This window comes from Adiantum capillus-veneris, chromosome 13 (genome assembly GCF_014529385.1).
Source record: "Adiantum capillus-veneris isolate H3 chromosome 13, ASM1452938v2, whole genome shotgun sequence".
Taxonomy (NCBI): Eukaryota; Viridiplantae; Streptophyta; class Polypodiopsida; order Polypodiales; family Pteridaceae; genus Adiantum; species Adiantum capillus-veneris.
In genome coordinates, this window is record NC_140943.1 from 50,548,799 (window position 1) to 50,620,887 (window position 72,089).

A 72,089-nucleotide genomic window follows, 5' to 3' on the forward strand; every position below is an offset into this window, starting at 1 on the left:
CCACAAGTCCATATTTAGAAAATTGAGCCTTGCTTTAAATATGACATCTCCATAATGAAACATGTCCAGCTTCTATGATCATAGACTGCTTAGTTGTCTCATGCCATGCATGATAAACTTTCAAGGGAAAATTGTGAGAGTCAGATTGTAAGTAGAGTTGCCTTGCTTTGAAGAGTGCACGATGTGTGCACGAAGTGCAAGGGAGAAGAAGAGCAGACACAAAGTGTTGTTGGAGCTCTCTGTGAGGATTTGGAATGCCTCACTACTTCTTGTTTTATATGATCAAAAGAATAGATAATGGTAGTAAGGTCAGTGTGATTGGTGTCTAACCAGTTGGCTTGAACCCTAAAAATTCCCCGCTTGAAGGCCAACATGGCCCAAGTGGCCTATGTATATACATCTGTACAACTGTGAATCAATGGCTTCACCTTACACCCATCATCTCCATGCAATGTGCAAACCGCTCGGAGGGTAGAGCATCTGTAGGGTTGTCATCCATATGAACCTTATCTAGCTTAATGCACTTGTTAGCCAATATGTCACATATCACATGATAACGGACTTCTATGTGTTTAAACTTGGAGAGATCCAGAGGGTTCTTCACTGATGCAATCACACTCTAACTATCACAATGTAACAGTGGAGTCTGAGTAATGCCAAGATCTCCCACTAGGTGAGCTAATTGTACAACTTCCTTGCTAGCATCAGAAACTACCACATACTTTGCCTTTGTGGTGGAAGATAGCATATAGTTCTAGAGACATGATCTCCATGACACAACTGCTCCAACAAATAGGAAAACATAGCCAAACATGGATCTTTGACTATCCACACAACCTGCATAATATGCATTCGTGTAATCCACAATGGATGCATCATTATTCCCAAAGCCCAAGTACTTGTCTGTCATACCATTCAAATATCTCAAAATGTGCTTCATTGCTTTCCAATGCTTTTTGCCAAGATTTGTAATAAATTTGATAACCACTCCCACTGCAAAAGCAATGTCAGGTCTCATGGCTACCATGGCATACAAAATAATGTCAATTGCTAAAGAATATGGCAGCTTGATCATTTTTTCTTTCTCATCCTTAGACTTGGGAACATCATTGTTGCTAAGTTTCTCATATGCCTGCATTGGGGTACTCAATGTATCCTTCCCTCCTTGCATATTAAAACATTGCAAGACCTTGCGGATATACGTTTCTTGAGACAAATCCAATATTCCACATTTTCTATCCCTCTTGATATGCATACCAAGAAGGTGATTTGCATCTCCCAAATACTTCATATCAAACTTCATGCTAAGTGACTTCTTCAAAATGAGAAATCTTGTGTTTATAATTCCCAACAATGAGCATATCATCAACATAAGGTACTAAGATTATAAGTAAACCATTGCCCAACTTCTCGCTATACAAGCACTGATCTTCTTGGATCCTTCCATACCTTGGGATTGTATGTACTTAAACTTCATGTACCATTGCCTCGAGCCTTGTTTTAGTCCATACAATGCCTTACACACAAGGTTTTTCCTTGGAGTCTTTTCAGGTTTGACTTCAAAACCTTCTAGTTGTTTCATGTAGACATCCTCATTGAGATCCCCGTGAAGGAAATTTGCCTTCACGTCCATTTGGACAAATTTCATGTCCTCAATGGCTTCTAGTCCAAGCACAAGGTTCAATGTAATCATTTTGACTACTGGAGAGAAAAATATCATCAAAGTCCATGCCTTTCTTTCACTTGAAACCCTTACCAACCAATCTAGCCTTATACTTAGGCTCGAGATCTTCAGCCGTGTACTTCTTGTTATACATCCATTTGCAAGGCAAGGCTTTTTTGCCCTCTAGCAACTCCGTTAATTCCCAAGTTCCATTTTCCATCAAGTTATACTCAGATTGCATTGCCCACTCACACTTCACACTATCTTCCATCTCGATAGCCTTTTGGTAGCAAGTAGGCTCTCCGCATTGAGTGACCAACAAATAGTCTAACCCTGGTTTAAAACGCTTGGGAGAACAAGAGACTCGCGTAGATCTTCTCACTACTACTTGACTACTAAACTCTACTCTCTCAAGAGCATCGCTAGCTCTCTCAGAAACACTACTAGTGGTAGGGACATAGCTAGTAGATTGAGTTGTTTGTGTAATTGGACTTGAGGCTACATTCTTAAATCTCACTTTGAGATACTCAACCTCTTTCACGAGTTGTCTATGCATCTTTGAATCATTGAAGATCACTTGTGAGCTACAAATAACTCTTCAAGATTTTGGGTGCCCGAGACGATAACCTATCTCTCCATCTTCACCATAGCCAATAAAGATGCATTTGTGTGACTTGGAGTCCAGTTTCTTTCTAAGATCTTTAGGCACATGCGATAATACCTCACACCCAAGCACACCTAATTTTTCATGATTGGGATTCTTGCATGTCCATGTCTCCTACAAAATCTTGTAGTTGAAAGATGTACTAGGCGACCTATTTATTGTATGCACTATTGTCATAATAGCCTCTCCCCAAAACTCTTGGGCCCTCTCCTAAATCATTTTATATTCATGCACTCAAAAAACCATTCTGAGCAGGTGTGTATGACGTAGTAAGCTACCTTTTAATGCCTCATTTGCTACAAAAATCATTAAACTTAGTGGAGATGTACTCTTCCCCATTGTTAGTGTGCCTCCTTCAACTTCCTACCATAACTTCTGAAAGACACTAAAGACTTCATCTTTCCTCTTCAAGATGTAGACCCACACCTTTTGAGTAGATTCATCTATGAAAATCAACAAATATAATCCCCCCCCGGAAACTTATGTGCATAGGCCCACATAGATCACTATGAACCAAATTCAGAGGGTTCCCTAACTTTCTATCCAATGGTGATGAGGTAAGCCTAGTCTATTTCCCATATGTGCATTGCTCACACAAACTAAAATTGAAATAGTTTTAACACATGGTTATACCCAAAACACTGTAACTGCTACATTTTCTTCTGACTCATGTGACCAAGCCGGCTATGCTGCAACTCAGTAGAAGGCAGCTTGGCTACATAGATAGAATTTTATCTCACACCGAAGACATACAAAGAGTACAATGAGCTAGACTTTTGGCCTTTGAGCATGACCCCCATGACAGTGGTTTCCATTTTTTTTCTAATCTTATAGTTGATCTAGATGAATGGTACTTTGACATCTTTAATTTTAGACAAGTCCACTACCATTGCATCTGATTCATTCTTCCTTTGCTTTCTTATAAATGTTGTAGCCTCAGGTAACGTTCTTATGATGTCATCTAATTCAATAGTCAGCTTCTAGATTTTCTCATAGACTTTGACATAAATTTGGTCATGTTCATTCCCAAAAATACTATCTAAACTAGATGATCTTTCCTCTGGAAAATTGTTTTCGTAGTGCCATGCCCTCTTTCTAGCCTCTTGTGTCTCCATGGATCCTTTCGTGGGGAATTAGATTGTTGTTGTTGAACATTACCTATCCCTAGTTCCACTTTATAAGCTTCGGCCAAGTCCACCTTGACATACTTCTTTCTTTAGGTACTCCTCTGAGCCTTTTGTTGATTCTCAATTTGTTTTCCAACACTATCCTTACTAAATTCCGTAGCTGGGAGTTTCTTCATCGAAGCTTCTGAAGCTTTCAAAGAAAGCCTCTGAATGGTTTTGGCATTCGAGCATTTTGACCTTTCTTGAATTCTCTTCTCCAGATCCTCCATGATCTAAGCCATCGGTGCATTCTGTTCTTGCCAGTCATCCACTTATTTGGCCTTTACCTTCACCTTCCAGACATCCCTGTGTTTCTCCCACTTATGAGCCTCTTTGCTTTGCTTTATTTGATTGGATGGCTCATCTAGTAACGATGACAAATTTAGCACTCCGAACTTGCTTTGCCACCTTACCCTCACCCACTTCAACTTTTAGATTATCTAGGCATTGAGGTGCAAAGTGTCTTTATTTTCCATAGGTATAGCAGTTGAAGTTACCTATGGTAAATTAGCCCTATCCCTACCTCTACCAAAAAAGTTTTGAAAGCACCCCCTTCCAGACATATCTCCAGTACTAATTCCATTGTCCATGTTCTTTGGTAGGATTCATGAGAGTTATAATGGAAACATCTTTTCCTTCTTTAAAATAGTGTATTTTGATTTTGCAATTTTTACTCAAGTACCTAAATGCTTTACAATAAGTGAATTTGCAACACTCATTAGACCTATGCTCTTTTGACTTGCACTTTGTGCACAAGGTCTCTACCTTTCCTATTGAAGTCTGGCCTTGGATATCTCGAATATCTGCTTGGATAATGCCTTGATTTTTTTGGTCCATGCTCCCTTCTTCCTACTCTTGGAGCATGAGGGCAACAAACCAATTTTGACCGTGGATGAGTACAAAGAGAAATTTTTTTGTTTACATAAATATGCTCCAGAGGGGATGGGAGACACATTAAAGATGAAGTTTATTGAGCGCCTACAAAACATGTAAAAGATTCAAGTGAAAGGTGTAGGTTGTGTGGATTTCTTAGATGCTATGGCAAAGGCAAAATTTATGAGAAGTGAAACAAATTTTACCAGACTATGAGGATGATTTTAACAAGCCATCGTCGTAGTGCAGATCCACTTCCATGGAGGGAAAGTGAGTAGAGGGATACAAATTAAGCTTCTTTGAAGGCTATGTATTCATTGATCAGTGGTCAGGGGCCCATAAGCGCTTTGAAAATGGGAGGGCTGCCAATAGGTTGGCCGCCCATTGAGTACAGTAAGACTAAATGTGTGTGAAGAGGAAAAATTAAAAATAGAAAGGGAGACAACATGGCAAGACCGCAGCCAGTGAGGGCGCATGGGAAAGAAAATCACTCCTGGTGGCCTGTACGAGGCTCGGACAATCACAAGCAGGGGCACCAAGCAAACTATGCTCAACAAGCCTTGCAACCGCTATTTGGCCTCAGAAGCGGCACTTTTTGTGCACCTCCACCTCGACCATGCCACATCAGCAAGAGATGGTACCCGCGACCTCCACTAGCAATATCGCTAGTGGTAGGGGAAGGGAAACTGAAGTAAATTTTTAGGAAGTGAGGGTGCTTGCAGCTAACTCTATAGGACCAGAATCTAAGCCAAGCTCAATAGCTTGTTTATCATTTAGCCTTATTTTTAAATCATTCTTTTTCTTCCTTATGCTCAAGCCTTGGAGATTTATCCTCCTCCCACTGTCATAGCCATCTCTCGCTCTCTCCCAAAATCTAGGAAATCCATTAAAGTCTCTTCCTCTCTATTGTTGAGCCCAATCTTATTAGCCGGATCTGAATTAAGCCATAATGAATTGAACCTCCTCATATTTTCTCTCTCAATTTTCATAGCATGCCCTCTTGCTCCATCATTTAATCTCTCTCTCTCTCTCTCTCTCTCTCTCTCTCTCTCTCTCTCTCTCTCTCTCTCTCTCTCTCTCTCTCTCTCTCTCTCTCTCTCTCTCTCTCTCTCTCTCTCTCTCTCTCTCTCAACCTTGAAGCAGCAAACAAGGAACGAAGGAGAGGAAGAGCATGAAGGCGGGCTTGGCAGGCCAATTAAGGCAACAGGGAAAGCACCATCATCCTCAGTATTATTATCATCGACCTCAACATTATCATCATCGAGATAGATAGAGTTTTTTTTGTCTATTATCATGTAAATTAAGTTAGGTTAAATTGATGTAAGAAGCTTAAACTCCTCAATTAACATTTAATTTAAGCAGTGGTGCTATTAATTGTCCGCTTTGGGTAATCAAGCTTTAGAATCTTATTCAAGTTGTCACAAGTGTTTAAGCTTTGGGTAATCAAGCTTTAGAATCTTGTTCAAGCTGTCACAAGTGTTTAAGCTTTGTCTACATTGATTGTGTCTGTTGCAAATCTCTCTCTCACACCTCTCACACCCAGAGGCCCCGTGGAACACAAATCCCTCAACATCATTCGAATAACACTACAAAAAATGCTTGAGATCTTCCAAATCAGTCTTTTCCTAATGAACAAAGTAATAACGCACAACAGCATCAAGGATCATTCCCTGATGGGAAAAATGGAAATGGAAACAAAAACCAAAAGAAGAAACCTCGATTGAGCAAGACCTAGAGTTCCTCAAAAGAGCTCAAAGACTTGGATTATATTTTTGATGTGGAGAGCAAGGCCATTGGACTTTTGAATGCTCAAAACAAAGTCATTGATAAGGAAGTACGGGACAAGATGGTTTAAGTAGAAACTATTGGTGATGTGGATGATAAAGGTAAGTCATTTGACGCTCCCTTATGTTGCTTTACATATTTGGTGCATTTGATTAAACTTGTGGACAAAAATCAAGCATCTAGAGTTGACTCTCTTAATCAATTTGAGTAGTGCACAATGCTTCTTTTCCTCTAAATTGGTAGAGAAACTAAACCTAAAATTAACCCAAGAAATTAAAGGACATGTGAAATTAGCCAGTGGGGGCAGTAAAAGTTTTAGGAAAGAGATAATTGCAAATCTATCTTTTTTCAAGGGTGTGAGGCCTTTAAAAATTTTGCAAATGAATTAAAAGATGAGCCTAAAAAAAGGAAAAAATGAATTAAATGTGAAAAAGCTTCTTGATGAGTTCAAGGACTTTTTTCTTGATGACCTACCAAGTATCCTTCTCCTAGATCACTAGACGATGTGATAGACCTATATTCAAGAACCAAACCATATTCAGGAGTTCCATATAGGCTCATTATAGATGAACTTAAAGAACTAAAACTCCAACTTGATGACTTGTTAAAGAAAGGCTTATTCAAACCTAGTGTATCTCCATGGGACAACCCTCATCTTTTCTAGAGGAAGAAGGATGGGACATATAGGTTGTGTATTGATTACAAAGGTCTGAATAAGCAAACCATGAAAAATAAATATCCCCTCCCACACATTGATTAGTTGTTAAGCTTGATCTACGATATGAATGCCACCACATCAGAAGTAAGGAAGAAGATATTTTCAAGACTGCTTTTGGGCACTTTGAATTTATAGTTTTGACTTTTGATTTGATTAATGCACCTGCAACATTCATGTGTTTAATGAAGAATATATTTCATCCTTATCTTGATGACTTCATTTTGGTTTTTTGGGATTATATGTTTGTTTATTCTAAGAATGAACATGATGATTTGCATTTTAGGAAAACCCTTGAAGTACTCCATGAATATCACCTATATGCTAAACTGAGCAAGTGCTTCTTTGCTAAGGAAGAAATTGTATATTTGGGAAGGGTAAGCTCTAAAGAGGTAATTCATATCGATCTTGATAAATTCAAGGAAATCATAGAATGGTGGACACAAAAAACTATGAGAGACATGGGATAAACAAAGAGAGATGTGAGGAATTTCATGGGATTAACACACAGCGAGAAAATATTAAGAATTTGTCTAAGATTGTGAGTCCTCTAACTAAACTAACAAAGAAAAACAAGGGTTTTGTATGGTCTAAAGAATGTCAAGTTGCATTTGATTCACTCGAAGAAAAAGGGCTTGAAATTTGTATTTTGGAACTTCTAGAATTAGGGAAAACTTTTCGGTAGCATGTGATGCAAACAGGGAACGAATGGGATGTGTTTTATGTCAAGAGGGAAGAGTTGTTGCATATGAATCTAGGAAGAAGGCATGAAGTGAATTATCATGTGCATGATTTGGAATTAGGAGCTGTTGTTCATGCTTTGAAACATTCGTATCATTTGTTGCTTGGTATGGAATTTGAATTAAGGACTTATCATTAGAGTTTAAAACATATTTTCACTTAGCCATTACTCAATAATAGGCAAAAGCGATGGCTTCAACAATTGTGTGAGTATGATTTTGATCTTAAATATTTGGATGGAAAAGAGAACAAGGTCTCTGATGCCTTGAGTCAAAGGCCTATTATAATCTAATTTCTGTTGTACGTAGTGATCTGATGATCAAGTTTGAAGTGAATTGAATAACGATCCTTTCTACTCTAACATTATCTCTTTCCTTAATTCTCATTGGTAGAGATGTTTGATGGAAAATTTCATTTGTATAAGGGTAACTTGTATTATCATGATTGCTTGTGTGTGTCTGCAAATCATCTTTGAACATCAAATTCTATGGGAAAGTCAGAACATTTTGTTTGCAAGATACCTTGGTTTTAATAAAACATATGCTAAAGTGAATAGTTCATTTGTTTAGGTCAAGTATGCAAGCTGATATCTTATTGTATGTGTGTGAATGTTTAGAATGTCAACAAGTGAAGTTTGAGAAAGAAATGCTAAACTTGTGAGTTATAGCCTCTACATGCCCCTGGAAACAAGTGGGAATCCATATCAATGGACTTATCACTGCATTACCTACAACTAGAGGAAATTTTGGTACTATTTTTGTTGTAGTCAATAGGTTAACGAAAGTGAAACATTTATTTCCAATGAAGAAGACTGATACTACTTTGCATGTTGATAAATTAATTGTTAAGTAGATTTTTTTATTGCATGGTATGCCCAAAAGCACAATGTCTGGCATGACTCTAAAATCACCTCTAACTTTTAGAAGGCTACTTTTCAGGCCATAGGAACAAAACTAAGAATGAGCATTGCTTTTCATCCTCAACAAACGAATGGAAAAATGGACGGTTTAATCGGGTAATGGAAGACATGCCTAGGATGTATGTGAGTGAGAGGCAGAATAATTGGGTAGACTACTTGCCTTTAATTGAGTTTTCTTATAATAGTTCTTGGCACGCGTCTATTCAAATGGCATCTTTTAAGGCAATGTATTGCTGCAAACTTTTCAGATCCTAAGAAAAAGGTAGAAGTCTCTAAGCAAATGCTTGAGAGGATGGACCTAGAACTTTCCAAGATTAGGCATCGCATTAAGGAAGCCCATAAAAAGTAGAAATTATATTATGATAAGCATTGGAGACCATTGCCCTTTGATTTAGGAGATTTGGTTTCCTTAAAAGTCATTCTTAAGCGTACTACTCTAACTCTTGGTAAGGTAGATGATTGTCTCCTTTTGAAGAAGATCTAGAAAGGGAAGGTTTCTAGTGGCACGATTGCACTTGAATTGCAAGCGATCTACCAAACATTGTTGCTTTTCCTCCTCATATTTCTCAATCCACTTTTGTATAACTTCTAGGTTGAGAAGACAAAAAATCTCATAAACTTTCGTGCATTTTGGCATCCACCTTCCTCATGACTCCTTGCCCCTGTGTTTCCTCTCTAGTTACCTTTGTGTTCGTCTCAGTAGTCCCCAATCGGGGCATCTATGAGGTAATTGAACCCAAAACTCACTGATAAAAGCAAGAGACTTTTGCTCGAGCCATCCTTTGGCTATGCTACCCTTGGGGCAAGCAATTTGATGAACGAACCCTTTTAAAGTCTTATGAATGTCTCCAAAAGGAACATCCACCTGTTATGGACGGTCCCAACAATGATAATTGCACCAACCACATGCACAAGTAATGCATTTGGATAGTAAGAATTGCTGTTGGAAATACTTCTCCACCATACACACTACCTCTATAGCATTTAGGCGAGTTCCATCTATCTTGTTTCTTTTGATGAGATTCAATGCACTAACTCACTAATCTTATAAATTGTGTTTCTAATGTCCTATGTCAGACAATCTTTCATGGAAAATGGTAAGGAAAACTGTAAAAATTTGTGCCAATCATCTAAGTTGCATCGTACGTTATATGGTGTACGTATAATACGCTTTAAATGGACATATTATATGACACCTATCTTTATTCGATTGTATTTACAGTGCCATATCATCAAAACCACTGTACCATATAATTTCTTAGAATTTAGATCGAAATATTGAGTAGTGTTAAATAGTAACCTTGCATTTGCACTACATTTCTACTCAAATGTATATATTTTTTATCAAAGTTTTAACCTAGTGTTCATTCTCTCTTTCCGTAATAGCCTTTTTCCATACAAACACCTTACCCTTCTTAGATCTTTATGCATTTACATCATATTTCTCTCTTCATGCTAAATGTAAATAGTAAACTTAATTCTACTCTCCTAGTTTCTTACTGCATATTCTTTTAACTAATTACCTTTACTAATTTAAATAGCTATCTACATCCCATAATTTGTAAATAAATAATTTATGGGCACTTATCTTACCCATCTTCTCTCAAGGGTAGGGTTAACCTTGTAGGCCTTCCCTTCCCCACCACTATGTGACCCAACTCTTGGATCATTTACTTGTTTTGATCAACAAATCTTAAATATAATGTATATCCCCAATAAATCAAACTTTATTGGAGCCTACCTCATTTGTTTAAGGTAGATTCTCTTTTGAAAAAGCATGCTACACCTTGGATGCATGCTAAAGGGCCCCCTACAAGGAGACTTGGTTCAAAAGGTGTTTTGGATGCATCTTGAACACCTTAGCTCATGGGTATACTTGAGGAACACTCTAAAATCAGCTTAAACACTTTGAGAAGGTCAACTTTGCCTTTTACAGCATCCAATTCTGAGTTACAGGCTGAAAGTTATAGTGAAAACAAGGTGTTGCGGACACTGTTACTGCAGGTCAAAGTTACAATCAGGTAAACCACAAAGGTGAAAAGTTTTCTTGACTTCTTCAACATTATAAAATACCAATGGGGAGTTAAAAACCATTTGCATGTGGAGGGGTCGGCTCAAGATGCTTCCAGAGACACAACAAACAGGATGGGGACACTCTGCAGGAGCCACTGGAGGGACATCATGGTGGGGCCCACATACATTATCAACCCTTATGGAGCCTCCACGACTTAAAAAGCTATTTTTAATGAAAAAATAAGTCCCTTATTTTCATAATTGAAGGAATGGTCAAAAGGGAACCTAACTATGGTTAATTACCTACCCTAGTCAAGTTTAACCTAACCCAAGGTCTTGTACAGCTATAAAAAGGCCCTTTGGCAAGCACAAAAATATACACACCTACTCCATTGCTGCAAATAATCTCCTCTAAGGTTAGGGAAGCCCTAACATCTCTCCTCTTGTCTCCCTATCCATTTCCTAAGCTCGCTATCATAAGCGGTGCCATAGAGAGAGCATCAATATACTATTGTTACCATTCTCTTGCAAACATTTCTCTTACCCTACTCATCCCTAAATAAGGATTGTAGCTTCTATATGAGTGCAAGGATATCAAGTTCAATGATCTATCTCATGGTTTGATCAACAAATTGCTGCAATTGGGGTGTCGTCGTCACACTTTTGCTCTAAACGCCTGTAAAATTGGTAAGCATATCTTGGCAGCTTCTCATATTTTGTGCTCATTGGGTTGCTTTTTGTTGAGAAAGTTTTTGTGCACCATGATGTCTATTTGCTTGGCTTCTCTCCTTATGTTGTGTGTAAGTAAGTCTTGGGGCTGCATAGATGGAGAAGAGCTCTATATGCATGCCGCCTTATGTGTGTAAGTAGTCTATTCTTTTGGGAAAGGAAAGGAGTTGTCAAGTATTTGTGAATTATAGTGTTTTGAGATTTGCTAAGAGGTTGTGTGCTTGATTTTCTTAGAAGTATATGAGCACTAATATGGTGAAGGTCACTCTTTGCATGAGAGTTTGTGCAATGTTCAAAGGGATTGCTTAAGGAGTGTGTGTTGAATGGTTGAAGGGAATTTTGTGTTGAAGCACATAAGGAAGGTGTGAGTGTGTGTGTGTTGTATATGGTTTGTTTTGGTTTCCTTCTTTCTCCATAAAAGAGGGTGGTGCCCCTAAGAAATATGCGTGTGTAGGGTCTCACGGAGTGGTTGTCTAGTGGGAGCCTTGAGTTGAGCCCCATCTCAAAAAGTCCGCTCTCATAAAAGTGGTACCCCCACTGAGGAACTTTCCTAATTTCCTTCTATTCTCCTCATGAACAATAGAGTTACACCATATGCTTTTCATTTTGCACAACGCATCAGAATTAACATTTGTGTAGATTGCAAATTTTTTTACCAGCAACGCATTGTTTTTATGTTTGGAGCAGAAAGACTCGGTGAAATCTTGGCATCTCCAAATCCCATCATTCTTCCATTCATTAGTTATGATGATTCATTTGATGTCCATGTTTTTATTTTGTTTTGAGGTAGGGACAAGAGGCGCCTAGATAGCGATCCACTCAAAAAGAAACTTTCTTCAAGAGAAAGAAAAAGGAGAACACATTGTCACATGAACCAACCTGGAGCTGCTTCTCCTTTTACTCCCATAGCTCGTCAATCTGTGCACATCATAATTGCTACAAAATTTAGATTTCAAGCAACCATTAGGAGAATTTTTGGACCCACTCGCCTTAATGAAATTAATGCCTCAATCAACCCTTTTATTTTGCCTATGATAAATTATGAACTAACACTTGATGTATATATTTTCATTTTGATGTGATCACTCATTGTAGTCAAAACTTTGTGGTACACAAGCCTCCTTGTATTGTAAAAATGTCAAGCACTTTTCCTACCTTTCATTCTAAAAATGGTGAGGATGCACAAGAATTTCTGGATAATTTGGAGATGGCACACGTCATCTCTGGGAGAGATCAAGAAGAGGTAAAGCTGCGTGCTTTTCCACTCGTTCTCAAAGGGGAGGCTAAGGCATGGTACGAGGCCTTGCAACCTCAAAACAAAACCAATTGGGAGAGGCTACGTGCAATTTTTCTTGCCAAATTTGGGCAAGGAGATACTCCAGAGGGTCTTTGGAAGTGTCTACTTCAACATAAACAGGTATTCCTTGAAGACTACCCATCTTATGAGGCCGTTTTCCTTAACCTATGGGATAGATGGGAGGCTACCTTACAAAACCAAGGTGGTGCACCAAAATTTCTAAAGAAAGATAGGTTCATGGCTGGCTTGTATCCAATTTTGAAGACCAAGGTAGAGTTAAAATTCCCATCAACATTTGAGGAAGCACGTGAGGTGGCCATGGTCAAATTCAAGAAGTTAAATTTTCAAGCACATAGAACAAGGAACCTAAATGAAGTCATTGAGAGGGATTCTTCACCAAGCATGGGAGCACAAGTTAGGGGCTCTCTTCCCCAAACTTCACAAATAGGGGAAGGATCACAACAAGAGATCTTGCAAAGATTAACTCAACAACTAGAGAGTCTCACCTTGAATCTAGTGCAGGGCCTACCCCAACAACGACAACCAAGAGAAGGGAATCGCAATCAACGACGTCAAGCACAAGAGTTGAGATGTTGGAATTGCAACGAAGTTAGTCATGGCATGTATAATTGCCCTCACCCTCGAAGGCTTCCAGGGGACATATACCCTCCTAGACCCCCTCCGCTCATGGTGCAGCAAGAGCATTCTCAAGCCCCACAAATTCTTCATCGACCACCACCACCTCCAGTGGCAAACATCCCTCCTGTCCCACCAGTGGAGGAAGAGAGAGGAGTAAACGTCATAAAGCTGGAAGAGGAGATAGAGGTGAATCCCTATACATTTTGATGTTATGCCAGCATAAAAGCGCACAAGAGCACACAACAAGGATGAAGACACAAGGAATGAAGAGTCAGAACCTGCAAGGAAGGAGAGGAAGAAAAAGTCAAAGAAGGAGGAAGGAGGCAAGAAGCAGAGATCAAGGCGAACGGAGATCGGCATCAACGATTTTCTATTAGGAAAGAATATGGAACCCTACAACATCTTAGAAGATCTGCAAACTCAAAAGCCCAATATTTCTTGGCCTCAACTCCTACATCTATCACCCAAGGTGAGAAGGCACTGGTCCAAACTTGTAAGCACAAGACTCCCAAGAAAGAAAGAAAAGGTGACAGTAAAGGCATTGACTTCAAAGCCATTGTAGATGCTTATGTAAGGGGTAGGAAGGTATCCAATGTGTATGTTGATGGTGGAGCACAAATGTGTGTGATCACAGAAAGAGCCATGAATAGACTAGGGCTTGAAATCACTAAATCCTCTAATTGTCAAGCTAGGCTGGCCAACAATGCAAGTGTGAAGTGCCTAGGGATCATCGAGAATGTAAAAGTTTCTGTATGTAATATAGATGCACGTGTGGACATGTATGTTATTCCGGCCAAGGGGGAGGGCTATCCCATCATCCTAGGGAGGACTTGGCTCATTGCTGTGAATGCAGATCAAAAATGGGGACGAGGACAATTGATTCTCAAAAAGGGGCAACATGTAGTATACGATTGGCATGAAGGAAAGCAGCTCGACATCAACTATGAGACCACGGCTGATGAAGAAAGTGAAGAGAGTTTTGGCTCAAGCGACGAGGAAAGTTCAACCACTACATCCAATAGTGAAGAAGAATCATCTTTGGAGGTAATGGGAATCATCTTCAACACATCAAAAACTCCATCAATAGAGGTTGACCCAACAAAGGAGCAAACAAAGGATGACAAAGGTGACCACAAGCACTTTGAAGACTTTGAGAGGATGCTTACAAAAGATCTTACCCCTGAGGAGAAGCGGTCCTACATCGATATGCTCAAGAGGTATCCCAATTTGTTTATCACTGATTACTCACAAATTAGAGGTGTGGATGTTATAGAGCATGGCATAGAATTAAAACCAGGTACTAAACCTGTGGCTCAAAAGCTAAGGCGCCTAGGAAAAATACAACAAGAGTCACTTTTGACAGAGGTTAACCGACTCCTCAAAGCTGGTTTCATTTACCCTGTGTCTAACTCTGAGTGGGTATCCCCAATTGTAGTAACCCCTAAAAAGAACGAAAAATGGAGGGTCTTTGTTGACTACAAACCGCTCAACGCTGCAACAAAGAGGGATCATTTTCCTCTTCCTTTCCAAGATGAAATCTTAAACGAAGTAGCCGGCTATGAATGTTACACAGTGTGTGATGGGTATTCAGGGTATTTTCAAATCAGAATAGAAGAAGAAGATCAGTTAAAAACCACTTTCATCACACCTTGGGGTTGCTTTGCCTATAGAGTGATGCCATTTGGGCTCACAAATGCTCGTAGTACCTTTATAAGGTTTACAACTCTTGTCTTTCAGCACTTCTTTGGAAAGTCAATTAGGGTTTTTATGGATGACTTCTGTATCTATAGTAGCCAAAGACTTCATTGCCAAAAAGTTGAGGAGGGGCTTAGGAGGCTTCATCAATTTGGGGGACAGCTTAATCCTGAGAAGTGTCACATTGCAGAGTCAGAAGTGGTGTTGCTAGGTCATGTGGTTTCTTTGCAAGGAATTCAAGTGGATCCATCAAAAGTAAATGCTCTCTTGTCACTACAACCACCAATGACAACCAAGGAGCTCATGACTTTCAACCACAAAGTAAGGTACATGTCTCGTTTCATTCACCTTCTAGCGGAAGCTATTGCACCTTTGCACAAGCTAGCAAACAAACCCACATTTGAATAGAGAGAGGAACACGAATTATGCTTTACTGAAGTAAAGGGTATTCTAACTCTCTTCCAACAATAATGCCACCAAATCCAAAGGATACATATTACATCACTCCAAGTGTAGGAATGGAGGCCATCGGTGTAGTTCTCATGCAAAAAGACCCAAAAACATGCTACATGAGGCCAGTATACTTTGCAAGCAAAGTTATGACCGCTGCAGAGAAGGGATACACCGATATGGAGAAGGTGGTATTCACAATTATGTTTGCGGTAAGAAAGTTCCGATCATGTCTCTTACCTGCACCATTTGTCATTCTCACCATGGAAAACAATTTACCATATGTTGTGCAACACATGAGCCTCTCATCTAGGATAGCCAAATGGGTTCTAGAACTTCAAGAGTTCGAATACATTTTTCTTGTGGAAGATAGCACAAGGGCAGGTCTTGCAGACATTCTCACATACAAAGTGAGAGAAAGGAAAGAGTCACCAAAGGCGAGAGACAAAGCTACACCAAAAAATAATGAGGAGGAGATGGACAACGCACACATTTTGTGCTTTGATGGAGCTTATCGACGACAACACGATCAGGCAACAGGGGGGATTCTTATTCTAAGTCCACAAAGGGAAGTTCTTGTTAAGAAAGGTATCACCTTGGAAAATGTTCATTCTAATAATGAGGCTGAGTATGTCACCTTAAAGTTGGGGCTTGAAGAATGCAGAAAACTTGGCATCGAAAGACTTATAATAAGAGGTGATTCCTTACTAGTTATTAGGCAAATCCAAGGGATATGGAAGTGCAAGAACCCTACTCTAGTGGAGTGGCTTAGATAGGTGAAGGCTTTGATAAAGAACTTTGAAGCTACACAGGTACAGCATGTTGTGAGAACCCTCAACAAGGAAGCAGATTATCTCACCAATGAGAAACTTCAGGTCATGGTGGGAGGTGTGAAGCTCTACGAACCAAAGTACCAAGGCCAAGAGGAATTGAAGGACATCATATTTTTCCTCCAAACTGGTGAGTGCCCTAAACACTTGGATAAAGTGCAAAGGCATAGGTTGGTAAAAAAGGCAACTCCTTACCAACTCATAGGAGATGATTTGTATCATAAAGGGAAAGATTTGGTGCTAAGAAGGGTGCCCCCTGTTCAAGAAATAGAGAGAATCCTCTTTTCATGCCATGATGATGTCTGTGGGGGTCATTTTTCTCATGATATTACAAACAGGAAGATTTTGCAAGCAGGGTTTGTTTGGCCAAGTCTACATCGTGATGTCCAGCATTGGTGTAAGTCATGCAAAGGTTGTCAGATTGCTGGAGATCGACAACTCACTTACGAGCCTCGAGTTCGAATAATTTTGTATGGTCCTTTTGAGAAGTGGGGTGTGGATGCTATAGGCCCCTTACCTCGCACATCTACCGGGAAGGTCTTCATCATTGTGGGAGTAGATTACATGACACGATGGGCGGAGGCAGCAAGTACAACACAAATTACAGCCGAGGAGGTATCAAAATTTATCTTTGATCACATATGTAGTAGATTCGGCACACCATTAGAGATTTTGTCAGATCGTGGTCCAGGGTTTAGAGCAGAGCTCCTAGATAATCTTTTGGCAAAGTTAAAAGTCAAACATTTGCATTCTACACCTTACTACCCTCAATGCAATGGGTTGGTTGAAAAGGTGAATGGAATGATATGTAAGATCATTTCTAAGAAGGTTGCAGATCGACCAAACGACTGGGATCGTCATTTGACTGCATCTCTATGGGCATACAGAACATCTTTCAAGGTATCCACTCAATTCACTCCTTTTCATTTGGTATATGGACAGGAGGCACTCCTTCCTAATAAGGTGGAGCTTGCAAGCCTACGCATTCTCTCACGAGGAGCAAAGAGGCCAAAAGAAGCTTTACAAGAAAGAATTTTAGATCTTCAACGACTTGAGCTTGATAGAGAAGAGTCCATCGACTATTACATTGCTCAAGCCACAAGCCAAAGGGACAAAATCAACAAGAAGCTCAAGGGGAAAGGATTGAAGGAAGGTATGTTGGTTCTTTGCTATGATAACCGACTTGATACTCAACTTGACAAAAAGTTTTTGCAAAGATGGGAGGGACCTTTCATGATAAAAACAAAGTTTGGGAATGGTAGTTACAGATTAGCAGATTTATCAGGAAAACTCCACAAGACCAGAGTCAATGGATGGAGATTAAAGCCCTACTTTCAACGTATCAATCCGTTGATAGGAAGTCATCTACCTACATCGTCTAAGCTCCAAATTGGCATGGCTCCCTTTGGCTTGGCAAATGCTCCACCTATTTTTAAAGCTTTGATATGCAAAGAAGAACCAGCCTTGGAATCTCAACATACCCAAGGCAACCCTCCCATCTCCGATTTATGGGATTGAGGTAATGAAAAGCAGGTCTAATGGAGTAAAAGAGTGTATATCATTCCTCCTTTTTTTGGAAAAATAAGAAAAATAGAAAAAAATAGAAAACATAGAAAGAAAAGAAAAAGGAAAAAACTCTTTTGTTTCATCTAGGAGCATGAATGATCCTAGATGAAGGGGGAGGACTAATATGAGTAGTGTTAAATAGTAACCTTGCATTTGCACTACATTTTTACTCAAATGTATATATTGTTTATCAAAGTTTTAACCTAGTGTTCATTCTCTCTTTCCGTAATAGCCTTTTTCCATACAAACACCTTACCCTTCTTAGATCTTTATGCATTTACATCATATTTCTCTCTTCATGCTAAATGTAAATAGTAAACTTAATTCTACTCTCCTAGTTTTTTACTACATATTCTTTTAACTAATTACCTTTACTAATTTAAATAGCTATCTATATCCCATAATTTGTAAATAAATAATTTATGGGCACTTATCTTACCCATCTTCTCTCAAGGGTAGGGTTAACCTTGTAGGCCTTCCCTTCCCCACCACTATGTGACCCAACTCTTGGATCATTTACTTGTGTTGATCAACAAATCTTAAATATAATGTATATCCCCAATAAATCAAACTTTATTGGAGCCTACATCATTTGTTTAAGGTAGATTCTCTTTTGAAAAAGCATGCTACACCTTGGATGCATGCTAAAGGGCCCCCTACAAGGAGACTTGGTTCAAAAGGTGTTTTGGATGCATCTTGAACGCCTTAGCTCATGGGTATACTTGAGGAACACTCTAAAATCAGCTTAAACACTTTGAGAAGGTTAACTTTGCCTTTTACAGCACCCAATTCTGAGTTACAGGTTGAAAGTTATGGTGAAAACAAGGTGTTGCGGACACTGTTACTGCAGGTCAAAGTTACAATCAGGTAAACCACAAAGGTGAAAAGTTTTCTTGACTTCTTCAACATTCTAAAATACCAATGGGGAGTTAAAAACCACTTGCATGTGGAGGGGTCGGCTCAAGATGCTTCCAGAGACACAACAAACAGGATGGGGACACTCTGCAGGAGCCACTGGAGGGACATCATGGTGGGGCCCACATACATTATCAACCCTTATGGAGACTCCACGACTTAAAAGGCTATTTTTAATGAAAAAATAAGTCCCTTATTTGCATAATTGAAGGAATGGTCAAAAGGGAACCTAACTATGGTTAATTACCTACCCTAGTCAAGTTTAACCTAACCCAAGGTCTTGTACAGCTATAAAAAGGCCCTTTGGCAAGCACAAAAATATACACACCTACTCCATTGCTGTAAATAATCTCCTCTAAGGTTAGGGAAGCCCTAACATCTCTCCTCTTGTCTCCCTATCCATTTCCTAAGCTAGCTATCATAAGTGGTGCCATAGAGAGAGCATCAATATACTATTGTTACCATTCTCTTGCAAACATTTCTCTTACCCTACTCATCCCTAAATAAGGATTGTAGCTTCTATATGAGTGCAAGGATATCAAGTTCAATGATCTATCTCATGGTTTGATCAACAAATTGCTGCAATTGGGGTGTCGTCGTCACACTTTTGCTCTAAACGCCTGTAAAATTGGTAAGCATATCTTGGCAGCTTCTCATATTTTGTGCTCATTGGGTTGCTTGTTTTGTTGAGAAAGTTTTTGTGCACCATGATGTCTATTTGCTTGGCTTCTCTCCTTATGTTGTGTGTAAGTAAGTCTTGGGGCTGCATAGATGGAGAAGAGCTCTATATGCATGCCACCTTATGTGTGTAAGTAGTCTATTCTTTTGGGAAAGGAAAGGAGTTGTCAAGTATTTGTGAATTATAGTGTTTTGAGATTTGCTAAGAGGTTGTGTGCTTGATTTTCTTAGAAGTATATGAGCACTAATATGGTGAAGGTCACTCTTTGCATGAGAGTTTGTGCAATGTTCAAAGGGATTGCTTAAGGAGTGTGTGTTGAATGGTTGAAGGGAATTTTGTGTTGAAGCACATAAGGAAGGTGTGAGTGTGTGTGTGTTGTATATGGTTTGTTTTGGTTTCCTTCTTTCTCCATAAAAGAGGGTGGTGCCCCTAAGAAATATGCGTGTGTAGGGTCTCACGGAGTGGTTGTCTGGTGGGAGCCTTGAGTTGAGCCCCATCTCAAAAAATCCGCTCTCAATATTATTTCAATCAAAATACTATTACAATCGAAATAAAGCTCTTTATATACCGTGAAAACGGACTGTTTTGCTCATTCTATTGATCTCTCTTCCCTTTTCTCATCTATAGGTGAGCTTTACAACATCAAAAAAATTATAAAAAAGTCAATTTAAATTTAGTCATATAAGCTTTTTAGTAAAAATTTAGAGCTTTGGATAAATTATTTTTTAAAGGCTTTGGAGTTTTGAGTTATCTGCTCTGTGTGAAGTATATCTTACAGTGGGAGGTAAATTAAGTAAGACAGTTAATGATTACTTGCCTTGTGTAGAGGAAACTTGCACTTGGAGGTGATTTAAGATAGTTAAACTTAGCAGTTATTTGCTTTGTGTTGAACTATGTTCACACTTAGAAGTAACTTTAGTTAGATAGTTAAAATTAAGAGTTACTTGTTGTGTGTTGAACTATGTTCACATCTAAAAGTAAGTTAGGTTAAATTTATCTAATGATTGTCTGTCATGTGTAGAGTAATACTCACACTACAGACAATTTAAGTAGACTAAATAATAATCTCTCTCTTTGTGTAGAGGTATTCTCACACCTAGAAGAGATTTAGAGAAGTAGTGAATTTTGATTGCTTGCTATGTACAAAGTTACACTCACACTTGGAGGTAATTTAGATAGGTTTTTTAAAGATATCTTGCTTTGTGTAGATTTTACTCATACTTGGAAGTTATAGAGATAATTTAAGCGATTTCTTTATCATGTTTTAGGTGTAAAGTGAAAGCTCACACTTGAAAAAAAAAATGATATTTATAAGTTAAAGGGGCTGTAAACATTGATGAATAAAGTAATGTAAATGGTATTAGAGTTTGATTTTAGATGTGTATTTAGTAATTAGTTCTATTTGAGTTTGCAAATTTTAAGAAGATGGTCAAAGGATACGAGTGGAACTACATAGATGAATTGGTCAGTGGAAAGACTACATCAAAGTTGAGGTGTAATACCTGCAGCCATAATTTTAGCGGAAATGTTAACAAAATAAAAGAACATGTGTTCAAAATTCATGGAAACGTTTTAGCTTGCAAATGCCTCCCAAGAGGTATTGAAGAAAAAATTCTTGAGTGGACGCTTAGGGCAAAGAGAGCACATCTTGAGGACAATAAAAAAGGGAGGTCCCAAAATGATGGCTCCATCTATGGCTAGGGACATCGAGATGACACACGAGAATGATCAAAACCCTCACTCGACCCCTGCTTCAGTTCAAGGAGGGTGTCATTAATCCTTTGCTAGGGATTGTAGCTCTAATCCTACCGGAAGCTCTGCTAACATAAGCCTAAGTGAAGCATGGACTGGAGGAGAACCTGCACCAAGTGATCCTACTTTGCATCAGGCATTTGGGAAACAATGGCTGCCTAAACTCCATCTTAAGTGGATGCAAGCATTTGTTGCATGTGGAATTCCTTTTAATGTCATTCAAAATCCTTTCTTCAAAGATGCTTTGATGAGCTTAGCAAAGAAGGGTTTTGTGGTTCCTTTCTCCAAAGAGATCAGATACACGAAATTCTGAATTGTCGATTGAATGACTTGGACCCGCATTGCCTGTCTCTTCTTTGTTAACATGCCCATACCTTGCCTCGTACCATGCCAACTTTCTTCCTAGCTATACTATACGAGCGTGCAGCATGGTTGGGGTCTCTCCTTGACTTGCCAAATCCACGCCTTGGGTTGCAAGCTGCTTAATGAATTTGGATTCTTCGGAAAAAAATGTGTAACCTCTCTTGTGAGGAGGATCCTCTTGATTGGCTTCTCGTGCATGAATCTTCTCAGTTGGGCGTCCTTTTCCAACACCTCTTGTAGTGGGACGATCGTTCCAATCTACTTTGAGCCGCAATACATATTAGCAATAGCATTGTTGCACAAAGTAAATTGCCACTTGATTATTATTTGGTGGCAATCTATACACTTGGATAAATCTTGAAAGGACATTTCTTGCAAGGACAGTGTGTTGCAAATCTGAAACCTTCAAGGGAGCAAAAGCCTTAGCATTTCCACTGACTCAAAATAACGTATTGCGCACAAAGTGATTCGGGCATAGCTATCTACATTGCCTGTAATTCACTGGCTCCCCTTGAAGTTCTAATTTGTCTTCTTGGGACGCAGCCAAAGCGTTGAGATCTCCTTGAGCCACCCAAATCTCTTCCTCTTTGTAAATTTGTTAAGCCAATGCATGATTAAGCAAAGGATCATTAGGTTGCGGTGCATTCTGGTCTGGAGCAATATCTTCCATACCTGAAATAAAAAATAATAAACTTTAATGAGACAGGTCTTAGCACTTAGAAAAGAGAGATGATTTAAAGGATTTCAACGATCCAACTTGAAATACTTTAAAACCTTAACTTGAAGAACTTTAAAGACGTAACTGAAAATACGATTAAAGATGTAGTTTAAAATATCACCACACATTGCACACCATTAATGGCAAAAAAAATTGTTGTTGTTCTAATCATCAATAGGCCTCAATCCAGATTCGATTACAATATGATAGCCAACATTATGGGCTCCATTCAAACAAAGTTTTAAATCCCATATTTTAGGTCTATCTAAGGGTTTGGAGAATCTTTCACTGGCAAGATGTTTGTTTACATTTTGCAAAAACTCGCACTTGAGAACCTCGGATGGCTCTAGAATACATGCAGCCAAGCATCAAAGAATATATGAGAGACTATATAAATCTGATGCTTTGGTGAAAGGAGGAGGATTGGTGCTGATATTTTTAGGAGCAGTCCATGGATAATCTCACTCAAATTGAGCTCTAGTTTAAGGGGTGAGATTTGGCAGCTTGGAAAATGTTGCCAAAGTGTTTGCTGGTGTACTTTGTCCCCAGTCCGCAATGCCAGCATACACTCCTCGCTTGACAAAATGATTACTAGTGTGTAGATCATTGTGAATGAAGTCATGACTATACACAAATTTCATCGTCTGCAGAAGAGCGTTGCAGATCAACAACATGTTGTCTGTGAACTGCTGTACAGTTCCAAATGTGTTTTGAAACTCTCTGATTGCAGGCGTGCTTCCATCATGATGACATGCCTGAATCCACTTCTCAAAGTGACCTCCATTCCAAAGCTTGAAGATCACCATAGGCTTTTTTGCTATAACGAACAAGAGCACATGGCAATATCATGCCACAATGCTGAACACTTGTAGCAGTTGCCTCCTCTAGCACAAATTGTAATGTTGACTTGCTTCCTACCTGGTCCTTGTAGATATTTTTCGCATAGACAGGATCTTTGACGAGAGGATGGGCCACTGAAACTTGTTTCACATTTGCAAAACGTCCCTCACCTAATTGAGGTGCTTGCAAATGAAAGATAGAATGCTCTCCAAGTAAGCGTAGGATAGGAGGACATTTCGTATCATCCAAGTGTACAGCTAAGGACTCAGCACCTGAAGGAGGAGGTACATTCTCTTCTATCCTAGGATGTTTTGAAGATCCTTCGATCTTATCCTTGCTCTTCAATTCTGAATGTAGTTGTGTCACAAGCTGCATTCACTCTTTAATTCCAGGTTTGGTTTTGATTTCTCGATGAACCATACTCTCAAAGCTTCTTGTGACCTGGCCTAATAATTTTTTACTGTGTTATGCATCACTCCATCAGTGCACAGAGCTGGGTCAAATGAAATAAGAAATGCATTGCACAGCTTCAGCCAGCACTGCTCCACAAGTTCAATCACAAAATCATTAAACTTTGCCTGCAGTGGATCAAATGCCTGTCGCAAATGATCGTCTAAAGCTCCATATAGAGACAAAACTAGAGCATCACAAATGATTTGGCGATGCTAACGCATTAACTTTGTCTCTACCATGAGTGAAGCCCGAAAATACGTGAAGCAAATATAAGTAAGGTAACTCTAGAATAGATATAAATTGACATATATGATTGTAAGTAGTTCTAAACAAAAACAAACCACTGATGAAAAACCTTAAAACATATATAATTTCTCCCTGCAGTGCAACGTAGTGGTCCGCAATAGCCAAAGATAAAAAACGTATAATAACAATCTCCTTGCAGTGCGACGTGGAAGTCAGCAGATGTCAGGGACGAAGGATTAATACTATCTAGCCTCTCTCTATAGTGCGACACGGTGGTCAGCAACAACTAGAGATGAGATATTTATTAAATCCAATTAACCTGTAGTGCGATGCAATGGTCAAAGCATTCAGGATTGAAGGATGCAAAATATCTATTCCCTCCCTGCAGTGTGACACGGTGGTCAACAACAACTAGAGATGAAGAATCCATTAAATCCAATATCCCTACAATGCGATGTAATGGTCAGCAACAACCAAGAACGATGGATTTAAAAACCCTAAACCCCTCCCTACAGTGTGACATGGTGGTCAACAACAATCAGAGACGAGGAATCTATTAAATCCAATCTTCTTGTGGTGCGACATGATGGTCAGCACACAGGCAAGAATGAAGGATCTGACAACCCTAAACCCCTCCTTGCAGTGCGACACGGTGATCAGCAACAAACCGAGATGAAGAATCTATTAAATCCAATCTTCTTGCGGTGCGACGTGATGGTCAACAACAGTCAAGAACAAAGGATTAGGCAACCCTAAACTCCTCTCTGCAGTGCGACACGATGGTCAGCAATAGACAAAGACAAAGAATCTATTTTTTTAAATCCAATCTTTCAACAGTGTGATGCAATGGTCAGCAACAACTAAGAAGTTAAGATGTAAGATAGCTAACTCCTCCCTACAATGTGACTCGGTTGTCAGCAACAACCAAGGATGGAAATTCTAATTGTTCAACCTAAGCTACTCTCTACACTGTGACACGATGATCAGTAGCAGTCCAGGACGAAGCGTCTAAAGTCTAAACCCACTTGCAGTGTGTCACGAGGATCAACACAATCAAGGACGGGTGTCTAAACCTGCAGACTAACATTGAGGTGTGAGCAAATGTTAACTGAGTCAACGTCAGTTAATAGAAGTTGCTAAAGACCAAAGACGTATGAATGCACATGGATATCAACATGAAGAAGCAGTAAAGATTGGAGTTACACATTTTTTACGTTTTTCCAAAATGGTCATGTATTGTAAATTCTCGATTTATTTCAAGCCATTGTCATATTTCAATGTGTTACGGGCTCAATGGGAGTTCCAAGCTGTAAAGAACATGTCAATTAGTGTGCCTAGGTAGCAGATTCACTAAGTGGTGGAGCCCTAAAGGCCTTGGGTGTCGGGACATTGCATATTTTTACCCTAGGTACATAAAGCAGTGTGTAAAGGAAATTAGCGTTCTCAATCTCATTTGTTGAGAGCACTCTTTGGTGAGAGCTCTTGAGGTGTGTGGCTATGGATTCCTTGAGTGTCTCCTTGATCATGTAACTTGGTTAACACTAATCAATGCTTAATTCTCTTTCACTATGCCTCTCTCATGCTTCTTATGATTGCCTATGATGCTTAGATTAGCTAGATCTTAACTAATTAGTGGTTAATCTCCCTCTACTCTTGTGTAATTGCCCTCTTTTTCTTGTGTGTGCATGTAGGTTTGATTGGAGTGTAGTGCTCGATAAATCTATGTGTGCTTGTGATTAGTGTGTTGCATGATAGGATTAGTGTTGTGTGCGTCTTGCAATCGTTAGTGTATGTGATTGGGTTGATTAGAGGTGAAGAGAAGTGGATGTGGAGATTGCCCTTCATTGTGGCTTAGCTCCTCCATAGGCCGAAAAGTTCACCTCATAGAGTTAACCATTCGTGTTGCCATGATTAGCTCACTAATCGTGTTTCCATGCCCTAGCCGGGTAGCTCATCCCTCCGGATTGATAATTTTGTTGGTCATTGGAGCTATGCAATGATGGAACCCCCAACGTTTGGCACCGTTTCCGGGGATGATGGCCCACGCTAGTGTAATTGTGGCATAATCGGATGCGTTTCCTCACTAATTTCACTTGTGTGTTTATGTTTTTATGGATTTTGGATGTGTGTGCGTGAAGCAATGTGTTCATTATTCCCTAATTTGTCATCATATATTGCCAATTGTGTGTTTACACACTCTAATTTCACACTAACCCCTTGCTAATTTGACTAATTTTACTAACTTACACACTAATTTGCTATGAAGGATTGGAGCTTTCAACCGTCAATTGATCTTCAATAGAAAGATAATCAAGGTGGTATTCTCAACCTCCCTAGAATCTAAAGATTTTATATTGTGTAGAGATCCCACCATGATGCAATGTATGTTGATGCTATGATGCTATGAAATTTTTGAATTGTTTGTTTTCATGCCGTAGTAATGCCAAAATTTTCCAAATTTGGTGGCGCTTGAAATTGACAAGTTCAATTGTTAATTGGTGATTTTACATTGCTAATTGGGTGCCTAATTGAGTCAATCGATGTTTGAATGGTCAATTGCAAGTGTGTGTGCACTAAAATCAAGTGTGTGTGCATTCTAATAGAGTGTGTGTATACTTAATTTAAAGTGTGTGTGCACTATTTTGCCCATGTTTGTACACCCAAAAATCAATGTGTGCTTAATGATTTTTCAATTGTGATGATTGATTTGTGTTGTAGTCATGCCCAACTAATGATTTGTGAAGTCACATTGCAAATTCGACAAATTTAACCCTTTTGTGTGTGCACCTAAAGATTGGTAAAAATTGCCAATTTTATTAGTGTGTGTGTGTGTGTGTGTGCCTAAAACGAGTTTAATTTGCATGATTGATTCAATTTTTGATTGCATATTTGATGTGTATAATGGTCAATTGCTTCATTTTTTAGCTTAAAATAGGGATTTACACATTTCAACCGTGTCAAATCTTGACCTAATTTTACCGCAAATTTTGTCAGGTTAATTTTACTGCAAATTTTGGGGGTTAATTACGTAGTCTTGATTTTATTGATGAAATTATTTGGCAATTAAATTGATGATATTTTTGTGATTTTATTTGGCTGCACTATTCCCCTATGTGTGGAGAATTTTTAGAAAATTTTTTGGGTATTTTTTGAATAATTTTGGTAATTTTTGGCTAATTTTTGTATTAATATTTGCTTAAATCCATGAAAATTTGATATTTTGCGATCTTTACGAGCTATTTTGAATGTGTGTTTTTGGCTTGATTCCGAGCGCATTTGGGCTTTCATTCGCCAAAATTTAAGCTTTTTGCTATTTTCGAGGGTCGGGTTGACGATTTTGTCAAATTTGGCTTTTTTGGTGAAAATTGTTATTTTTGGTGTGCTTTTGCGTGTCAAAAATGCTCGTTTGTGAATGAAGATGATTTTCAAAGGTTTCTAGAATTTTCCATGAATTTATTGGATTTTTTGGCAATTTTTTAGAGTTTCGGCTAATTTTTGGCATTTTTGGATGTTCAAAAATAAAAAATTAATAAAAGAACCCGGTTCACGCTCGACACCGTGCCTTGCGGCGCATAAAAAAATATTTGGGGACTAGATCTTTACAATCTCTTGCGATAATTTTCGCCGACAATAAAATTCTCTTCTTCTTCTTCGTGAACCCACCCCACACCCTCACTCTCTCTCTAACTTTCTCTCTCCTCCCCCTCTCACTAAAAACCCGATTATTAACCCCCCTCTCTCTCTCTCTCTCTCTCTCTCTCTCTCTCTCTGCCAGCGTGTGCACCATCTCCCTTGCTCTCCTTGTCATTTTCCCACTCACACACACACCCCTTTTGGAGTGTACTTCCTTGCCAAACCCCGTACTGAGCGCTGCCCGTCTGTCGGGTACCCTCTCTCTCTCCTCGCCATGCGCACTCTCTGCCCCTTTGTCTTCATTTTCCCCATACGCGCATTCACACACGCGTCCTCTCACTCTCTCTCCCCTCGTGCTCTGCCTACAACCGCCTACATATCGCGCTCTCTCTCTCTCCTCTGCATCACCGAGCCGTCGCCTTTCTCTCTCTGACCTGTACGCGCCCTGTAAACCTGCTGGTCCATGCCCTCCTTCGCGTTGCAGTCCCGAAATCCACACTCCGCTGTCAGCGCATGTCAACAGCAGTCGGAAGTCCACCGTCAGCGTGCCATGTAAGTGACATGTAAAATATTTTTTTGTTTTTTTGTCAATTTCAATTAATTTTTTTAATAAAAAGCAAAAAATCAAATAAAATTTTACAAAAACAATTAAAAATCATAAAAATAATTTAAAAATCCAATAAATCTTTTTTCAAAAAAAGGATAAAATTTCACATAAAAAACACGTAAAACATCCACAAAAACTATAGAAATTCCATATAAGTCACAGAAAATTCATAAAAATTCCAAAATTGATCAAAAAATCCCAATAAATTAAAAAATTTATAAAACATACAAAAAAATCACAAAAATTTAAACTTTCCCCAAAAAATCGTTAAAAAAATCATACAAAGACCAAAAAATTTAGAAACGTCAAAATTTCACAAAAAAACTAGTAAAAACAAAGTCGTCAAAAGTGTCAAAAAAGCCAGAAAGAATTCGAACAATCGAAAAAAGCTGAAATCGACCAACTCAAAGCCGTTTGAGGGGCAGATAAAATTCAGAAATTGATAAGTGCAAGCAATTCCATTGCAAATTAGCTTCTAATTGAACGAACAAAGCACAAATCACGGTGGATAGTAGATTAGACTATTTAGGGCCTAGATCAATTCTGAAACTTTCGAGCTAGAGCTAGAGTTAATCAACTCTTGTGAGATTGAAGAGCAATCAACTGCAAAAGTGCTTTGACATAAGCAGTTTTATCAAAACTTGAGTAGGACAAATTCTGCTAATCGATACCGCTAGGAGAGAGTTTTTACAGAACAAGCCAACATGGACCCAAATCGAGCTGTGAGTTCAAGTACAATCGAGAAAGCCAATAGCATTGACAACACAAGTACAACTGCAACAGAGCAGATTTGACAACTATATGGCTACAATGGAGATAAAGTCTTATATGTAGATTCAGAAGGCCATAGATACTTGGTGAGCAGTAAAAGCAGCACAGGAGCCAAAATCCTATTGATCAGAGTAAAGCAAGATTCAGAGAACTCCCAGAAGTTCACAGACTTCAGTGGAGCCAGGTATTGCAAGCTCAAAGATGAAGCGTAGATAGAAGTTCAAAAAATCAACCCAAACCTAGAAATATACACAAGCCAGCAAAACATACAGTTGGTGCATATGCAATCAGGGTCATTGTACATGGACTACAGTGGTAAGATCTATAGTCAAGAGCCAAAAATTGCAAGATCCAATAGATCAACCAATAGAAGCCAATCTAATTGGGGAACCAAGCCAAAGACGGTACAAAGGTCAAGACGGAGCAATCTACAACTTGATGCTTACTGTTCTGAAAGTAGATGCCGACAACTTGGCAAGCACAAAAACAGAAACTCCTCTTCAAGAGCTTGACATGACAGAACCAAATGAAATACCACCATTCATGGCGTATTGCTCAGATTGTGGACGAAAAGGTGGACATTTTTTTGAAGATTGTCCAAGAAATCCAGACAACATGGACACATCAACTTCCAATCAAGGCACATAGCAAATTGGAAATGTGAATCTCGATGTAAGTGCATTTAACTCGTCACTTTTAATGCAATCAGATGATTCTGCATTACCATTAGAAGCACCAGTAAAAGCACTGCAAATTCAAAATCAGCATAAAGATGCACAGGTACGTGAAAATCTTAAAATTGATTCTTTGAACAACAAATTCTTGCATGAATTTGATAAAGGTGTCCTGATATCACAGATTGTAGAAAAAATTGTTAGGTTTGCAAATGATTTTGCATCAACTACCACAAGTGTGCAATCATTCACGAGTCTAAGGGACACATCAAACAGAATGATATTAGCTTTGTATGGTACACATAATTCATATGCACACTATGTAGACCGAAAAAGGCAACTGTATAAAAAGGATCAACCAGTGTTTGAACGACCCACATACCAGCTCATAGAAGTACTTCCAGTGATAGATTAGAAAGGATGGTTCATTTTAGAGGAAAGAATCTATTATAGCCTATCCTCTCTAGAGCTGAAGGATATTACCCGAGTGAACCCAAAAATCTGTTCAGAGCCAAACTCTCCTCCATTGAAAATCAAACTTCGATGTTGTGACCAAGCGAGCATATACCTTGACCAAAACAGTCGTAGATATAGACAAGAGTCTAGAATCTATGATGCCTTGGGTCCCGAAACCACAGAAGCTTATATCATAGGAGATCCATGGGATAGGCTATATCATGGAAAAGATAATGCTATCTACAGCTTGACTTGGGGAATAATTTGTCATGTTTCACGGAGATATATAGGAAACTATGCAGAAGGTTTACAGATTCCAAACATCAACATTGCTAACCAAAGTGTATCTTCAAAGTCCCAAAAGGTGAGACTAAACCAGAGCCAAACAATTTGAACTCTTACAATGAAGCAGGCTATAGTGATCACCAAATCCATCAAGCTCAGCTTATGCACCAGGAAATGCTACACCAGTTAGAAGCCCTAGAGCCTTTAGCCAACAGACCCTTCAAGGCAGAAACCATTTAAAGATCATATGGTTGTTGGAAGTTTCCAATTGACCCAGATTCCCTCCAGAATCTACAGACAAATGCTTATATGAAGATTATCAGGGACAAAAGTTTCAGCTGATCTCCATAAATCAAAGTAGCCGACAAATCCAATAGTGTTCAAACAGTTACATGTGACCAAGCTCACATATGCATATCAAGATGCACATGGTAACGAATATCAACAAGGTCATGATCTTGTACAAACCCCTATGAATGGTAAGATTGAAGTCAAAGACTATCTGAAGATGGTGAAAATCCTCAAGCTGCCAGAACAGGTGACAGAAAAGTCAAAATCAATGGGAGCTAAAGTCTAGAAATCTACACAAAGGTCACCACCGAAATCTCCTCCAAAGAGACAGATTCTGCTAGACAGTACAATGGATCTTCTAAGATCAAAGGTTACTCAGATGCAGGTAGACAATGCTCAACAATTGCAAAAAGGTGAAGTATTACAGCCAATGGAGTCAACATTAATTGAAGCAGGTGGTCAAAGCAAAGAAAATGCAGATAAAGTCCAACCAAAGGACGCTGCCACGACAAAAGCATTCAATTCAGACACGAATCCTGAGACGATCTAGTGTAACATTGTTGGTGAGAACAAAGAGAATCTGTCAAGAGAAGTAAAGCTAGATTTTCAGTTAGATAAGAACCTCATGTCTTTTTGCACTTGGAAAAGATGTGGCCAACCACAACTGGAAGATACTCCTAAATTTGTGACCATATCAGGAGACAAAGGAGCAGAATGTTGGGGAGTCATCTCCACCATCATTGAAGTAAGTTCACAGATCATCATAGCTCAATTCCATGTGATCATAGAAAAAGACATGCCAGATGACATCATAATGGGAAGGCCAATGGCCCAGAAGATGTTAGAGATACAGAATATAAACATGATGCAGTCATCACAGACAACAAAGAATGAAGACCAAGACTGGTCACCCGTGGACGACAGCACAAAGTCCTCAAGTATAATTAAAGTGGAGACTTATATCAAAGCAGATCTTATTAAAGATGATTCATCGCCATCGAAAAGAACTGCAAAAGAGCTTAAAGAAAATCAGGTAATAGCAAGTGCAGATCAAACAGAGCAAAGAGCAACCATGAAAGATATTGAGCAGAGAATGCCATCAAAGCAAGAGATAAAGAAGAACAAGGTTGCAGACAACCAGGAAGCAATAGGAAGTCCAAAGATCAATCAGACATTGCTAGCTAAATCAACTAATGAAAGTCAGAATGGAAAACACTCAAGCTACCCTCCATAGAGACACATTTAGATCAAGATGAGACCATGGCAAAAGCAGGACAAATATCTTCAATAGAGCCTCCAATGAGAATAGTTATAGTTCTCAGTAGTACATAAGGAGCGAGTGTCAAATGCATTGCTCTACTGGATAACAAAGCAAAGTATAATATGGTTTCAGACAACATCCAGAGCATTCTAGAGATTACTCAGGACAAGCCAGGTAACAGAGAAATCATGGGTAAGGCTACAAGTAAAAAAGAAATGGTTGTTACCCTTAGCATCCAACAACATGAAGATCAAGTAAAATTTCAAGTGAAACCTTCAAAGGAAATGCTTGCAGATGTCATCGTTGGACATCAATGGTTAGATCAACACAAGGCCTACAAAGAAGATACAATGCTAATACTCTCTTTTCCAAGAGGTAGAAACCAACAGTTACAGATGCCGTTAATGCTAAATTCAAAGTTGAAGAGGTCACAAGAATCAAGGACAAATCTTGTAAACAAGGTAAAGCTAAGGTGGAACCTCCACCGACTAGCAAAGGAGGTGTGACAGCATATGCCTCTACATCAAAGAATCATCATGGATCAGCTTCTTCTAGCAAGTCAGGCTTTCAAAACTTCAAGTCAATTGCTGACCCAATTGAAACCTCTAAGGAGACACCCAGAAAAGCAAAGATATTTCAGCCAAAGTACTCAAGAAAGCAAAGGAAAGTAAAGCAAGTGTTTGTTCAGAGCAATTTAGTCCATGTCAACGATCCGGTTTGGATTAAAGATGAGAAATCAACACAAAAAGACAAACACATGGGATGGATAGAATCACCAATGGAGCTTTAAAAATCAGGAGTACTATGGAGGTAACAGACAGATATGGGTACAAAAACCGCAGGTTAGAATATGTGAAGTAATGTCAAGTCCCTCCCAAGAAAGAAGTCCCACAAGGTATCAACTTCGACAATATCCTGGGATACCTAAGGAGCACGTATACAACAAAACCACATCGAAATATGCTAAAGTCAACCACAACTTTCAAGAGGATACAGAACAAAGATGGATCTCAAAGAATCTTCCTCTTGGACAAGGATTGTACACAGGGTATACAAAGATTTGGTTACCAGTCAACCACAAGCCAATTGCAACTACACCATACTTGCATGAAGATATCAAGAAATCAACAAGACCTAAATCTCAACAAAGTCAATAGAGGAGTTACAAAGTTCCTCAAAAGATTTGGATTCCTAAGTCTTCCAATGCTCCTGGTCAAAAGCCAAATGCCGATACAGAGACCTACAACAACATCAAAGACTCCTATCAAGCCCTAATTGGAGAATCAAACAGATAATGGAGTCTTCACACCTCTTTTTGAGGATTCAAGCTTACTTTTACCTGAAGAAATGTTTGTAGTAAGCTCAAGAATGTAAAAAGTCAAGTCGCCAGCGTACAAAACACTCTTTGGCATAGTCAGAGTCGGGCTGCTGAGCCTTAAAATGAGCAAAGCATTAGTCCCAAACCTTCAAGTCATATTAAACTCTGTGCTAAGAGTCATAATTATTAGGCTTACATCGCCCAAGTTGGAAGAGTTGAGCATATCTAAATCGTGTCGCTTATGCTGGATGAGATGAGCGAAGTCTATTAACTTACAATTGGTGGAGTGTCGTAGAGTCTAACACTCATGCACAGTGCACAGTAGGATGAGAGAACATATCCTCGTCATCAAAAACCATTCTTAAAGGGGTGCCAGTTTGCAAAGCCATGTCATATGCTTTTATAGCTACACCATCTTTCTGAAGAACCCTCAAAATATTTCTTGCACAGCATGTTGTTTTCCATGAATTTTTGTGTATGCATAAATAGGATGTCCCATCATCAGACATATGAATTAGACACTTTTTTTGCTACCACCTATGCACCTTGAGTGGACTACAACAGGCAACAAACCAATGTCATGCTAACCGACAAGTTATGCATTGGGGTCAATACTGAGCGAATAGGAAGCTTGGGGATTGCCCAACACTTCCTATCGCTTGGTGTTGACCTTGGTGTTAAAGCCGTTACAAGTGCCAGCAAAGACCTTGGGGCATGACAACCGACAACAGAAAGACAAGTCATGCAATAAGTCAATACTGGGCGAATAGGAATCTTGGGGATTTCCCAACACTTCCTATCACTTGGTGTTGACCTTAATGTTAAATCCATTACAAGCGACCACAAAGACCTCGGGGAATGATAACCGACAATGAAAAAACATGTCATACAGTGAAGTCAATACGGGGCGAATAGGAAGCTTGGGGACTGCCCAACACTCCCCATCTCTTGGTGTTGACCTAGGTGTAACCGACGATGAAGACCATGGTGAGAGATTACAAAAATAACGTTGAGTCACTACGGGGCGAATAGGAAGCTTGGGGACTACCCAACGTTCCCTCTCGCTTGGTACTAACCTTGTGGTTAAAATCATTACATGCGATAGTGGAGTTAAAACCGAGCGAATAGGAGACTTGCTTGGTGCTGATCTACATTGTTTAATTCTATATCTATCAGCAAATAATCCCTTTAGTACTTTATTAATATTTCCCATGCTAATAAGTACTCCAATAATGCGCGTATCGCAAAGGCACTTTTCTCCCACTGGGTTTTTTTCCTTTGGTCATCCAGGTATTAGACCCTTATCTAGAACCTCATCATTCTACTTCTCTTGTACATACTTTTCATAAATAAACAAAAGCCTTCTGATTATGCTATTACAACGGACAAATGCAACATCATCTCTCACATCAAACATATTTGGACCAATGAAGATGCTGCACCAAATTGACCTCATCAACAAATTCAACGACAAATGAAGACAATCGGTCCATCAACAACCAATCAAAGACCTTCCCTTGCCTCCACGGACACTTTTCAACAGTGCTCGAGGACGGGCACTAAAATCGGAAGGGGAGAATGTTAACTGAGTCAATGTCAAATAACAGAAGCCGCTAAAGACCAAAGACAAACGAATGCACATCGAAGATCAACATGAAGAAGTAGTAAATATTGGAGTCACACATTTTTCACGTTTTCCCAAAATGGTCACATATTATAAATTCTCGATTTATTTCAAGCCATTGTAATATTTTAATGTGTTACGGTCTCAATGGGAGTTCCAAGCTGTAAAGAACAGGTCAATTAGTGTGCCTAGGTAGCAGATTCAGTAAGTGGTGGAGCCGTAAAGGCCTTGGGCGCTCGGACATTGCATATTTTTACCCTACGTACATAAGGCAGTGTGTAAAGGAAATTAGGGTTCTTAAGCTCATTCGTTGAGAGCACTCTTTGGTGAGAGCTCTTGAGGTGTGTGACTATGGAGTCCTTGAACTTCTCCTTGCTCATGTGACTTGGTTAACACTAATCAATGCTTAATTATCTTTCATTTGTCTCTCTCATGCTTCTTATGAGTGCCTATGATGCTTAGATTAGCTAGATCTTAAATAATTAGTGGTTAATCCCTATGTAATCTTGTGTGATTACCTTCTTTTACTTGTGTATGCATGTAGGTTTGATTGGAGTGTGGTGTTCGATAGATCTATGTGTGTGTGCTTGCGATTAGTGTGTTGCATGATAGGATTAGTGTTGTGTGCGTCTTGCAATCGTTAGTGTGTGATTGGGTTGATTAGAGGTGAAGATAAGTGGATGTGGAGATCGCCCTTCATTGTGGCTTAGCTCCTCCATAGGCCGAGAAGCTCACCTCATTGAGTTAACCATTCGTATTGCCATGATTATCTCACTAATCGTGTGAGTGTTTCCATGCCCTAACCGGGTAGCTCATCCCTCTAGATTGGTAATTTTGTTGGTCATTGGAGCTATGCAACGACTGAGCCCCCAAAAACAAAGCTCCACAACAACAGTGTTAGCAAAAAACAAGATGTAAACTAACATTGAGGTGCGAGAAAAGCTCCACAACAACAAAGTTAGCAAATAAAATTCACCAAAAAAACATAAAAAATTAGAAGAAAAATTACTTGCTCTGCTCTACTCGACTCGGCTCTATTCGACTCTGCTATGCTCTGTCACTGCTCTCTCTCTCTCTCTCTCTCTCTCTCTCTCTCTCTCTCTCTCTCTCTCTCTCTCTCTCTCTCTCTCTCTCTCTCTCTCTCTCTCTAGTGATTCTCTCTCTAGCACGACAGTTCGAACGAACTGTCGCGGCGTATTTTTTTATAAGGCAAACATTATTTCGATCAAATTATAGTTCGATCAAAATAAGGTTTATTCAAAAATATGCGTATAATACGGGTATACAGCGTATATAACCAAAATATACATACAAGTTTTGATATACGAGCGTATAACTTTAACTTAGCCAATCATGAGACTTAATACCACTAAGATTGTCATCTCTAGTAAAAGCTATTTTCAAACATCGCATGCACCTAGTAGGAGTCTTGAATGAATATATGGTTTTATTCACTTGTTGCTCCTTTGCATGACTCAAAACCCATAGAGTTTTTGGAACAGCATACTATCCATTGGACTTAAGTCAAGCACACATCTCTGGAATTCGTCCCTCAGCCTGGAGGTTGGGTTTTTGGGTATATCCCTTTTTCTAGTAATGGTCTTCCTTAGGATTTCGCCCACATGCTTGAAAATATGCATTGGTTCGAGAAATGATTGAGAAGTAAGTTACTCCAATATGGGAGGTCATGAAAAATAGAGAGTCTTTTCATGCTAGGTGGCAAGAAATCTCCCATCTCTTGCCACATGTTCTTCCAATCACTTGCCTTCAATGGATGCATGTCGTATTTGTATATATTTGGTCCACATAGCTCATGTTCTTCTCACTCAGTTCTTCCATGCTCCTTGTAAACTATCTTGCCCAAGTAATCAGAGTGATGGAAGCCAAGTCAAGGACCACATAGTGGACATGCATGATTTCTCGAGTAGCTCGAACCTTAAAAGCATAGATAAGAAAAATAAAGCTTCAAGCACTGACCAAGCATGAAGTATGTAATGCATATAGGTCAAGGTTTCAAAGTGCTTACTTGAACACTCACAAAGCCTCGCCAATTGTGCATGGTCCACATGAGAATGCCTTGCATATGGGCATGTCATCCTCTCATCAGTTGTGACATACCAACCACATCAATCCTTGTCAACAAGATTTGAAGCTCTTCTACAAGTGGTGAAAGATAGACATCCATGTTCTTTGCCTTGTACTTCCCTAGGACAATGATTGAATACGCATCGGTATACACGTTTGTACATGCATCCGTATACACAGTGGTATACACAACGGAATTTTAAATTTTTATTTTTATTCAAATTGAAACTCCCTCCAATCTTATCAATGCATATAGTGACGCAATCCAACGACGTCGAAAATCTGGCATCCGTAATCAATTGATTTCTTGTAGTGTCCCCTTCCGTGGCACATTTTGTGAGTGGCTTTAGTCTGCACTCAGTGGCCCCAAGGCAACATCCTAGAGCTCATCATGCCAGGCTGTGGCACTTTCTAGGTCCACCTTTTAGACCAGGGCTGTTTTGAGTCTCTCTACAATTGCTACCCTGGAGGTGGAGCCTTATTATACCAAATTCATTGGCTACGAAGATTGGGTTGCCACGCTTTACAGATATACACCCATGCTGATACCATTTTTCGAACAAATTTTAACCTCAATATCCCATGACAATGTGGTTTTTCGGTAGCACTTGGTGGTTGTTGGCCTCCTTGATCAATATCTCAAGTGCCATGCTTTTGGGCACATGGTGAGAACTTTCCCCGTCCACCCATTTCCTCGATTTGAGATCCGGTACTTGCCACCTTCTTAGCGAGTTGCAGGGAGGGTTGGCAAAGAGCTACTCACCCTCATACTTTTTGGTGACCACAACCTCCTACGACACCACCTCCACCACCTTGGCAGGCTAACTGTCCAATCGTTTCTTAGGTTCAGCTATTCCACCAACTCATGCACTACAAGACATACCCTCTACCTCCCGGTATCCATCCCCAACTATGGAGGTTGACTTTCCACCTTTGCTATCCTTATCCAAATCTCATCCACTTTAGCCTCCACCCATTGAAGCCCAAGCACCACCACCCTCTATCTCCACACCACCTCTTTTGTGTGCCCCATCACCACCTCACGGTCCTCAATCCTTACTAGCTAGTGCTCCAATAGCTTGGAAGTTCACAAGGTTTGAGCATAGTGGTGATGGCATGTATCCTTTATTGGTATGGTTGTACACTTTATGGTGTGCACAAAAAGTGCGCTTTGTACCAGGCAGCAAGCAGAGTCATATGCTCTCTTTCACCCTACCTTTGTTGGCACAAAAACTTAGATAGGGGCTTCCATTGTAGCGTTTTTTTTTTTTTTTTGCCATACTTTGCAACCATCCACGCTTTGGCAGGTTGCATTCCATCATGCATTTCCAATGACAACCACACAAAAAGTGTGGGGACCATGTAGTGGCTACATACAATGGATAATTACTGTTTGCCCTTGATTCTGTCTGTAGACGATACTACACCGACTCCTCACACAATGCAAGTATGGTCAAAGCCTTCAACTAGTAGCATGCTTTGATGCTTTACAAACTAGATCTCAAGGGGAACCCAAGTATTGGATATTTCATTGGAAAGTTGAACAAAAAGACTATTGCCATCTACCACAAGAAGCTCTCTCGATCACCTAATCTCCCCATGCATGCAACAATAGTTCTATCAAGTGTGGTGGCTTATATCCATTGTACTCATGATTTGACAACAAATAGAAAGCCATCATGGTAATTAATTGTAGCAAAATCAACTTCTCTAACAATCTTCTAACTTCTATTTGTTTAAAACATCAATTAATGCTTCAAACAAGCTATTAGCTTTTGTTCCTCTCTCTCTCTCTCATGTCTAATATGCTTGAAAAATTTAGTTCTTGCTTGCTATTGGGACTTGTCCATACCTTGAGTTGATATCACTTTTAAGTGAGCTTAAATACCTCATTGAAATAAACATGTTTTCTAGTATATGAACATACATGTTAGTATGTAAGCTTGCCAATTACTTTTTCAAATTTTCACAATTTTTTTGAACAATTTTTTCATTTTAAATCTTCTATGGTTTTTGCATGCTTTTAGGAAACAAAAATCTTAATCCATTCTTGCTTATCCTCACACACATTTTTACACACCCACTCACATCCACGCACGCACGCACGCACACACACACACACTTTGAGCATTTGGAATCACTCATTCGTGCACATGTCATTTTCCTCTTGCACTTACGCAAACACCATTTACACTTCCACTCTCGCACATGCATTGACTTGATTTCAACATTTGAGCCCACGACTTGCCCAATGAAAGCTTCATATTTCAGATAAACTATCCATTTGCCCTCAAAATATGTTACCTAGAATTGTACTATTAACGGGGGTAGGTCCATGCCTCCTTTGAAACCCAGTCTCTTATTGGCTCCTTTAACCGACACTCTCTCTCTCTCTCTCTCTCTCTCTCTCTCTCTCTCTCTCTCTCTCTCTCTCAGAACCTCTCCCTCTTCGTGATAATGTTCAATTCCCCATTTCTCTCGGCCTTTTATAAGGCTGGGTTCAGACGACACGACGGAAGAAAACTTAAAAAGAGCGTGAGTGCGCCTCTTCATGGGGCCAAAAGTTTGAGTCCCATTTTTGGACCCGTTGCAAAACGAGGGTAATCTGCCGCCATGATTTTTTCACAAAAAAAACTCACCTTTGACGTTGCTTTTCAGCTTCCTCAGCAGCCAATGTGATTTATTGCTTTTCACAAAAAAAACTTACCTTTGACGTTGATTTTCAGCTTCCTCAGCAGCCAATGAATGGTAGCGTACTGGCAAGGCATCAGCCAATCACCTGCGTCGAACTTTGTCTCGGCGGCTTTTCTGTTGAAAAGGGGGTGTCGTCGAAAAGCAAAGCAGAGAGAAACTTTATAAACAAGGCGTCCAAGTGGTGGATTGGCGGGAGTTTTTCTTGACATGGCAGCACAGGATATGGACGCTGTGGATTTGGAGCCAGATGTGGAAGACGATCTCCTGAATGCGATGGAGGAAGAAGGAGAGGCAGTGCCAGCCCCAAAGCTCAAGTCCGCCATCACCTGTGGCGCATTGGGCGCCTTTAAGAAGACCAAGGGTCGAGGGATTCGTAACAGAGCCGATGCAGAACGCTCCAACAGGTTCGCTGGCAAGGGGTTTGAATCTCTTTATTCAGATGGTGGCCCTGGGCCTCAAAAATCTATCGCGGGTTGGATAATTTAGGTCACCGGAGTACATCGCCAAACTGCATATGTGAAGGGTTATGCCTTTATAGAGTATGGGAAGAAGCAGGAAGCACAAGCTGCAATCAATCAGATGAATGGGGCAAAGCTTCTAACAGAGACGGTTGCTGTGGATTGGGTTGTTAGCAGTGGGCCTCTTCTACGTCCCAATGTAAGAAAAAGGTCTCCTCCAAGACATCGCTCGCGAAGCCCATCTAGACGACGCTATTAAACAGATGGTGCAGTGCAAGGTTGTATGTTGCAATGGATGGCAACTCCTAGCTAGGTATTTATTTGAATGGTTCTTGAAGACTAAAGATGGCTTGGAGGAGGATTAGCTATGTCGTTTACGACAATGACACTTGATGAGGCATCGACGCACTTCAAGCCACTTGGCTTTTGGTTTTTGGAACAATTCTCCTGTTACTTTCACCTTGTGTGCACTTGGTGCTTCCGCTTTTATGTTCATTTGCTTTTTCATAGTGAAATCAAGATACATTAACTTGCTAGAGAGAGAGAGAGAGAGAGTGAGTGAGTGTACTTGGATATCTTCGAAGTTTACCCTTGGTCCAGTGTTCGTAAAAAATGTGTCTCAGCTTAATCTCGTGCCGTTTTCAATTTCAAAAATGCCGGTCGAGAGCAAGGGGAAAGGGAGAAATTCCGCCCCAAAATAGAGAAAAATAGTGTATAAACCCACAAAATAAACCTAATTTTTCTAAAATTTCCTCTTGGCAAATTCAAGGAAAGGTATTTTGTATGTTTGGAAAAATGATTTTTTCCGAACACTGCCTTGGTCATTCTTTACTCCATGGCGGCTACCACACTTGCTTCAGGGCCCAGGCAGTCTTGAAACGACCACTTGATATCATCTAGGCCAAAACCTTGTTGGGTGTATGGTGGGCCTGTCTCCCCCCCGCGGCAGAGTGGCTTTAAAGTTTAGTCTGCACTCGGTGGCCCTGAGGGCAACATCCTGGAGCTCATCTAGGTCCACCTTTTAGACGAGGACTGTTTTGAGTCTCTCTACAATTGCTATCCTGGACCCGGTTGTTGGTTTTAGAGCATTTTTCAAACACAGTTTAACCTCAAAATCCCACGACAATGTGGTTTGTCTGCATGACTTGGTGGTTGTTGGCAGCTTCGATCAATATCTCAAGTGCCATGCTTTTGGGCACATGGTGAGAAATTGCTCCATCCACCCACCTCGTCGATCTGAGCTCCGGCTTAGGTAGTTGCGGAGTTTTGCTACTTGCCCTCATACTTTTTGCCTCCTACGGCACCACCTCCACCACCTTGGCAAGCTATCTCCCCAGTAGGTTCTTAGGTTTCAACTATTCAACAAGATCATGCATTACAAGACATACCCTCTACCTCCCAGTATCCATCCCCAGCTTTACAGGCACCTAGACCCACCAAAATAGTTGATGCCTTGCACTTTGCTATGGAGGCTCCTCTGTTGGGGTTAAGGCCTATGTGCCTTGACCGGTCGCCCAGGTCATGGGCGCCCGCCCACTGTTACCCTATACTTATAGTGAGTATACTGTATAGGGGGAGCTGCCACTTCACAGTCTCCCCACCCACATCGTGTGCGTGTCTCCTTCTCTCTCTCACTCTCCGTCTGTGGTGCTCCCCGATCCCCTTCAATTGGTATCAGAGCAGGAGTGGCGTCGGAGCTTGAGCTATGGCGATGCGAGCTATGGAGCTTGTGAGCTCAGGAGCTTGCTGATTTGCTGCAGATTTGAGTGCAAGAGCAAGGCGGTGCTCTTCTATGAGAAGAGCTTACAAGGCTAAGGTACTGTGCCTTCATCCTCTGGACAACCCGGCAGCGTGCTCAGCCCAAGGCGGTGACCAACAGGCAGCCCACAGGTGCCCCATATGGGTGTATGGGCAGCCAGGTGTGGGTAACCTAAGTAGTGGTTCTCAGGAGGCCAGCAACAGCGGCCAGCTAGCAAGCAAGACAGGTGGGCTGCAAGGTGGCCATAGCGGGTTGCATACACTCTCTCCAATGCGCTACAAGGCTGCATAACGGGCTGCTTGAGTGTGCCTTGAGCTGTTGTAGTGGACATTGAGCATGGCAATGCTTTAACAGGCATGCATGCTACTGTGTGGTGGTTCTACGAAGCACAAATTTCACTCACGGGCTCTTGCAGCTGGAAACAGGCATGTATGCTACTGTGTGGCAGTTCTACTGAGCACGAATTTCACTCACGGGCTTCTGCAGCTAGAGTGCAAAGGTTGCAAGTGATCAGGGCTGTGAAATTGCGCAGGGCAATGCTCTAGTTAGCATGTATGCTAAGTGAGGGGGCTATTTTGTGAACTACTGCAGACTGACATTGCGCAGGGCAATGATCATGTGAAGCAAGCTCAGAGCGTGCTGTTTGCAGGATAATCACAAGGAAGATACACACACACACACATTCGTTCTTTTTGCAGGTTTGCAGGCTTGGAAAACTTATCCTCCTAAGGTTCCACAAGGATCATGCATTCCCACACCCGAAGTCATTGTTGACAAGGGAAAACAAATCCGTGACGAGATTGCTTGACAAGACGATGTATTTGCATGCGCGAGAGGACTTCTGCAGGTTGCGAACGTGCTATATATGCATTGATTACGGATACAGGTATACAGGTTTCCACTTTGTGTCGAGAGAGCTCCTCGTGTGGGAGTGAGCTTCATTGCCATAGATTTGGCTTATGTATGCCATATGTGGATTTGTGCATGTGATGCCTCGTTGTCGGTCAGTGTGTGGAGTTATTTGTGATCGGTTTTGTGCATAGTTTATGTGCATGTAATTTGAGCTCAGGTGGGAGCTTGGTTTTACGGTTACATTGTCTCGAGGAGAGCAACTTATGCATAAAGTTGATGTGCAGTGTGGACACAGATTCACAGAGGTTTTATGCATGTATTTGAGTGCAGTTTGATGCACATATGCACATGGTCTTGAGCAGGCATTAGTTGATGCAATCGGGATTGTGATTGTAGGTGGCACTCAGGGGTTACGTGCGGTATTCTCTGCAGGTGGGAGTTGTGCGTGTGTATGCATCGATACCGCACAGTGTGGGCTTGGTGATTAGCTCACAGATTGCAGTGTGATACTAGAGCAGGCGAGGCTTGTATTGACATTGCGGGCTCTCTACTTTGGAGTGTGTCTCACAGGCTTTACATTGTGTTTCTAGCCATATTTGTAGACAGTTTCCAGGTGTTGTTGGTGAGGTGGTTTTGCTATCTAGCTTGCTACTTGTGCTCATGGCAGAGACAGGTGATCGATCAGATTGTGACCTCTCACAGATGCGCGTGTTTGATGGGTCAGACTTTGCAGCATGGAGAGATTGTATGCTTGATGCACTAACACAGCGAGGGTTGCATTGACCATTGAGTGGTGATGCAGGTAGACCTTCAAACATGTCTGATGATCAGTGGCAGGAGCTAGAGGAGATGGAACTATCTACGCTCTCTTTGCACCTTGCGGAATCTGTATATGCTCTTGTTATGTATGAGACTACTTCAAGAGCACTTTGACGCAGATTACATGATATGTATGATAGATCTGAGTCATCAAGGACTCGTGTGAGACATGTACATTCACGAGTACGCCGACAGGTGATATGTTGGTATTGTGGTCATTTTGGACACGTTAGATGGCGTTTTTTTCGTCGTATGCGACATCGTAGGAGACATGGTAATCTCAGAGATGTATGTTGTGATGCCATGGACTCAGTTGCTTTGACAGTTGAGGCAGATGTAGTGTCGAAGTATACTAGTGACGGGGATGTCACTTTTACCTCGAGCTATGCACGAGATGCTATACATGTGGATAGTGCACTCCCTTCACAGTGGTTGCTAGACGCAGATGCTATGTTTCATGTCACGTCGCATCGTGAATGGTTTTGTAGCTATTCTAGCGGGATACTTGGCAGTGTACATTTGACCGATGGATCGGTGCATGCGATAGCAGGTGCAGGAGATGTGAGACTGTCATTACCGAGTGGTGCATCTTACTTGTTACGACATGTACGCTATGTACCAGATTTGACAATGAGTTTGATCTCGATTGGTCAGCTTAGAGATTGTGGATGTCAGATTTCGCTACGAGAGCGAGATTTTGTGATGCATTTGGGTTCGCTAGTGATTGCGAGAGGTGCCAGGAGTGGTACAGGTTACCCATTGCATGTGCATCACAGGAGAGACGGTGTTGTCTCTGTGATCATGCAGCCAGGTAGAGAGCGAGAGAGCAGGCGAGTCTCTTTTGCTTGTGGGTTGTAGGATGCTTTGCATGGAGTGCAGAACAGTGACCTTGTTGTGCAGGTTGCGTCTACGGATGCACAGGTAGAGTGGGACAGCTCTAGTGAGTCACAGCAGCAGGATGAGTCATCAGAGGTGATGACAGAGATGACTCACATGGATGTTGAGATGTCGACTATTGTGGAGTCATTTCTTGATATGCTTATGCCAGAGCTTGATGCAGATTCAGGACAGATGGATACTCTTGGTACACATGTGATATGTGGTGGGCACGAGGAGTCACTCCAGAGCTCGGAGTCAGAGTGCCATGGTCTCTATGATAGGGGACAAGATTGCCATGAGTTGAGTTCTGAGTTGGAGGTGGCAGAGGTTGCCAGGGTTGCATCAACGTTCGGTGTCCTCATGTACGAGATGTTGATCTCGAGGCCCGACATAGCAGCTGCAGTGGGAGCATTTGCAGCAGGGTTGATTAGTTGTTCGATGACTGATCTCAGCATAGAGCATAGGGGAGGTTTGCAGGTATTGGACCGATACTTGCAGGAGTGCATGAGCTCATGTAGACTCTTTGTAGAGCTTGGAGCTAGCTCTGTGTGGATTCCGCAGCGGGATGTTTGTCTATCAGTAGAGCCGGATGCACTAGCTCATCGAGAGTCAGTGGGCATAGGTTGAGAGAATATCTCACCTTCTATTAGTTGTACACTAGTAGATCTTGCTTAAAGGCACATTGGCCTTTAAGTGGGAGGTTGTTGGGGTTAAGGCCTATGTGCCTTGACCGGTTACCCAGGTCATGGGCGCCCGTCCACTGTTACCCTATACTTATAGTGGGTATACTGTATAGGGGGAGCTGCCACTTCACAGTCTCCCCACCCACATCGTGTGTGTGTCTCCTTCTCTCTCTCTCACTCTCCGTCTGTGGTGCTCCCCGATCCCCTTCATCCTCCCCTTCCACCTCCACCTACCAATGCCCGAGCACCACCACCTCTATCTCCACACCACCTCTTTTGTGATCCCCATCACCACCTCATGGTCCTCGATCCTTTATAGCTATTGCTCCAACAACTTGGAAGCTCTCATGGTTTGAACATAGTGGTGATGGCATGGGTCCTTTATTGGTACGGTTGTACAATTTGCAGTGTGCACAGAAAGTGCGCTCTGTACTAGACAGCGGCAAAGTCATATGCTCTCTTTCACCCTACCTTTTGTTGGTGAGGGTCGGAAGTGCAAAACAGATCGGGTGGCCTCTACACCAAAACTATGCACGATGGCCTCATCATGGGGGGGGGGGGGCGGTACACAATAGGGGCACCACCTAGCAAGATATGCGGCTAGGACACATACATATACACAATCAAACATGCCAAAAAAAAAAAAAACAAGATCCACACCCAAGTGTGGGATGGGGTGGTCGGAGAACAAGATGAGAGGAATGGTGAGTGAGTAAGAATGGGCTTGCTACTCGTGCATGTAATAAGGAAGATAATGAGATAAGGGAAACATGCAAGTATGCTCACTTCTCATACCAGAGGTGGCGAATCCGCACACCTTAAGCTGCAAGTAGCAAGATGATAGGATATGAGAGAGAGAGAGAGAGAGAGAGAGAGAGAGAGAGAGAGAGAGAGAGAGAGTGTATGGTGGAAAATCCGCACACATCAACATAAGCAAAATGAAAAGAAACAAGCATAAACCATACTCACAATGAAGTATATCCCGAATGACACAAGGTATGGCACCAAGATGGAGTGTGTTGATTGCTTGCATAAGATGAATACAATAGGTAGCATAGAGCAAGAAGATGAGAAGGGAACAAGATCGTAGGATGCATAATGGATGGATGGGAGTTGATGGCAAGGAATATCATGAGTGTATCCATCATTCTTCTTCTTGGAGTCGTGCCTTCAATCCTTCATTACAAGTGTGTGAAGATATGGTGCTCATTTTGTGCATGGTGAAGGTGATGGTGTTGTGATTATGTCATTAGGGTAGCATGTAGCACAATGGTGTGTATGTGTAGGTGTGTGGATATGGAACAATGTGTATATGGGGTAGTGTGTGTGTGTGTGTGTGTGTGTGTGTGTGTGTGTGTGTGTGTGTGTGTGTCTCAAAGCTTTGAATCCCCCGTTTACAAAAGAGAATGCCTCCTTTTATATGCCAAGCAAGTGATTAGGAAAGAGACTATAAGCAAGAGAAGTTATTACAAAGTAATCTCAATTAGAGGCATTCCCCCAATGAGAGATCTCTGTATGCCCTGCTTATTGACCAATTTCTTCCTGATCGCCTTCATCATGGCGAGCTTTGACTCCATGCCACCACCTATAAGAAATTGTGTGTGTGGAGCTGTATAATCATGACTCTTTCCCATGTGAATAGATAGGCTCCACCATTCTCCCAAACCTTAGCTCCAAAAATTATTTAAAAAGTAGGGGCAAAAAGATCAGTTTAACACCCACAACTTTTTTGTTGAAAACTTTTTCCAATTCGGAATGGAAAAAATAGAGAAAAATATCACAAAAACATGTGGCCGTCCTTTTCCTTCCAAAAGTCTTCCAAGTGGTCCCCTCTTGACTCCATGTGCAAGACTTGTGTCCACAAGTGAATTATGCTTGAATTTGTTGATATTTTGTTGACTCCAACTCCATGATGCATAAGATTCTCTTTCCTTTCACTATTGACTTTTATTCTTCACCTATAGTGATCGTAAGGTAGAATCAACATCTAGTGATTTTTTATTTTTTTTTCATAGGGTTTATTCCTACCTCTCCTTATTTCCAAGATCCAAATGTGTCAAAACATAGCTATGTACAAAATATAAACATAGAAAAAAAAATTGGTGATTTTCATGCATCAGGTTCCTCCTCCTCCACAAAGCCTTGAAGCCTTTCCATCAAGTGCATACCAAGAGAGAGGTGGGCCAAAATTTGAAAATCAACCCTCACTGGCACAAAGACTTAGATAGAGGCTTCCATTGTAGAGTTTGTTCTTCGCCATACTTTGCAGCCATCTACGCTTTGCATATTGCATTCCATCATGCATTTCCACCGACAACCACGTGCAACTTATGGGGGCCATGCCAGTGGCTTCATACAGAGGATAGTTATTATTTACCTTGGTTTTGTTTGTAGACGATACTACGCCGACTCCTCGCACAATGCAAGTATGGTCAAAGATAGTAGCATGCTTTGATGCTCTATAGACTACTACAGCTCTTGGCTTAAAGACACTCAATCTTTTTTTTCTTGGACATCTCCCCCGACCTTTTCCACATGATGAGGATGATCTTACCTTAGCTCTTGTGTCCACGACTTTGGCCAAGGATAAGAGGGATGAGTGTTGATTTTAGTCTTGTAGTTGTTGCACGGACGATGTATGCATTTGAATTTTTTGGTTCATCATTGTTTGTCACATGGATTTGCATTAAATCGTAACTTGAAATGTCAATGGATTTCGTTCGTAGAGATTTTCTCTCTCCTATAGACGGAGATGTAGAATACTTCTTGTGCAGGACCACAAGCTATGTATGGATAGTTATCGTAGATGTGGTAAGTTGTTACTTAGGGATTCTCATACATTTGGGGAAACTACAAAAGGCCATCAGTGGTGTATGCATTTTTGTAGGACCGCGTTGATGGCATTGTGTACATGACCATTGTACATGGGTACATGGCAGAGCAATGTGGACCGACTCTAGAGATTGATGACTCCTTAGTATGTGTGATGTGTACTATGCCCCATCTTTTCTCTCGCAAGAGTTGAGTTTTGGAAGCAAATTGTAGATGTATTACCTATTGTGGATTGTTGGGAATGATTTCAACAATGTAGAGGCTTTTGAAGATTGGCATGCAACTCAGCCACCTTCTCTACCATTTGTTGCACGATGTGAAAGAGATACTTTATTTGCAATCTCTGGTACAAATGCTTGGCATGCCCCATCCTTCACTCACGCTCTGTAGTCATTTCAATTTTTGTAAGGTTTTAGAAGGCAATTGGGTCACTTATGGGAACGATTAGATATATCTTATATTGGTGCTTGGGCATTACCTAATGGTGGGACAATTATGATTTGGCCTACTAGGATGCTCTCTCATCATGTCTCACTTCCTTTTCATTTGAGATTTCAGACTTCCTCCATGCCTAGACAAGGATCACACATCCTTGTCTCAGTGTTACAGGATGTTCCAATATCTCAAATGATTTAGGATGTTTGGTCACTTATTAGTTCTGCAAATCCACCCACCTATTTAGCTACATGCATTACTAGCTTGTATATAGATAGTTATAGCGAGGTGACAAGCTCTATGCCACAAGGATTGAGAGTTATAGGATTGACTGGAATGCATATGCAAACAGCTTGGAGTTTCTAAAAAATGAGTTTCTAGGTGATTTTGACACCAGAGAGACTCTTAGGGAACTTTGAATTCGCCTATCATGCTTCGATATTGAGATGGATAGCTAAATCGGACAGGGATTTCTACTTTTAAGATCATAGGATCATACGAGTAAAAGTATCCATCGATTCAAAGGTCAACATTAGTGTCACAAGAAACATAACGTTTTTGTGATGATCTTTGCTCGTCCACACATGCCATTTTTGGTGCAAACTCCGTGGACAAACAAATATGTAAGTTTTGTAGTGTACGAAGTACGTGGTGGAGGGACAAGGTTTGTGATATCGTTGAGCACCAAAGCAGCCGATCCTAAGAAAGCATATAGGTAAGAGAGGGAGGGAGAGAGAGAAGAGGGAGAGTGGGAGGAGGGTCTAGGGTTTTTTTTTTTAGGACAAAAAGAATACTAAAGAAGTGGACTTATAGTGAGCGTAAGTCCAAAAAAAATGTCAATTTTTTTTTATAGGTTGGGGATTTTCCAGTAGAAAATAAGTGAAAATATTTTATTTTTTTAACTCCCTTTTTTATTTATCTATGCACATTTTTTATGATGTGTTATAGAAAGGAGAAAGAAGGGAGTACTTAATGCCACACCCCCTTCACTTTCAAAACGGTAGTGAGAGAAAGGACTGCATCCTACATGGGCCTTAAAAAGAGCTTAGATAAGCCTATTAAAAAATAGCTTCATGAATGCTCGAGCCCCTTTAACCTTCCACAATATAGCTTTAATTCCTTAAAATTAAAGATTCTTAAATGGAGCATGCAAGGCCCATATTTTTTCTAATGACTATGCAACAAAACAAGAGTTAGGTGAAAGTTAAAAATCTACATAAATCAAAAGCTCATGATGTTTGCTTTTAAAACATCTAGGTTATCATAAGCGTCTAAAAACATTGCTAGGAAAGTGGGTGTCTTTCTTTATGAGCATCTATAACTTATTGAATATGTAAGTCAAAGTAGTTTTGTATAGGCACACTAGTGTATACTATGAATAGGAATGTGTGTGGCCAATAAAAATGTATTTCTATAAGTGGTATGAAGTCTATGATATGAGTAATGTTTTCTAAGATCTCATGCATATGCCCACAACCTTATTCTTTAAAACCTACAAAGGCAGACATAGAAAAAGCATGTGTAAGGGATTCTTACGTGTCATAAATGGTTGTAAAGAAGTGTTAAAAATATAAATTTTTTATTTTATTGCCATCTAAATACGCAGTACATTATTGCAAAACTAATCGAAGCAATGAACAACACCATTTAAACACACCAAAAAAACAGTATGAGTTGTGCAAATCTTTTTCACTTATGAACTTGTAAATAGGAGTCTATTTGAGGAAGCAACATGAGTGATGCTATGCAGCTTCAAGACGTTAGACATGCATAATTTTATGGAAATTTTTGAGCAAAGAAACGGTGCTAATCAACCTTATTGAGACCAGTGAATGTAGTTAAGTGCCAAAGCTTGCACCAGTTGCTCTTTTTTAGTGAGCTTAGTAGTGTATACTGTCTCGAGTCTTTTTAGGGAGTATGTGAGATCAGCAAAGTTTACATGGAAAACTCTTGCTAATGTATGTAGACATGTTTCTCCAAGAGGTAACACATCCATGAAAACTTATGAGGCCATTGGATTATGTTACAATAAAAGACATGGTAAACCTATGAGGCCATTGGATTATGTTACAATAAAAGACATGGTAAACTTATGCTTTAAAAACCAAAAATATTCCCTATATAGCAATAATCATGGCCGTTTAAAGCATATGGTCTTTTTATACGATGGTAAAGATTATGCAAGCTCTTCATTTTAGCAAAGCACACTAGAAGCCTCTTCATTTAAAAAAATAATATTTAAGGTGGTCAAACCAATTCTACATAAAAATTGTGTAATAAGAACAAAATTATGAAGCAAATTTGAAAATTTCTCAAATTTCTAAAAGACAATAAGTGTATGATTTTGTAGTTTTGTCAGCAAAAACAATACATTAAAGAGTCCATCCTCAGAGGAGGAGGAGGCACCCTCACTATTCCCTTTGCAATCAAATCATTTTCCATGATTGTATGTGAGCTGGATTTCAATATTTAAAGAGAATTCCGAAGTATTTTGGTTTTGATTTTTTCATAGCGTGACTTTGTCTGCTGGCAGTTGATGCAATGAATGCACAATCCCAGCCAAGGGCTTGTGTATGTAGAGCTCTAGAAAAGGATTTTTGCTGCATTTTTATGAGCAAGGAGCACTGTAGGTTGTAAGCATGTCTTTTGTGTGTGTAGAGGAAGAAATTTGCATAAAAGGAGACGCATAATAGAGAGCATCACAAAGCAATACGTATTTTTGGAAAGAAACATAGAAAGAGGCCTGTGTTGCTTTATACAATAATTTTCTTAGCTTAAATAAGAGGAAATCATGGCGGATGTTCAAAGAAAACAAGTTTCCTTACCCGAAGGTGGGAAATCTTATGAAAACAAGAGTGCCAAGTGTGGTAAAAGGCTATCCTACTTCGCGGCTTGGTGGTTAAGGGCCCTCTTTATGAGAGATTTTGTGTATACTATAAATGGCTTCTTTAGATGGGGGCTCCATGGTAGGGCCAAGTTTAGAGATATTCTATAAGTATGTTCAAAGTAGAACATATCATGTGTGTGTGTGTGTGTGTGTGTGTGTGTGTGTGTGTGTGTGTGTGTGTGTGTGTGTGTGTGTGTGTGTGTGTGTGTGTGTGTTCGCGCCCAATCCTAGGTACACTCACTCTATGAGGCAACGAACCCATAGAGTGAGGCCTATTGCCTTATCATGGTGATTACATTATTTTTGTTAGCCTTAATACCAAGACATTTGATCTTCATAAGAGGGTGAATAATTGTATCTATTATCTTCTTCTTTTTTTTTACCTTGCATATGAATTTGTTTACAAGTTTTGAGATTTGCTCAAATGCAATAAAAGAGTTCTTGGAGGAGTCAATAATAAGGTAAAGAATACCTAGACAAGTATTTAGTTCTTGTAGGGTCTATTATTTTTTGTTTTACAGATTCGATTGTTGTGATAATTAGTTTATCACTCCAACTATATCTTGTGGTAGATCAAATCTTAAAGTAAGATAAGTGGTACTGGTTATGGAGGGCTCTTCATTTAGCAAAATAACTTGATTTGAAGCACTCTCAATTTTGAGAATGTCAAGTGGATAGCTATTCTCAAGTTTTTTCTCTAAAATCTTTATTGTTCAAACTAAGGATGTCATCCATATATCTTGAAGTATATGCCAATTGTGTCATTTTCTTTCAGAAATTTCAAGTTATTAAGTTTCCTTATATACCATTTGTAGGCTAGGTAAAGGTTACAAAGTACCTAAAAACAAGAGAAACCCATTGGAATCCTTTTTTTGTTTTTTGAACACTTATCCTCATGTTGGACAATGTTATTGTTGAGCAACCAATGAAGATGTAATAGCAGCTCTACTTGGTGGTGAAAGTGGAAAGGGGTTGTACGTGTACGTTTCTTAACCCCACATGGTTCTGATATCAAAAAACAATTCTTTTTAGCTCTATTTTTGAAAGAAAGTTCCAATAGATCTTCCAAAATAGAGAGGTCTCAAAGATTCAAAAATAGGGATATTCTCATATCATTGTGTGATGTCAGCTATGTAGATATGAGCAATATGTTCACAAAGATTTAAGAATAGTTTTTCACTATTCTTAATAATCAAATACGGACTATATTGATGCCAAGAAATTCACAAGTTTTTTTTTTTTAGTAGCACAATGTTTTTCCAATTTTATAAGAATAAGATTAAGGCATTTAGTAATAAATTTTGTGCATTTTGTGTAAATTCCATTAGATGCATCTGAGATCCATTTGAATTTTTGTTCATGTGCTTTGTAAGTTGGGAATAAAACAAGTCTTTAGTAATTAATTCTATGAATTTTGTGTAAATTCCGTTAGATGGATCTGAGATCCATTTAAATTTGTGTTCATGTGCTTTGTAAGTTGGGAATAAGGCAGGTAGTTTTCTACTATAGTGACTGTATTCATATACTTGAAGTTGTGTGGCTAGTAACTTACGAGTTTTAATTGGGTTGAGAGAAGTAGGAGAGAATTATTACCCTATTAATTGTTCCATTTTTGCTAAGAAGGTAAGTTATTTACATAGAATTGAATTTGTATTCCCAGCTTTTTTGAGTTCAGGACAATATAGAATCTCATGGTGAGATCATTGATTTTGGATACTAGGTTGGGATTAGCCGACCATAAAGCATCTATGCTGAGCCAATGTGGCTTTAGGTTTAAAATATTCTTAGGGAAAGATTGAAAAAGTTGTTAAGAGAGGTCTTCGTGATCCTCATCCTCCTATTGGAATTTATTAACCAAATTGGTTAGGCAATTTAGTAGAGTAGAAAATGCTAAGTGGGGATTGAGTGGGAGAAGGGGAATATGATTTGGTCCTTTGTTTTGAACAATGCTCAAATTTTAGGATTTTCACAAATATTTAAGTTGGAAGTACAGACATGAGCACCTAAATTCATAAATTCTAAAGCAAAACCTATGAATTTAAAACAATTTTAAATAGGAAGAGAGTAATTTCTTAAAAATTCAATACTGTAGAACCATATAATAAGTGGCTCGTTATATTTCCATCCAAACATAACATGATTGAGAGGCAAATTATCACCAGAATAGTGGAGAAAAATTTCATGAAAAATAGCATTAGAATGGTATAGTTCAAGGATTTTTCTCACAAAGAGATAATGAACATAAATTTGATTCCCATCCTCGACCCTTTGACATAGGATCTTCCTTTTAGCAAGATTGATTATAACCTAAAAATATTGCAATGAAAATTACATGTAAAGGAGATGCTTCACAAGTAGAATCTTGGCTCTTCCTCTACTAGTAAATCTTTTAGCATTCCCTCCATCAAGACTAGAGCTTAAAGCAATTGATGAGTTCAAGGAGGAGATAAGAAAGGTAGGAGCGTTAGTAAGAGAAATAGCGTGTTTGAGAGAAAGGGTAGTTTTTTCCTCCATGTTGGTTTTAAGAACAAGCAAGGTTTTTGACGCCTCCATAGTTACTATAGGAGGTTAGAAATGTCCCTAGTTCATCTTCCTTTTCTTTGAGGACTTTGAGCTTCATGTTATGAAAGTGGATAAAAGCAATATGTGCTAAAACCAAATTACAGGCTTGTCTAAGACAAGAGAAAAAAAAAGTGTTGGGACTTGAAGATGAAAACTTGGCAACTCATTGGGTATCAATTATTTGGAGAAGAGAAAGTTGCTTCATGTTATCCTCAAGAAGTTTGAGTCTTTCTTTTTTATTCTTGACAACAATTGAGCTAAGAGTTTGATCCAATCATTGAAGGAGATAAGCTAGAGGAGGGAGTCTTGAGGATAAACTTCTACATTAGTAGAATTAGTAATAAGATTAGATGCATTTGCATCCTCAATGCAATGGATGAAAATGCACTTGCTTTAGAAAAGGTGATCTCAACAAAAAATTCAAGTCCAAGAGCTAAAGCGTCACTCTAAAAATCAAAACCATATTTTGTATTAGAGTGAATAAGTTATAATAAAAAGATCTGTTTTTCTTAGCTACCCTTTCAAGAAAGGGTTGCTACGTTTTGTCCAAGAACCCTTGGTCTTAGCGTGGAAACCCGAAATCCTTGGTCAGATTCCAAAGAGATACTGCTAAAACTACTAGGTAGATGGGTACCATCATAAGTTACCTTACTACCAATAGTGATTGTAAGAAGATTGGGAGATTGATTTTATCTACTAAACCTTGGCAGTTGAAAAATTATTTCCTTGAAAGCAGAAGTGTGAAGGGTCATATAAGGGACATCAACACATATGGAATGATGTATCAATAGTTGGGTCATACCCTTAAAAATGCCACTCCTATAAATACAATCGATTCTATAGAGTAAGCAAGAGATCCTATCAAGTTGGAATCTTATTCACAAATGGATCATTTAAACAATCATATCTCTCCATTGAAGGAAGATTGGCAAAACCCCAAAGAAAGTAGTCGTACTAGGTATTCTTTGGTTTTATTTTTACTTTTTTGTTTAAAATATGCCTTGCATAGACTTAAGAGATTTGTCTGATTAGCTTGACTCAATCGTGAATGTGTGGGTGAAATTTTATAGAACTACAATGGAAACAAGAGATTGTCTACCTTGTGAGGCTCTTACAAGGTTTATGTTATTACATGAACTTGCTGCTTGATAGCTAAGCCATGGCCACAACTACAAAATAAAATCAACATCTGTAATGCATGCACCTTGTGCATAGAGCCTACCAATGTAGTCATATGCACCAAGAATAAAGCAATATACCAACCTCAAGTGCTATTAAATAGACGGTGAAAGCTATGGAGAATTCATGTGTCACCTTCAGCAGGAGAGTCATTAGTAAAAATTGATTAAAACAAATAAGATCTTACTTATTTTGAAGTAGTCCTACAACTTTTGTGCATGTATCACTTTTTTTTTTTTTTGAATTAGTCTTGGCAATTATCATGCCAACCATTATGTGGGAATGATGTCCTTGACAAAGTTTCTTGCATCATAGCGGAAGCGTAAAAACTATTCGGGTGGACAAGCCTTGCATGTGGCTTACCAGAAATTTCTTGCATCATAGCGGAAGCGTAAAAACTATTCGGGTGGACAAGCCTTGCATGTGGCTTACCAGAAATAAATGGATAAGCCCCTGGCTATAATTTGGCCTTGTCATACATAAGATGTGAAGTTGTATTCCCATGATGCCAATACCACAACCTTTTTTTCCCTTGTCGTTGATTCCAACTCAACAAGTAGTGCTTTGGCATGGGGAAGAGGCCTTGCTCCCTTGTTGCCTATTAGGTGTTGGTTACTGTAAAATCCAGAAGCTTGAATGGGATTGAGGCCGTAAAAGCCCTGTCAAAGAAGACTCATAGACCTAATTATCAATGTTGAATCCAGCTCATAGCCATATATTCTAATATAACAAGAACGTGTCCTAAGTCCTAAGTAACTTGCAAGCCCATGCATGGAAGTTACTATTGCACATTCATAAACTAGGAAGCCTTGCTTTAGATTGTGACATCTCAATAATTAAACTATGTCATGTTGCTATGCTAAAAGGGTTTGTTTTGCTAGCATACATTCGCATGACATGCATGAGAGAAACTCTCAAGAGCCAACCCACGAGATCCGCACTGAAAATAAACTATTATAGACTCAAAATAGCAAAGAAAGAGACTAGCTCACCTTTGAAAAGATCACCTTGGAGGCCAATTGAGCCTTACTCCAGTGTGACAATTGACATCTACAAAATTGTACAAATGAAAAAGGCAATCACAAAAATTTAGGCATACCATGTTTGCAACATGTTGTGGAGACCGCCTCATTGATTGCAACCGATAACCATCACCAATAAAATTTGAGATTCTTAAATGAATTGTACTACTTAGGAGTGCTTCTATAAATTCTCCCAAGCACATCAACTTTGTTCCATTTTGTGTGGCCTACAAAAGAGCCTACCAAATGCCTTTACATGCCATTAGCATCAATATTGAAATAACACCTTATCCATTTAGAGGATCCAAACAAGAATAAGAGAGTTCAAATTATTGTTGCGCATCATTGTGGAGCCATGTATGCTTGGAAAGCTCTGAAATTGAGGAAGTACAAATGTTAAACATAAGGAAGATAAAATGTCAAAAAAAGAAGGATGAGGAAGGCAAGCAGAAGTAGTCAGCTTCCACTTTGGTTAGGAAGGTTGCTAAGGGTTTCTCTTTCCTTATTACAACATAATAACACCATAGGGAACATGTCCTTCTCCCACAATTTTATAAAGAGGGACTTATGCTTCTCTTTCGATGTTGGATTTTTTTTGTAAATACTGCAGTTACACAAAGAAGAATTCATTACATTTGATCTTGTTTAGGCTTTGATATTGTAGATACAATGTCAAAGAGGGACTTGTGCTTCTCTTTTGATGTTGGACTTTTTTTGTAAATACTGCAGTTGCACAAAGAAGAATTTATTACCTTTAATTTTGTTTAGGCTTTCATATTGTAGGTACAATGTCATGGCATACTTTTCCATGTATCTTTTTGCTAGACATCACAAATGTTCTTCAATCCTTGCTAGAGCCTTCACCTTGATACAAAAATCTAGATCCATTAGCATCATAATTGGGGTACTCCCTCACATTCAAGGCCCTTGATGCTATTAGCTACTTAGCTTCCCATCTCTCACGTGAACTTATTTCTTTTAGTGGACACTTAGAAGATCCAATTTCATCCTCCTTTGTGATAGTAATTCCATAACGTGGCCCTTTGCAATGTGTTGAAGGCTGATTGATACCAGAGGAATTAATTTCTCATCCAAAGAGCTTCTTTTCATTGATTGAAGATCTTGCCTTGTCCTTTGTCCACATCCATCATGGAAAGGGTAATTTTATTCCTAATCTTGGAAACAATACCTCTTGATCTCTCCACGTCTTTTGCATTAGAGATCATATGTGTGGCAATTTGAAGTACATGCACGATACCTTCCGTTTGATCTTGAAGCTTGCAAGCTACACAAATCATCCATGATCCATGACTCGTGAAACCCTAACTTGGTAAACATGGAAAAGCTCAAGTTATGTGGTTGATGTCTTTTTGAAGAGCTAGGTTTTCTATCACCTCGATCCCTCTTGCTCTGATCTCTACATGCATCACTGTTGGCACTATAGAATATCCATTGTATCTATCCCTACAATCATCATGCCCTCTATGAGTCCTTTGATCACCATCCATGTGTCTACGATCTCTTCTATCTCTTTGTCTTTCATACGATCTCTCATGTGGCATGGCGATCATGTCTACCCGCAATATTCATCATCGTGTCAATCATGTCTACTATGATCTCCATCATCAATCATCTCTTTTGCGACTTTTGCCCATTTCTAGGCTATGATGAGCCGTAGTTTTTTCAGCTCATCATTTCTTTTTCCTACTTTGTGCTCCTTCCCCCCCCCCCCCCCCCCCCCCCCTCTTTTAATATGAAGGCAATGAGCTGCAATACTTTTGAAAAGGACAAGAAGAATTGATACAGCATGCCAAATCTTGTATAAGAGAGACGGATATCATCTTCTAGCTTATTTAAATGTATCTACATAATAGTGATAAGTGTAGCATCTAGATAGTCACACTTTGGTTGCATTGCAAACAGAATCTTGATAGGAAACATTCTTCCTAAATAAGGATTTGCTTCGCTTAATGTGCACTCAATATGTGCATTTCTCCCATCTAGAAGGATGTTGATTGCTGACAAGGGTTGCATGTTAGGAAATAAGACGTAGCTAAATAGATAATTGAGTAGATTACTTAATGGAGAGAGACAGATTTATATATACGAGATTATAGAGTAGAGAGAGAGAGAGAGAGAGAGAGAGAGTACACACGATATACGTGGTTCACCCAATGTGGGCTACGTCCACGGGAAAGCAGCCACTCAATGGCTTTAGTACTTCAAAACAAGAAGTAGTTTACAAAGGGATTATACCCTTAATGGAGCTCCCGCCTTGCTTCACTCTCACCACCTTACACTCACCTTGTTGCATCAACTTCACACTATGAAATGTGTGTAGAAATGGCCTCCTTTTATAGGCCAAAAGGGCTGCCCTCTCTTATGAGAGACAGCCATGTGTAGCCGCCCTTGTGCGAATAAGTCCAAATTGGACCCTCCAATCCGCCCATGTGTGGCCGCACTTGAGAAGACAAGTCCGCTTTTGAATTCAGCCATTGGCCACCGGCCATTGACTTCCGACCACCGGCCACCGGCCATTGACTTCCGACCACCGGCCATCGGCCATTGACTACTGGCCACCGGCCAACCGACCGGTTGTTTTCCGACCACTTTCCGGCCGCCGTCCGGCCATAATATTCCGGCGAAAAAGAATATTCCGGTGAAAAAAAGTCTCGAGGGCCTCCGCCCCCGAGGCCTTTAAAGTTTCCCCTGATTCTTGTCCGTGAAAATTTTGGTTTCCGGTGAGTGATTTTCCTTTACACACGATGGCTTCTCCTCATAATGGGGGCCTTACAAATGTGTGCTTTTACCACAGAAAATTACAAGGGTAAATCAGGCTCCATACTTAACAATCTCCCACTTGGAGACTGATCTCCAAACCAAACCTGTGACTGCTTTCCATTCTGGCTTCTTATCCTTGAATGCCGATTGAAGATGAGCAAAAGCTCAACTTCTCCTTGTTGACCACCTTTGTAAACATGTCTGCAGGATTTTCACTTGTATGCACCTTTCTTAGCTTTAGTTGTCCCTCTTCCAAAAGAGTGCGTATGAAGTGATATCTCACCTCAATGTGCTTTGTCCTTGAATGAAAGGCTGAGTTCTTCGCAAGATGGATAGCGCTTTGGCTATCACTGTACAAGACACAATTGTCTTGTTTGAATCCAAGCTCTTCTAAGAATCTGTGAAGCCACAGAATTTCTTTGCTTGCCTCTGTCATTGCTACATACTCTGCTTCCGTTGTAGAAAGCGAAACCACTTTCTGCAGCTTTGAAGCCCAACTTACTGCTGTGCCTCCAACCGTGAACACATAGCCAGTAGTGCTCCTTCGAGTATCTTTGTCACCTGCCATATCTGCATCAGCATACCCTTCTAGAAAAATATCAGTTCCTCCAAAATACAAAGCATTTGTTGTTGTCCCTTTTAGATACCTAAGTATCCACTTCACAGCTTGCCAATGCTCTTTACATGGGTTGTCCATGAACCTACTCACAACTCCCACTGCATGTGCAATGTCTGGCCTTGTCCACACCATAGCATACATTAGAGAACCTACCGCTGCAGCATATGGAACTTTAGACATATAGGCTATCTCCTCTTGTGTCTTTGGACACATATCCTTCGTTAGTTTAAAATGACCAGCCAAAGGTGTAGAAACTGGTTTTGCATTTTGCATTGCAAACCTTTCTAGTACCTTCTTGATGTAATCTTCTTGAGATAGCTTTATTGTCTTCTTCGTCCTGTCCCTTGATATTTTCATACCAAGTATCCTCTTTGCAGCACCTAAATCTTTCATTGAAAAAGATTTGGACAGCTCCTCTTTTAGGTCTTTGATGTCCTGCATGTTAGCACTTGCAATCAACATGTCATCAACATACAGCATTAGGATGATGAATTTCCCATCTCCCAAATTCTCCGTGTAGACGCAGTGATCCGAGTTGCATCTTGTGAATCCATGATCCAACATCCATCGATCAAACTTCAAGTACCATTGTCTTGATGCTTGCTTTAAACCATACAAGCTCTTCTTTAATCTGCAAACCATTTTCTCCTTACCTTTTACTTCATACCCCTTTGGTTGAAGCATGTAGATTTCCTCCTCTAAGTCACCGTGAGGGAATGCCGTATTTACATCCATTTGCTTGAGATTTAGATCATGAGCAGCCACAAGGCTTAAGACAAGCCTAATTGAGTTCATTTTTACAACAGGAGAAAATATTTCATTGAAGTCAATACCTTTCTTTTGAGAAAAACCTTTTACCACAAGCCTAGACTTGTACCTTTTCTTCCCACCTTCTTCTTCCTTTAGCTTGTACACCCATTTGTTTTGAAGTTCCCGCTTACCTTTAGGCAAATCAACCAACTCCCATGTTTGGTTGCGATGTAGTGAGTCCATCTCCACTTGCATGCTCTTCGTCCATTCTTCTTTGGATTCATGTTGCATAGCTTCTTCATATGATTCCGGCTCTCCAGAATCTAAGATCAAGAGATGGTTGAAGGAAGGAACAAACCTTTCTGGAGGTCTACTTGCTCTTGTATATCTTCGGGGAATAGGTTGAGGCTCCTCATTTGGTTGACGTTGTTGCACATTGTCACCGTTTGCAGTCCTTGAGTCTTCACCGTCCTCAAGCTCCATGTACTCATCACCTGTTTCTTTTGTTTGTTTTCTTTCCAAGTAATCTTTGTACATATTTTGTTCGTTAAAAATTACATCCCTACTCCTTAAGATTTTACCATCTTCAGGATTCCATAGGCGATACCCAAAGTCTCCTTCTCCATAGCCAATGAAAAAACACTTTTTGGACTTTGCATCTAACTTTGATCTTAGGCTTCTATCTATGTGCATGAAAGCCTCACACCCAAACACTTTGAGAAATTCATAATTCACCGGTTTAGCTGTCCATGCCTCTTCTGGAACTCCCCCATCCAATGCCGTTGAGGGTGACCGATTGATTAAGTACACAGACGTACTTACAGCTTTTGCCCAAAGCTCAAGCGGTAGGCCTGCATGTAGCCGCATGCTTCGTGCTCATTCCATGATTGTCCTGTTCATCCTTTCCGAAATCCCATTTTGTTGAGGTGTCCTTGGGGTTGTCCTTTGCCTCCGAATGCCATTGCTAGCACAAAAGCTTTCAAAAGCTTGGCTGCAATATTCGCCTCCATTGTCGGATCTGAGGCATTTAACCTTGGTACCTGTTTCATTCTCCACAAAGGCTTTCCACCTTTGAAATATGGAAAATACATCGGATTTATTCTTCATGACATAAACCCATGTTTTTCTAGTCGCATCGTCTATGAATGTTACATAGTACAATGAGCCACCAAGTGATGGTGTACTTGCAAGACCCCAAACATCAGAATGAACCAACTCAAGTTTTTTATTTTTTCTTTCATTTCCTGATTTTTGAAATTTTACCCTCTTTTGTTTACCATAAACACAATCTTCACAGAACTCTAAGTCCACTTCTTTCAAACCTGGTAGAAGCTTCTTTGTTTGAAGGATTTGCATTCCTTTGGCACTCATATGCCCAAGTCGGTAGTGCCACACCGCACTGTCAACTTCTGTAGTTGCTGCACAAGCTGAAGGTTGCGTGCTAACTGTACACAGGTAAAGTGTACCGACTTTTTCAGCCTTGGCAACCACCAAAGATCCCTTTGAGATCTTCCACCGTTTGTTTCCGAATGCAATGTTGTGACCTTCATCGTCCAATTGTCCTGTAGAGATCAATTTTTTGCGAAGAGAAGGAACATGCCTAACATCTTTAAGCTTCCATTCATTTCCATTAGCAGTTTTGACAGAAACTGTACCTTTGCCGACAATCTCACAAGCTTCATCATCTCCCAAGTATACATACCCAAAATTACCTTTGGTGTAGTCTTGGAAATGTTGCTTGTGTGGTGTCGCATGGAATGAAGCCCCGGAATCTACTATCCAGGAATTAGACACATTGTCTAATGAGAGAATTAGAGCATCTTTCTCTACTTTACCTGCCACATTGGCCTCCGATGTTGGCTTGTTGTCTTGAGACTCTGTCTCCTTCTTCTTCTTGGACCAGCAATCCTTCTTGACGTGGCTCTTCTTGCCGCAGTTCCAACATTCAAGAACTGACTTTGTGCGTGACTTGCTCCACCTTGAGCGATCACGACCCTTTTGGTTTTTGAACCTCTCCTTAATCCTTCCTCTTGTTTCCACTGATAGTGCAACACTTGATGATTCTCTTGTGCTTCTCCTTCGCATTTCCTCGCTTAGGAGAACACCCACAACATCATCAAACTTAAGAGTATTTGTGCCAAAGATAGAATTACTTACAGCCATCACAAGGCTGTCCCAACTATCCGGTAGAGATGATAGTATAAGGAGAGCTCGCACTTCGTCATCGAAATTGATTTTCACTGATCAAAGTTGACTTATGTTTGTGTTAAAGTCATTTAGGTGTTTTGCAATTGAACCATTCTCTGCCATCTTTAGATTGAACAAGCGCTTCATAAGAAATACCTTATTGGATGTCGATGGTTTCTCGTAGAAGTCGTCAAGTGACTTCATCAAGTCCTCCGTGGTCTTCATCTCCGAAACATTGAAGGCCACCGTTGACGCCAAGCTTAACCGGATTGTTCCCAGTGCCTTTCGATCAAGGACAATCCATGCTTCATCTGCCATTGTTGCGGGCTTCTTCGCAAGACCGCCTAGTGGCAAATAGAGGTCCTTCTGGTAGAGATAGTTTTCAATATGCATCTTCCAATGTTGGTAGTTTTTGCCGTTGAACTTCTCAATCTTGAGCTTCCCTTCCTCCGCCATAACTCCCACTCAATTCAAGGAATCCTTTCCTTGAGATAATTTAGCTACGAGCAAACCTTGCTCTGATACCAATTGTTAGGAAATAAGACGTAGCTAAATAGATAATTGAGTAGATTACTTAATGGAGAGAGACAGATTTATATACACGAGATTATAGAGTAGAGAGAGAGAGAGAGAGTACACACGATATACGTGGTTCACCCAATGTGGGCTACGTCCACGGGAAAGCAGCCACTCAATGGCTTTAGTACTTCAAAACAAGAAGTAGTTTACAAAGGGATTATACCCTTAATGGAGCTCCCGCCTTGCGTCACTCTCACCACCTCACACTCACCTTGTTGCATCAACTTCACACTATGAAATGTGTGTAGAAATGGCCTCCTTTTATAGGCCAAAAGGGCTGCCCTCTCTTATGAGAGACACCCTTGTGTAGCCACCCTTGTGCGAATAAGTCCAAATCGGACCCTCCAATCCGCCCATGTGTGACCGCCCTTGAGAAGACAAGTCCGCTTTTCAATTCGGCCACCAGCCATTGAATTCGGCCACCGACCACCGGCCATTGACTTCCGACCACCGGCCATTGACTACCGAGCACCGACCAACCGACCGGTTGTTTTCCGACCACTTTCCGACCGCCGTCTGGCCATAATATTCCGGCAAAAAAGAATATTCCGGCGAAAAAAAAAGTCTCGGGGGCCTCCGTCCCCGAGGCCTTTAAAGTTGCCCCTGATTCTTGTCCGTGAAAATTTCGGTTTCCGGTGAGTGATTTTCCTTCACGCACGATGGCTTCTCCTCATAATTTTGGCCTTACAAATGTGCGCTTTAACCACAGAAAATTACAAGGGTAAATCAGGCTCCATACTTAACATTGCATGCTTATAGCATGTGAAACATTTCTTTTTGTTGGCACGAATGCTCTGCACAATCATGGAATTGCAGCTACATCTTGATATAGAGCCATTGATGGTAAGAGTTGATTCCTATAGTGGCCATTGAAGATATAGCAGCATGTAATAAGTGCCAATCATGATAAACAAGTACTTGCATAGGCTTTGGCAGTCTTTGATCATAGTTTTGATCACATATTCTATCATCTCCATCATCATATTCTCTTGGAACTTTTCCATATGTCTTGGGGGGTGCACTATGCAACTATGTTAATGTATCATGTGAGTTCATCAGGAGGGGTTTTTTTAATGCAAATAGTTTAGTAAATTAACAAAGATGCATTCACAAAAGGAGTTTTTATATTCCATTTTGAAAAAAAATCCTAAAATAAAGCATTCAAACATGTTGAAAAATGGATTTTTTCATTGCCCCCAGAAAGCACATTATAGACAGCAAGAACCTACCCTTTGGAAGCAGTTTTACATAACAAAATCATCAGTAGTTCTAGTAGTTACCAATTGGTAATTATAAATCAGTTAGTATCCAATATAGAAGACACACTACTTTCATGTTGAGGGTCTTCTGTTGGTCAGTTTTGGACATAGCTCTATGGTAATGATAAATCCTTGGAACTCTTATACTACCTTGTAGTTCAGCACTCAATGCAATACCAATTGTCAATGTATAATTTCCACATGCCTCATTTCTTGTCATCTAGCTTTATTCTTTCAGTTTAGTCCAATTGTCTGTCCAATCTTTCCATCTGGTCATTTGAAGTCTAATCTATTCATTCCATCTGATATGATATGTGACATTTGACTTTGAATTTCTAAACCTAGAATAGTTGTCAAATGACCAACTCATTCGATTTTGTTGATCACAGTTGTGATCTAAAGCTCTTGATAGAAATAACACTCCTACTTAGAATTCAAAGTCAATAAGTTATTCACAATGCTGTTACGACATTCAACAAGAGGAAGGAGACCAACTATAGTGCTTGTTGAGGACCAAGATCACATCAGCATAGTAGCTAAAGAGCACTATCGATGTGCCATAGTAAGTCTCCTCGCCAAAGCAGAAACTCCTGAACACTATTTCTATCCTCGTTTTTATATTGTATATAGGCGTGCGTATGATAGGGAGCTTTTTTCTTATCTCCTTGAAAACCCTCAGCTAGCTAGTCACTAGGTTGGATGAACCAAAAAAATCAATAAAATAAAAAAATATATATATTATGGCCTATTTGTGTGTAAGTGTTTCATGTTATGGGGTTCTAAATATAGTTTTTTTCCATTTTGATATTTATTTAAATACTTTTCCCTAGGTGTGCATTATTTTTGGCTTCACATAATTTCCCTTACCATTGTGCATACCCCCTATTTTATAAATAAACCTATTCATGCAAGCCTTCCTAAATTTATTTGTGAATCCACTCGAAGAAAAATGCATTAAAATGCTTTTCATTCGATCATTCATTTTTTTAAGATAATTATTTTTTAAATGCATTTTTCCTTTATATCAAGTAAATGAAATTGTACAAATAAAAAACAAGTAAGGGTCCCAACAGAAAACAAGTGAGGGTCCCCTCACTTAACTCCCATATATTTTCCATATATTTTTTTGGAATTTTATATTTACTTAGAGGTGCCATTACTTTAGTGAATGTGAATAGTCTATACATTAACTTATTTTTTTTCATCATGTATATATTTCATGTTTGAGAATAATCCTCCTCCATACGTGTGTTCATGATGATGAGAGCATGGAGGGGCTCACTCTTGTAGCCAAGTTATGAAAGTTCAGTTAAGGGGGGCCACTACAAAAAAATTTCAACAAAAAAAGCACATGATTTTGCTAAATCTTTTGTGTCTACTTCCACTCCCAATTTGGAGAAGTGATCAAGAAGAAAAAGGTAGCCCACAAGCTTAGTAAGAGGCTCAAATTTTTTTTAAAAAAATGGAGCTCATGGTTTTCAGAGTTGATATTTTTGGTGGACCCCACCCTGCCCACACTTTCACACAATGAGTCATCCTAATCTCTTTTACTCCTTACACTTCACATACACACACCCTCTCATCCTCTCCATCACTCCCTCAAACATGCAAATCCCATCTTCTTTCTCACCTTCTTTACTATTCCCCTCCCTCCTCATTTCCAAGGCTTCAAATCAATGTCTGTACACACATAAACACTTACATGGCTCTCTTTATCACTTCCATATTACCATTTTATCTTCATCCATTTCAAATCCACAAAAATAAGCAAAAATACCCAAATTAACCTCTCCAAAGGGGTAATTTTCAGCATCAAGCACTCCAAATTGTTCATCTTGATGGAACTTCAATGACAAATGCAACTAAAGAGACGTTTTCTATGCTTATAGGTCCATCGATCGGTGTTTTCCAATTTTTTTCACGCACTCAATGTGATTTCTCATCCCTCTTGAGGACTTACCCATTGTGAATTCCCATGTAATGAATCTTGTGCACATAACTTAGTAATCTCTCGAGTTACTAACCTACTAACATAAGTATCCATTGACATAGCCTTAAAAGGTACCTCACTCCAAGACATGTACATATTCAAAATTCTCTCTCTCTCTCTCTATCTCTCTCTCTCTCTCTCTCTCTCTCTCTCTCTCTCTCTCTCTCTCTCTCTCTCTCTCTCTCTCTTCACATATCATCAATATTGCCCTTCTCTTGAGCCCACATCCATGACTCAAGCAGACAAGAGAGACCCACCACATTTTGATATGAAAAGCATCCTAACTTTGGTTTGTTAGCTTGTAAAATAGGAGAATCATTAGCCTTAATGAGGGGTCTCCAACCTATAAATACTCTCTCTTTCTTTGTAAATCATCTCTCACATAGCAACCCAACACTATATGTGTGAACAGAGACTAGGTGTAGTTACCATATTGTGGGTTTCACACATTGATGCACTATATTTTTTGGTTCTACACATTGCAAGTAAGAGAGAGTGACTGTCACATCTCAAGATCATTATTATACATGTTCTTTCATCTTCAATAAAGCTGAGTTTTGCTGCTTCAAAGACCTTCTTTAGCTTTCAAATCTTCCATCATCCATTTGTGCAATACGTTTGGTGAATCCAAAGTGACTTGTAGCTTTAAAATTGTGTCATTTAAGCTTGTCATGAAAGTTTTTTAGTGTGTTTTCATTGCCTAAATCTTGTCCATTGTAAGAGGGTATTGTGGTGAGAGGTTACCCACAACCTTAAGACGATGTGTGTGTGATGGCAATGTTTAGCATTCACTAAGCATTGGTTTAGTTTTATGCAACCTCCATGACAATGTCATAACAAACAACATCACTTTTCAAATTGTAAACTAGGTGTCACACAAGCTCCATTCCTCTCTCTCTCTCTTCCTTTTGCTCTGCATCTTTCTTGATCCAATATGTGTGTGTCTGTGTAAGATTTCTTGGGTCTTTTGTTGTGCCTCTTCTTGCTTGTGACAAAAAATCTCTTACATCTTAGTCCTTATCTCGTAACTAGGTAGTTCTCCTTTTCTTATTTGGGTTTGGATGTAGGTTTGTTGTTTTTTGTACTTGTGGTTGCCTCAATCCCAATTGAACAGCACAAGCGCCTTGAGAAGTGTTTAGAGGTCGCTTCTCTTGTTGCTCACCCCGGACCGTTTCAATTTTGATGCCCCCATAGAGGAGGGCTTTGTGTATATTGCTATTTCATATCGGTTGAATGCTTAGCTTTTAGTATAATCAAGAAGGTTGTATGATAAAGAAAATTTGTATGACCCCTTCATTCCTATTGCAAGGCAAAAGGTTCACATCATCGTTAGCACTAAGCTACAATTTCAACGTGTAATTTGTAGAATTTTGGATCCTTGTAGGTTAGCCAAAATAAACACATCAGTGAATCCTTTCATCTTGCCTCTACGACCTCAGTTTGTATGTATATAGTTTTGTTCTATTTTAAGCATCAGATCATGCATAGACCATGGATAATGGACCAAGAATAGAGATTCATCCTTTTCACTTTATAGCACGTATTCGAATAAAAATTATAATTAGTAAAAATATCCATTCTCAACAATGTATGGTCTTCATGTTTGGTGCTCAAAAAGGGTAGGTGAAATTCTGGCATCACCACAACCTGTCATCTTGTCTCTGGTTGACTATCACACATCATTTGACGTGAATGTTTTATCGAGAACAAACTGCAATTTAGCAAAACATTGTGTGTGTAAAACTTTTCAGAAAGAAATTACAAAAGAAACTTATTTGTAATTTAGAATTATTTCAATGGAGGTCCAACGGTAAATATCGGGATGTCAAATTTTTTTGGAGAGCTTTGTAAGGATGCTGAGTTGTTTCTAGCAAACTTCATGATGGCTTGCTGTATAAAAAGGATGATAGGTGATCAGGAATGCTTAGACATGTTTGAGGTAGTTCTAGAAAAGACTCTAGTACTTGGTGTTTCTCTTTGTCTTAGGAAGTTAAGAGAAGCTATAAGGATGTTTTGGATCACTTCAAGTGATACTTTTGAAACATCCAAAACACTCAAAATCTATGGCAAGACATTGTCTCACAAGCAAAAAGACCAAGATGACTACAACCAGGAGTTTCTACATCTTTGGGATGTATGGGTGAGAAATATTACTAACCCTGGGAATGGTGTAGAATTCTTAAAAAGGGAGAGATTCATAGCTGGTGGCCTATTTTTCGCAAGATAAAAGTAGAGGCAAGTGCACCTTCCACCTTTTAAGTTGTCAAAACTAGGGTTGTCTCATGAAGTAATGAAAACTCAAGTGTATTCAAGGATAGCTTCTGGTAGAGGGTCCTAGTGCCCTTCTCCTTGAGCAACATCCACCGTTTGTAGGCCTTACCCTCTACTATCCGACTTGTTTGCAATGCCTTGATTGCATCTGAATTGCATGTAAGATCATGAATCTCATCCCATTTTCTCAAGAATATATCCACGATATCTTTGTTGCACTTCCTTTCCTCTCTCTCAATCGGGGCCTTTTTATTCTTAACAAGTCATCCATCTCGTTTTTATAGAGGTGTAACCCCTCAAAATTGGAGCCTTGCTCTTGCAGACCAAGGGTGCTCCCGCTAGGCATGGGTGTCGCAAAAACCCTAGTGTGCTCATTAACTTGGCTCTTGTCTTATTATGGCATGAATTGCACAAGCATAACAAACATCTTAGTGGCATTCCCATTCGTCCTGCAAAGTTAGACTCTGAAATAGTCATGCATGTTTGCAGTGCTCTAAACTCCTGGATGTCAAGCAATTTGATGCTATCATCCAACCTCATTACCACGTGGGCACCCTCTGCAAGAGTAGCCGATTGTGGAGTAGCAATAGGTGAAATTGGTGTGGGATTTCCAAAATTAAACATATGCTGCATGTAAATATCCAAATCCATGGCGTAACGTGTTGTGCTAGCTAGAGAAAAGACGTACCTTAGAGAGAAAGTTTCTCACCTAAACTAGACCAGAACCGTTTATGAGCAACCACAAGCAAAATTGATCCTTGCTAATTTGATACCATCAAGTCGTAGTAGTCAATCGTCAATGTCGAAAGTGAACTTCAAAAATCACTGCCCAATCATGAACTTCACCGTTATTAGAAAGACCGTAAAAAAATACCGTGTCTAACCTGATGACTAGAAACCATGAACTTGTAGATAGCATAAAGGTCTTGCTAGAAATGTATATAGGATGTACTGCACATACAATTTGGTCATTTTGTGCAAAATTTCTATCAGTGCCATTTTTTTGCAGAACCGGTCGCTTACGATCTTATTTAGGTTGTGCTATATAGCACCCGTTAGTCCAGTAAGGAATCATTTTTTTAGGGATTAAGGCTACTGTTGTGTAGCATTAAGGGAACAAGGGCATTCAAGAAGCTAGTTTGAATAGGATTTTCTAGCCTTTTTTAGGCACATGTAGGGTGTAGACCTAGGAGTGGAAGCTTTTGTTTTGAGATGCCCCATGCTCAATACCCCAAATCGTGCACCAAACGACAAGGATTGGAATCCAATCTTTCCATTTTCTCTATCTAATGTACATTTTTGTACATTACATGCATGCATTCATGTGCATTTTTGGTAGATTGTTGAAGCTCCACATTGACTATGCTTTCACAATGAAGCCATTGGACAAGTTCCAAGAGGCGATCAAAAGAGTGGAGGAACTTCTCAATTCCATTGGTTGTCATGATGGAAATATGTCAATTGTTGGTGTAAAGAACACAGGGGAGGCCCATGAGATTGCCCAACAAGTGTCAACAATGAGAGGAAAAAAGCCTAGACACTTCTTGAAGAAAGCAACCCAGGGAAACCCATCCCGACATGATGCTCAAAATTGATCCAACCACAAGGAAGCTAACCTTTCTGAACTCTGGAAGGAATTATGCAAAGCGACTGCTAACAATGACTCAAATGACAAGCTTGCAAACAAGCACAAGCAAGTTTGGACAACTTTTGATATAATGGTCAAGCTTATGGGTCTTACCAGCGCAATAGAAGAGCAATGCCAATCATTTTAAGAAGTGTTGGTAGATTTCACCAAGGTCTTTACCCTTGCTTGGGGTGAAAATAACATCACACAATACATGGCAATCCATGTCACATAGTGAACTTATTACAAGATATTGTTTTCATTTATAATTTGCATCATTTTCTCGTGTGAACAACATATCTTGTTTACTCATGGAGCATTTTAGCACTCAAGGTATGGATAGGTCCCATTATCAAGCCAGGGGGATGTACTTAAAAAATACTTGACATGGTGGTGGTATGTATAGTCTAATTATTTGGAAGAGATGTTTAAGTGGTTTTTTTGCATGACATTTGCTCATAAGCTCACCATGGAGCGTGTGCAACAATCTAAGATTGCAAGGGAAGTGCACAAATTGAGTAGTCAAGAGCACAACAACAAGTGGAAAATCTCACAAGGCCTCACCACGCATGCTGCATGGTGCCAATGCTAGGGTCCGAGAAGGGTCAAGGTGGATTCAGTGCCAGTGACTACACATCAATGCGGGGTTCAACTCTTCTTTACATATTTTTTATTAAAGTTTGGGGCCACCCTTTTAAAAAATATTAGTTGGTTTATAAAATTATAGTGTTAACGGGCCCTTATAAATATTAGATACACTCACTAGTCACGTGTTTCTTCTCCACATGTGAGCTCTTAACCCAATGGTGTGCACCAAATAAACCGCCAAAGGGCATCCGACTGCTAACAAAAACACTCTCTAAGGACGCGAGAAGCCGGTGTGGCTTAAAAGCACAAGAAAACGCCCACGAACACCTAGCCATTCTTGGCTCTCTTCAAGCACGGGGTACGCTAGTCAAGCACAAGAATCATCATAGACACAAAAGTAGAAATCACAGTAGCGACAAGGGGAGCATTCACCACGATGTAGATTTAAGAAATCATTGAGCGATGGCAAGAACAAAAGTTAGGATCGTCATCAAAGAGTGACAAGGAACAACCGCCACACCAACAATCACAAGCATGACCATCTAAAGCTTGAGTGGTGCATACAAATAGTGAGTTGGAGATAGAGCCATCATGGCAGCGTGCTAAGATACCACGCACACATCCGGTGCCAGTGGTGGGGACAGACACTACCCCATGGGCAAGGTGATCCCCATACAACAGAAGGCTGAGAGGCAAGGGAAAGGAGGATGATGAGGAGCCAAAGGAGGTGGCACCACCAGTAGCAAAGCATGTAAATAGCCCAAGAAACATCCAGCAGCAAATGTGCAAGTGTCCCCAGACAACCTCACCGTCGGCACAAAATAGCAAGGGCATTTGCGAAAATCCACCACTACTAGAAGACAACCAAGCTGCTAATTTGATGAGCTCCCTTTGCTCGTACGCTGAAGGAGGTGCTCCAAAGCTATGGCAATCAATATAGAATGAAAGCAATGGTGTTGTAGGTGATTCAAGAAGCTACAAAGACCCACATTATCTTTGTGTTGGAAGATACCAACATCTACGCAATACATGCAAAGAGAGTGACGATAGAGCCAAAGGGCATGCAGCTTGCACACCAATTGAGGTGGGACTTTGAGAATTAGCCAAAGTGAAACCTACTAGTTTGTATTACCCACCCTACTTTTGTAATCAAACTTTTGGACAATGACCAAATAAGCTTTTTAACTACTTAATGTGTTTAAGTTAAATGATATTTGTGTATTGAACAAACTTTGAGTCCACGAGTGTCAAGGGGGAGGGGGTGTGTCTATGCATGAACATTTGAATTCAAGCAATATCTGTGCTTTTTTGGTGTCCTCAGGTGCAAAAAAGTCCAAAAAAAGTAAAAAGGGGGGTGGCCAGTGAGGACGCACAGATCAGCCAAACTGGGTCCCTGTTTGGTTAATCTCTGTGCCCTTGTGGCCACCCCTCTTTTTCCTTTTTTGGCCTTGTCTGCACCCGAGGACACCAAGAAAGCTCAAATACTTCTTGAATTCAAGTGTCCACCCCCCCCCCCCCCCCCCCCCGCCCCATCCCTTTTGACAGTGACCCCACTTACAATGAGTTGTTTCACAAAACAAAAAGGACCCCACTTAGTAAATCAGAGCACCAAGTTTAGGAATTTTTGAAACCTTTCAAATATAATTGAAAAGAATGTACTA

The 72,089-nt window shown here is 40.0% G+C and overlaps 1 pseudogene; it reads left to right on the plus strand.

Moving 5' to 3' along the window:
• Nucleotides 1–39,577: 39,577 nt before the first annotated feature.
• LOC147443971 (RNA-binding protein Y14A pseudogene) lies at nucleotides 39,578–40,462 on the plus strand (annotated as a pseudogene).
• Nucleotides 40,463–72,089: the final 31,627 nt, after the last annotated feature.